Source organism: Camellia sinensis, unplaced genomic scaffold (assembly GCF_055761805.1).
Source record: "Camellia sinensis isolate YWXY unplaced genomic scaffold, ASM5576180v1 Unanchor3, whole genome shotgun sequence".
Taxonomy (NCBI): Eukaryota; Viridiplantae; Streptophyta; class Magnoliopsida; order Ericales; family Theaceae; genus Camellia; species Camellia sinensis.
In genome coordinates this window covers 14,436,399-14,497,346 of record NW_028129178.1, presented here as the reverse complement: position 1 = coordinate 14,497,346, position 60,948 = coordinate 14,436,399, and the positions used below count along the sequence as shown (strand labels likewise).

The 60,948-nt window shown below is 35.3% G+C and overlaps 1 pseudogene across 1 annotated transcript; it reads right to left on the bottom strand.

Moving 5' to 3' along the window:
- Positions 1–3,135: 3,135 nt before the first annotated feature.
- LOC114316906 (putative elongation factor TypA-like SVR3, chloroplastic) lies at positions 3,136–10,187 on the bottom strand (annotated as a pseudogene). The gene is made up of 9 exons (XR_014358551.1): positions 10,181–10,187; positions 9,291–9,607; positions 8,111–8,200; positions 6,868–7,002; positions 6,629–6,745; positions 4,661–4,811; positions 4,491–4,575; positions 3,776–3,870; positions 3,136–3,412 (listed from the first exon to the last, which is right to left on the bottom strand). The product of XR_014358551.1 is annotated as a putative elongation factor TypA-like SVR3, chloroplastic (transcript).
- Between the last annotated feature and the right edge of the window lie 50,761 nt (positions 10,188–60,948).

Below are 60,948 nucleotides of genomic sequence, written 5' to 3'. Positions count from 1 at the left end.
GAGGTGTTTGAGGTGTTCTCCATGACTTCTCGTGATTGTTATACGATTTTGGCTCGCAATGGCCTATTTTTAAGCTTAAGTGTTAGAAAAGTGCATTTATTTACATAGTTTTCAACCCAAGAGTATCGTGCTAGTTTCATAAGTTTTCACAACTTATATTGGTCCGTCCTGAGGTGTTTGAGGTGTTTCCCGGGCCTTCTCGTGACTGTTACACGATTTTGGCTCTCGATGGCCTATTTGCATTCTTAAGTGTTCGAAAAGTGCATTTTTTGAGTTAGTTTTCAAACCAGGAGTCCCGTGATATTTCCTTAAGTTTCCACAGCTTACATTGGTCCCTCCCGAGGTGGTGGAGGTGTTCCCTGGGCCTTCTCGCGACTATTACACGAGTTTGGTCCCCGATGGCTTATTTTCATGGTTAAGTGTTTGAAAAGTGCATTTCTATGCATAGTTTTCAAACTGGGAGTCTCGTGCTAGTTTCGTAAGTTTCCACAACCTATATTGGTCCCTCCTAAGATATTTGAGGTGTTCGCCGGGCCTTCTCGTGACTGTTACACGATTTTGGCCCCAGATGGCCTATTTTTAAGCTTAAGTGTGAGAAAAGTGCTTCTTTCGACTTAGTTTCCAAACCAAGAGTCCCAAGCCAGCTCTGTAAGTTCCCACAACTTACATTGGTCTCTCTCGAGGTGTTTAAGGTGTTCCTCGGGACTTCTCGTGACTGTTACACGATTTTGGCTCCCGATGGCCTATTTTCAAGCTTAAGTGTTAGAAAAGTGCATTTCTTTACATAGTTTTCAAGCCGGGAGTACCAAGCCAGCTCTGTCAGTTTCTACAACTTACATTGGTTTCTCTCGAGGTATTTGAGGCATTCCCCGGGCCTTCTCGTAACTGTTACATAATTTTGGCCCACGACGGCCTATTTTCCGGATTGAGTGTGAAAAAAGTTCTTTTTTCGACTTAGTTTTCAAACCGGGAGTCCCGTACTAGTTTTGTAAGTTTTCACAACTTGCATCCCTCTCGAGGTATCTAAGGTGTTGCTCGGGCATTCTCGTGACTGTTACACAATTTTGGCCGCAAATGGCCTATTTTCAAGCTTAAATGTGAAAAAAGTGCATTTTTTGACTTAGTTTTCAAACCGAGAGTCCCGGGCTAGTTCTGTAAGTTTTCACAACTTACATTATTCCCCCTCAGAGGTGTTTGAGGTGTTCCCTGAGCCTTCTTGTGATTGTTACAAGATTTTGGCCCCTAATGGACTATTTTCAAACTTAAGTATGAAAAAAGTACGTTTATTGACATAGTTTTCAAACTGGGAGTCCCGTGCAAGTTTGTAAGTTTCCACAATTTACATTAGACCCTCCTGAGTTTGAGGTGTTCCTTGGGTCTTCTCGTGATTGTTACAGGATTTTGGACCCCGATGGCCTATTTTCAAGTTTAAGTGTGAAAAAGTGCCTTTTTCGACGTAGTCTTCAAACCAGAAGTCTCGTGCTAGTTTCGTAAGGTTTCCACAACTTACATTGGTCCCTCCCGAGGTGTTCGAGGTATTTCAGGTGTTCCCTAGCCCTTCTCGTGACTGTTACACGTTTTTCGCCCCCGATGGCCAATTTTCAAGCGCAAGTGTGAAAAAATTGTCTTTTTCAACTTAGTTTTCAAATCGGCAGTCCCGTGCTAGTTCCATAAGTTTCCACAACTTACATTGGTCCCTCCCGAAGTGTTTGAGGTGTTTCCCGGTCCTTCTCGTGACTGTTACACGATTTTGGCCCTCAATGGCCTATTTTCAAACTTAAGTGTGAAAAAAGTGACTTTTTCGACTTAATTTTCAAACTGGAAGACCCGTGCTAGTTCTGTAAGTTTTCAAAACTTACGTTGGTCCCTCCGGAGTTATTGGTCGTGTTCTTTAGGCCTTCTCATGATTATTACACAATTTTGACCTCCGATGGCCTATTTTTAAGCATAAATGTGAAAAAGTGAATTTTTTAACTTAGTTTTCAAATCAGGAGTCCCGTGCTAGTTCCGTAATTTTTCACAACTTACGTTAGTCCCTCTTGAGGTGTTGGAGGTGTTCCCCAGTCATTCTCGTGACTGTTACACGATTTTGGCCTCCAATGGCATATTTTCAAGCTGAAGTGTTTGAAAAATGCATTTTTTGACTTAGTTTTCAAACCGGGGGTCCCGAGCTAGTTCCGTAAGTTTCCAAAACTTACATTGGTCCCTTTCGAGGGATTTAAGGTGTTCCCCGGGACTTCTCGTGACTGTTACACGATTTTGGCCCCCGATGGCTTATTTTAAAGCTTAAGTGTGAGAAAAATGTCTTTTTGGACTTAGTTTTCAAACCGGAAGTCCCGTGCTAGTTCCGTATGTTTCCACAACTTGCATTGGTCCCTCCTGAGATATTTGAGGTGTTCTTCGGGCCTTCTCGTGACTGTTGCACGATTTTGGCTCCCGATGTCTAATGTTAAATCTTAACTATTAGAAACGTGCATGTTTTGACTTAGTTTTGAAATCGGGAGTCCCGCGCCAGTTCCGTAAGTTTTCACAACTTACAATGGTCCCTCCCGAGGCCTATTTTCAAGCTTAAGTGTTAGTAAACTGCCTTTTTTGACTTAGTTTTCAAACCGGGAGTCCCGTGCAAGTTCCGTAAATTTCCACAACTTACATTGGTTCCTCCCCGAGGTGTTGGAGGTGTTCCTTTGGGTCTTCTCGTGACTGTTACATGAGTTTGGCTCCCGATGGCCAATTTTTAAGCTTAAGTGTTGGAAAAGTGTATTTCTTTACATAGTTTTCAAACCGGGAGTCACGTGCTAGTTCTGTAAGTTTCCACAACTTATATTGGTCCCTCATGAGGTGTTTGAGGCGTTGCCTGGGCCTTCTCGTGACTGTTACACGATTTTGGCCCCCGATTGCCTATTTTCAAGCTTAAGTGTTCAAAAAGTGCATTTTTTGACTTAATTTTCAAAACGGAAGTCCCGTGCTAATTCTGCAAGTTTCCACAACCTACATAGGTCCCTCCCGAGGTGTTTGAGGTGTTCCTCGGGACTTCTCGTGACTGTTACACGATTTTGGCTCCCGATGGCCTATTTTCAAGCTTAAGTGTTAGAAAAGTGCATTTCTTTACATAGTTTTCAAACCAGGAGTCCCCTGCTAGTTCCGTAAGTTTCCACTTTCATGATTATGACAACACTGGCCAGGGCTTTCATCATCATAACCAGTGAAAGCTTGAAAAATTAAATTCAATTGAAGCAAGAAATTTACCAGTGATCCCTGATCACGGGTGGTAATGTCACCAGCCCAAGGTCCATAGCTACCAAATATTGTATTTAGAATTGTTGTTCCCCGAGAAGCAGTTAAAATTGCATTCTGCAAACCAAGGAGCCCACGAGTGGGTATCTTATATTTAAGGAAAGTTGTTGCTTCCGACCTAGTGGACAAGTGAAATTAAGATTGTCAGAAAGATGCGAAAAAGAATAAAAATAATAAAAAAATAAATTAAATTAAAGAGTAATAAAGAAAGCAGCATACCCGAAAAAGAACTTCAAACAACTCAATTAGATTTAACATTGTAAGAATGATAAAGACAATTATTGATGCAATTTCTATAAAAGGGGTCACAGAACCTTAAATTTAACTCAAGAAAAGTTAATATTGAATGCATTTGGAAGTCAAGGAAACATCACTGATTCTTTACATTTATGTTGTATTATGCCATCGCAAAATTCATTTGAAAGTTGGAACAAAAAAGAACCACATAAATGCACATTGGCAACAAGAGCATTTCACATACCCTAGCCCTTGCATATCAAACATCTGCCCACTCCTTTTACCAAGAAGTTCAACAACAGGTCCCATGTGTTGTTCTGGCACCTCCACAGTGGCAATCTGTTCAAAACACACGCTAAGTTAGTCCTTTCATCACTAGAGCCTTGAGAGCAAAGTTGATGACATCACAAAGGCCAGCATACAAGATTTTGCTAGGATTGGAAGATCATGTCCTCTTCAGCTAGTGTAATCAAAATTGTTGCTTCAATCGGTTGATTATACAAGAATAATCATATATGTGCAGAGCAATTGATACGTTCAGCCATTAATAGGCCATTAGATGATACCCGATTACTAAAAAAAAAAGGCAATTAGATGGGCCTTCAGAGGTATATAAACAATACTGATGAATGTTCTGACTTGAAGGTGCCAACCAAGTACTCTCTTACTAGTTATACTGGACACTTAAGATCAATCCTGCCTGCCTCCATCTAAGTTTTGAAAGAACAGGGAGAAAAGAGATAAGAGAGAACTCTCCGGCCTGTTCCCTAACATTGACCATAACCATTTGAAGTATTCTATAAACTCTTTAAAGAGGAAAGGAGGGAAACGAAAAGCAACATGAACACACAAGCATGCCGTTAGAATAACATTAAAGCATATCAGTATAAAGTTTGGGAGCATACACATCTCTGTCCTTTTCTATATTATTACAAAAGAGAAAATAGAAGAAAAATCACCTCATAAGGTTCCAGCAACTTGTCATCCACCCTTTTATTGATCACTTTTGGTGGGCCCACCATGAATTCATAACCTTCCCTTCGCCTGATAAGCAACGTTATTATACAAAATATGCGAGTTCAGAACAATACAAATAAGAGTCACAGCATAGCTTATACTTAAAACTTACATGTTCTCTATCAATATGGTAATATGCAAAGTACCCCTTCCACTAATAATGAATGTATCCGCAGTTTCACCATCTTCAACTTTCATGGCCAAATTTTCTCAAGCTCATGATAGAGACGATCTCTTAAGTTTCTACTAGTAACATACTTTCCCTGAGAGCAAACATTGAAAATAGCAAACTGTCAATGCCAGACCACAATGAGGAAATGCTTATTAACTGCAAATGTTGATAATACAACCTAAGTAAGGCACATGAAGCAGCTAGGTTCTTATTGCCACAGAGAGAAATAGAAGAGTTAAAAATTGAGAAAAATGAAGTAAAACATGATAAAAACACACATAAGGAATGGGAACCACCAAACCAGGAAGAAATAAGAAATTATATTAAAAGTTTAAAATAACCTACTGAAAAGGTTTGATAAATAAAATGGAACACACAAGAACTATAATGATTAGTCCAACTAAGGGAACAATTAAAGAATCTTGTAAAAAATGTCATGTATCATCTTCTCAAAAAAGGCTTCAAGACCATAGAGAAAAAGAAAAACCCACTAACTACATTTCCCATAGTTTTTTCCTCATCTTTTCTTAGCAGGTTTTTTTTTTTTTTTCTTCTCAAAAGTTCCCAATGAATTTTCCTGTAGGTTCTAGACATTTCTAAAATGTTTCCAGTGGTTTCCCCTAAAATTTTTAGGATGCTCCATTACATACAAAGGTGAAATAGTAAGAGAGTTTTGTACAGTCCTATGTAAAATTACATCAATGCCGTGTTTGGATCAAGCATTTGAGGGAGAACTGGTGAAGGGAAAGGAAAAAATAAGGGAAAGTGAATAATATAAACTAAATTTCTGGATTTGCTGTTTCTAGATGAGTCCCATAACTCTGTTTTGCTGGTTTTGCAGCATATGCATTTCTGGATTGCATCAATATTTATTATGTAATTGTCAACTAACATGATAGTAGATGAGTGGCCCTCATGTTCTTTTTACAGTCATATTTTTTTTATTGTATATTTGATTTATTTTATGGATCCATTGTATTTTGCTTGATAATTCTAAATTTGTTAAGATTCTTTCTACTTTTCTTGAACCTCGATTGCAGTGTATTACCCTACATGGAGTCAACACATCATGACCAATCATACCAATTTGCTCCTAGACAAAGACCAAGAGAGAGACTTTGAACCATGATGGCTGTAGCATGTTTCAGCTCTAGCCTTGGCATGAATTGGAAAAATTGTTTTCTTGTGTCTATGCTGTCTAATTTTCCAAAATCTCAATCAAAGTACTACTTTGAACTGCTGTAGCATTTGTTTAACGTATACGTATTAACAAGAAGTGCCCTTCTATCCAGAAAAAACTTTGTTCTCTATTAGTCACTAATAGATTTAGTTGCTTTAAAAATTAAGAAAACATGAGGCTTGAGAGATTCCAATAGCACGATTCAAGCATTCATGCTTTGTTAGTCTTAGGACACTGATGCACACTGATGCACATAAATTTTATGAATTTGTAAAGTTGAAAAAGAAATGTGATAGCAGGTTTTGAGGATGAAACAGTATATAATGTATCAAGAATATCTTATATTGTTCATAACACGCAACAATACGTGTAAGGTACTGTTGCAAATTCTCTGGGCTTGTCGCATCATTATCAAGTAACATTACAAAAGATCCATCCAGAAACAGATGAACACGAGAATTTCAGATTTCCCAACTTGTTTTTGACATGACCCATGAATTAGGAAGATATCACATGAACACGAGAATCATGCAGTAAAGACTTACTATATCAATGGCTACAAACTTCGAGAATAAAATTGTTTTGATGATTCAATCAGTACTAAATTGTGAAACTAGGAAACAAATTTTCAAAGTCACAGTTTAATAGCATACCTCTCCTCTTATCCCAAAAAAAAAAAAAAAAAAAAAAAAAAACAAACAAACAAACAAACAAACAAACCAACATACCTCACGGCCAACAAAAGGTGAAGTATTGATAGAAAAAGCCATTTTCACTGTAGGTTCTTCCACCTTAATGGCAGGTAGTGGCTTCTCAGAAATTTTGTCAGCAATTGTCTCACCAATCTAAGAAAAATAAATCAGTTACCACAATTTCAACAAAGAAAATGATTGATACAAATATTCATCTTACAAGTACTGTTAGAGAGAAAAAAAAATTGATCAAAGGAAAACAAGTTTTTTTCTACCTGAATATCATCAATACCACAAACAACACAGATATCACCAGCCTCCACAGCCTGTGCAGCAACCCTACTAAATTTCTCATACACAAAAAGTTCACTAACTCTTACATATCTGCATGTCTCATCCGTTGTGCATACCTTCAAAGATTCAAATTATTAAAATTATTAGATTTTTTTCTATGTCCACAGGAAAAAACCATAAATTATGGCAGAGGCATTTGCTTACTTAAACATGGATTAAATATCCAAAAAAAAAAAAGAACACAAAAAGAACTTCACTCTATACCATAAGAAAACATAGAAATTCTAGAGAAAATCTTCAGATTATAGAATGAAACTCATCTGAGAATGATATTTCTTATCACAATCTCCAAAGAGTAGCTTACCTTGCCATGGATCCTTCATCATTTCACAAGTCACAAATTCAAGAATAGCACATACAACTTAAACATCATAAGAGTCTTGGAAGAGACACACACTACGTATGCATGTGTGTGTATGTGTGTACTATGTATATTTGTAATGCAAAATCATACGTTGATATAACATGCATGAGAATCCGTGCAAAATAGTTTCATAGAGTATATCAGGTCAGGCAAGAGAAACATATGATATCATCCATTTTGGTTTCATAATATGAAACTATGACCTAATATCGAATAGGGAGATGGGTAAGACAAGAACTGGACCTCCTGCTGCAACAAAGATAATTACTCATCATCAACTTACACTTACTGCACCAAAAATTGGAAGTGCTCACTCATCACACCACTATGAAATACACCCCATTTATGTAACATTAGTCCTGAATAGGACGAATTCCTAATTAGTATTTAACACATATGTTTGCCATTTCTTTTTTTATTTAAATAAACATAAATTTTATATAGGATCTTTTCAATTGTTTGAGCCTTTGTATATCATTAATAAGGTCTCTCACTTATAGACCATTAACTCCACCTAGCACAGCCACCTTGCACAACCCAGCCACATAACATGGCAAAAGTCCAGATAGGAACTTCAAGTGAAAGCCAAACAAGATAACAAGAGTGCGATTTCTTTAAGAGACATCATTTCAAGAAATTCAAATTAATTGATAACAGTAATCTCATATAACAGTGATGATGATCAATGATTGTCATATTAAAGTAATCAGAATACACAACACAGTCAGCCCTTAATATGATAATTCTAAAAATTGAACAAATGCCATAAGGAACAGATGCTAGCTCCAAAGCATACTCACCTGCACATCCAATCCTCTTCGCAAAACACCAGCATGCAAGCGCCCAATGGCTATCCGTCCTTTATGTTCCTCGTACTCAATATTTGTCACCTAGAAGTATGTCTAGCAGCAATCAACTATAGCATAATAATATGATATTGAAATTTGACAAGATAATACAAAAGAAAAGTTCCTTCACAAGTAAATATCTAACATGGCTCTTTTTGCAAATTACATGACCAGATACCATGGAGCTATAATATATCATGTCAAATAAGAACTCAAATTCACATATGTAATTTCTCCTATTGCAGGATTATCTCTATCTTTCAAAATAGGGAAATGTGGCCATAAACGCCTCCTAACTTCCTTTTCTTGTTAAAATGACAAAAAAAAATGATTGATGTTGGCCCTCCAGTACTACTAAATCAATGACAGCCTAAGTTTTCTAATCCAAGATTAAATAGTCTGAGAATTCAACAAGACCAGCCTTAAGACAACCAACTTTATTTTGTTCATGTTGTATCTCAAGGGGGAATAATGAAGGAGAATTTTCCTCTTCCTGGTAGATAAAATCCAGAACGAGACACAAGGAGAAATCCCGGGCAAAAATTACATATGAGGGAAAAAGGCCAAACTATACATCAACCCATAAGCTAAATTCTTCCGACAAATCAATCAAGAAACAAAAGAAAGAGATTCCTAATAGTATTTATCAAAAAAGAGAGAGAGAGATACCTAATAGCAATCCAAAAAAGGGCTCAATATCAAATGTTTCGACTCCAAAATAAAAACTACACCTCCATTAAAGATTCTCTTGTCGTGCTCCTAGATGCATCACCAAAAACAAATCACTGAAGAAGCTCTTAAATACTTAACACTGATAATTAAACAGCCAAGACAGATAAAAGATACTTGCAAACTGCCTTCAGACACAAAGAAAGAAAGAAAGAAAAAAAAAAAAATCAATGAAAAGGAAACCACAGTGCAATCAATTTCAGAGTTGGGAATTTACGAGATTACCAGAATGTTCTACAAGAATTTCACACAAATTCTACAGATACAAGTTGAGAATTCAAACAACTAAATTTGGCACAATTAATATGTATATATGTAAATATATAGCACATATTATGTATGTAAAATTTTAACTACCTTGTCAATCGTGGCAAAAATGGACATGTTCTTGAAATCCCTGGACCTGAGCCGTGACCTCCCAATCCCCAGCCGCCGAATCAGCGCAGACGACATCATCAGGAAGAAGCAATTTCCTCTCAACCAAACTGGCCCGGCGGCTTAAGGAGGAGGAGGAGGAGGAGGAGGGGTTCTCACGGTACTGCTCATCATCATCAAAGTCATTTTCTCTGGTGATTTTTTTTCGGTGGTGGCGGCGTCGTTTTGCCAACTGCGAAAGCTCTTTCTTCGCGGTGGATCCCGAACCCACTTCCGCAAATTTCCTTAGCAGTTCATCTGATGAAGCCTCGTTAAATTGTTGCTGGTGCACTCCCACTGTCCATTCTATATATATAGAGAGAGAGAAACCCTAACCAAAACTTTTCAGAGAGCGATCGTGGGTTCGGGATGGGAGCTTAATCGCAATGAGGAGAGAGGAGGATAAAAAGATGTAAGAGGAACATTTGTCTCCGTTGCAATTTTGTGAGAGAAATGTACCGTTGGGCGGGGGCGGTGGTGAATATAGCCGTTGTTGGGTAGTAACCAACACGGGCTTTTTCCCAAAATAAGCCTATTTTGCATTTTATTTCCCAAACTAGGCCAACTTCTGAGGAAATTCCCAAAATAAGCTGAAGCGCCATTCCCATTCGCGCTTTTACTGTGAGGAGGTCGAAATTTGATGAACAGTGTAATCGCTATTCCAATTCACGAGTTTGATTAAGAAAACGCTGTTGCAAATAGCGCTTCATTTGGTTTGTAAAGAAAACGCTATTCCGAATAGCGCCTTCACTGTTGCAAATAGCGCTTCATTTGGTTTGTGAAGAAAACGCTATTCCGAATAGCGCCTTCACTGTTGCAAATTTTGGTTTGTGAAGAAAACGCTATTCCGAATAGCGCCTTCACTGTGCACTTACAAACTCGCCATTTCTAATAACGCTTTCAGACACAATAAAACACACCCAAGCCACGTTTTTTACACTCCTCACACTCAGCTCTCGATCTCCCTCTGCTCTCTCACCCTCAGCTCTCGATCTCCCTCTGCTCTCTCATCCTCAGCTCTCGATCTCCCTCTGCTCTCGATCTCTCTCACTCTCTCGCTCTCTCGATCTCCCTCTACTCAACTCTCACTGTCGCTCTCGCTCTCCCGCTGCTCTCACTCTCTGTCTCTGTCTCTGTCTCCGTGGTATGGCTCTATCTTTTTTTCTGAATTTTATGTGTTTATTTATTGTGTTTATGAATGTGTGTTTGTGAAAATGTGAATGTTAGGGTTTTAAATGTCAATTATTAAATGTGTTGGTTGTAATGTGTTAGGGTTTTTTATCAGTGTTGTGAAAATGTTAGGGTTTGGAATTTTGCTTCTGAATCAGAAATCAGAAATTATGTTTGTGAATAATTTGAAATGTCTATATTTCGAAATCATTTTCTGAAGAAAATATAGACATCTTCTTCACCAATATTTGTTCACCTATATTTGAGCTAGATGCCATACTTGTTGAATTGGAATATAGACATTTTGAGCTAAATGTCTATATTTGATCTATACACAAAATCATCTTCTTCACCTATATTTGTTGAATTGGAATTATGAAATGTCTATATTTTGATATTTGAAAGCAGAAATTGGAATTTTGAAATTATGCTTATGAATCAAAATGTCTATATTTTTTTTGGAATTTTGAATTGTGTATATTTGTTGAAATGGAAATTTTAACCCCATATTTTTTATTTGTTGTTAGAATTTTAAAAAAATTAGGTTAAAAGGAATGAAATTTTAAAAAATATGGGGTTAAGAGGAAATTAGGTTAAGAGGAAATTTTAACCCCACATAAACTAAAAAATTTATCAACCTATATTTGTTAAAATGGAAATTTTATTTGTTGCTTGTTAAGAGGAATTAAAAGGAAATTAGGTTTTGAAATTAGGGTTTTAAAAGTAATTTTTTTTAACTAAGAATAAAATTAAAAAAATTGAAATTCATATAATTGATAATTGTTAATGTCATATTATGAAATTCATATAATTGAGAATTGAAAATTGAAAATTATTTTATGAAATTCATGAATTCAGATATTTATGAGTAACATAACTAAAAGTTTGTTTGAATTGGAATTTGGAATTTTTCATGAACCAAATAACATATGGCCCCATGAGTGTGGACTGTTCACCAAGTGTGGACTGTTCACCAATTATCCCTATTTTAAATTGATAATGTTATATAAATTAATAAATTTGTATTATAAAAAAAAATTAACTACTAGTATAACACCTATTACATCATTGACATAATTCATGCTTTAATTTTAAAAATTTTATTAGTACATGATATATCAATTATTAAGAATAATTTATAAAATTTATGAATTTGTATAATGTTTTTCATTTTGTATATGTTATATATGAAGTTGATGTGTTAAAGTCAATTTGCTTTAATCATATATACAGTTAGAGTATTCTTTATTTGTTACACATAATTACTAATATACATAGCATGAATTGTTCACTTTATGGATGTATATTGAATTTTTTATTCAGTTTGTACATCAATATGAATTGTTCACAAAAACAAGTTAGATCAAAGTAAAACCAAAAATGAAGTATAGTTTAAACTATAATATGCAAATATTAGATTAAACTAATGAAGGAGCCATGTGGGTTCTATTTGAGGTAGTATAATGTGGAGATTGTCATTATGCTTGCCCAAGCACATGGTGTGGTGGGTGGTGGGGTTAAAAATCTTTAACTTTTTCATGCATGCTTTGATCCACAATCTCTGTTTCGTCTATTTTTTTATTTTTTTAAAAGGATGAAAATAATATTACTTTTTGATTTCTATTTTGTGAATGTTCAAATCTATGCAAATTCTTGATCTACAGTATCTATTTGTTTCTTCTATTTTTTAAAGGATGAAAAGAAGAGAACTTTTTCATTTTTGTTTTTTTTCACAATGTTCAACTCTTTGCCTACTCTTGTGATCTTGTTTTTTTCACAATGTTCAACTCCACTCTTTGGCCTCTTTTGGGAACATAGTTTTTAGTCATTTTTTTTGGTTTGTAGAAAATTAAGATAGCGTTTGATAACGTTTACGTTTTTTGTTTATGTTTACAAAAATTTTATAAACTGATTTTTGTTTATTTTAAAAAAAACATAAATTATAAACGGTTTGAACAAAATGTTTTAAAAAATTTAAAAACATAAACTAAAAAATATGGGGTTAAGAGGAAATTAGGTTTTGATTTGTTGAAATGGAAATTTTAACATTTCAAAATTTTAAAAAATATGGGGTTAAGAGGAAATTAGGTTAAGAGGAAATATGGGGAAATTTTAAAAAATATGGGGTTAAGAGGAAATTAGGTTAAGAGGAAATTTTAACCCCACATAAACTAAAAAATTTATCAACCTATATTTGTTGAAATGGAAATTTTATTTGTTGCTTGTTAAGAGGAATTAAAAGGAAATTAGGTTTTGAAATTAGGGTTTTAAAAGTAATTTTTTTTAACTAAGAATAAAATTAAAAAAAATGAAATTCATATAATTGATAATTGTTAATGTCATATTATGAAATTCATATAATTGAGACTTGAAAATTGAAAATCATTTTATGAAATTCATGAATTCAGATATTTATGAGTAACATAACTAAGAGTTTGTTTGAATTGGAATTTGGAATTTTTCATGAACCAAATAACATATGGCCCCATGAGTGTGGACTGTTCACCAAGTGTGGACTGTTCACCAATTATCCCTATTTTAAATTGATAATGTTATATATATTAATAAATTTGTATTATAAAAAAAAATTAACTACTAGTATAACACCTATTACATCATTGACATAATTCATGCTTTAATTTTAAAAATTTTATTAATACATGATATATCAATTATTAAGAATAATTTATAAAATTTATGAATTTGTATAATGTTTTTCATTTTGTATATGTTATATATGAAGTTGATGTGTTAAAGTCAATTTGCTTTAATCATATATACAGTTAGAGTATTCTTTATTTGTTACACATAATTACTAATATACATAGCATGAATTGTTCACTTTATGGTTGTATATTGAATTTTTTATTCAGTTTGTACATTAATTGGTTGGCATAATCTAGAACTAAGTAGGTAAATTTCATTTTCGATTTGCCACTCACCCAAATAATACTGACTTACGAAAATCTGTAAGTCCAATCACTTGTATAGATATTATGGTACATTGTAAGGAATATTACCTTATTTTGTATTCACCCAACAAAACATTATTTTGTGAAAATTGATTTTTAAAAAATTAAAATTGATAAAAAAAATTATGTTTATCACCCGTTAAAAATAAAAAATAAAAAGCAACCCAATTTCATATTAACTTTTTTAACTTATAAAAAAGTCAAAGAAATCATTAAAAAAATAATATCAAACAAGTTTTTAGTCATATTATTTATAAATTAAGAGGTCAATAAATCAATTTTTACTTAAAGACAATGGATGATTACTGAAAAACATAAACGCATGACTTTCCAAGAGTACCTAATAATTTTTCCTCATTAAAAAAATATCAAACAAACTATTAGTTATGTTACTCATAAACCGATAATTCATATTATGTTACTCATGAATTGGAATTTTTCCTCATTCAAATTCATATTATGTTCTCTCAAATATTTAATTTTGACTCTATTTTATTAAATAAAACATTTTTTTATTGACTTCAAAATAATAAATGAAAATATCATGTTCTCTCAAAACATTTAGTTTTGACTCTAGTTTATTAAAAAATAAATATTTTTATTGACTTCAAAATAATAAATGAAAATATCATGTTCTCTCAAAATATTTAATTTTGACTCTATTTTATTCAAATAATAATATTTTGGTATAGTTTCGTTTGGTTTATTTCACTATATTTGGGTTCAGACAACCAGAATATGATTACAAATTTTTAGAATTTATTTTCATTTGGGTTTAGCTAAAGGTTTCCACTTAGTTGTTAACTATCGAAATCCATACTTTAGGACATAGCTTATTGCAGGTGTCTGCATATAAGCACATACTCACTTGTAAATTGTATGTAAGATCATTTTGCACTCTGCCCCTCCAAGCTAACCAACCAAAAAAGTGTAATTTTGGGAGGTGCCACATTCTTTCACAACCATTTGCAAATCAAACCAAAAATTTATTTTTGTCAAATTTATTTATATTTTTTCAAAAAAATCAAAAAATAATTAAAAAAATAAAACCAAACCGCTATATCATGTATTATCTTTAATATACATTCAATAAAATTAGTAATTTTTATAAAAAATATTAACTTTGATATTAGAATAATTTGAAGAAATTTCATCATAAAATACTAATATTTAATTTTATAATCTTGTCATAGAAATTTTAAAAAATTTAATGAGCTGAATTTGTAATACATATAATAGCATTATAGTAGAAATTAAAATTTCCTCACAAAACTTAAGAAAATTAGAAAAAGTTTTTGAAATGGGTATTAAACGAAGTGGTTTATCGCCACTTCTGCTTTGTGACTGTCCGCCACCATTGAAAAGGAAAATCTGAACATTATGTTTTTATAATTTTTATTTTGATTTATATAATTATAAGTCATTATTACATTTTTGTTGATTCCTTCCTTAGTTTCATTAAGTAGAACAATATCATCAATGAATAACCCACACCATGAGATATTCTCCCAAGTATGAACTCATCCATGACGAAGGCAAATAAGGGTATGAACTCAACTCTCCATTATTTTTATAAATAAAGTACTAAAATACTTTTTCTCCACTCATCAAACATTTTTGTACTCATTAGAATCTTATTAAAGAATTTTTTCAATCAAGACAAACTCCTCCTTATCTAAACATTTCCAAACCCTCAATAGGGAAACAATCTTATCCTAATAAATTACCTGATTTCATCTTCTTCAGTGCAAATTCCACCTCAAACTCCCTTAGTCAACGATAAACCTATATTCTTTGGTTTCATCTACACTATCATATTCATCTCTTAAGTTTTTAAATGTTTTTCATTTACCATTAAAGAAACATGAACCTTTTTTAAGGTAAACATTTTACAAGCCCTATACATAGACTCACATCTTTTATGAATACAAAGCACTAATTCGAGATCCCGATGAATACAAAGTACGATTAAATCGTTGCGTAAATTAACGGTTCTGTAGAGTTATTATTATTTATTTATTTTCAGTGAATGCCTTTTAAAAATTGATCATATTGTAATAGGGAGACCCTTGCCGCAATGGTAAGGTTGTTTTATTATGCTGATAATAATGCTTGTGGTTATATGGACATTGTTTCGATATATGTATATTGCTCATATTTTAATGTTTACTGTTTCATTGAAACAAGTATATGGCAACTGTTCCAATTATCTTCTACTGGGGGGGAAACATAATTCGGGATCCCGATGAAGGTGCATCATATGATGCTGAGCCGAAAGGGATATATGGGGTGCAACTTGGCACCACACTTAGCAATTTGGAGGAGATGTTTATGTCCAAGGTGGCAAGTTACGGGGAAACAGTCCGATTGATCTTCAAATGCAGATATCCTTATCGCCAGTGGCAAGCAACCAGCAAATACAAAATATTACCGATCAATGACGATGAGGCGTTGAACACCGTATTAAGTATCGGTGGAAGTTTCCAACCACCAAATTGTTTGGAAGTGTACATTGAGAAACAGGTTGTACAAAATCTTCCGAATATAACACCGATGGATTCTCATCCGTTCACTACATTGCTGACACATGGGATTGACACGACAGCATTTCAGTCTCGTATGTATGAATCGAATGAATGTTATGCAGCTGGCTACACACAACAGACATTTCATGGCCATGGTGGAGAATCAAGTTCACGTGGTGGATACGAGACTGAATTTCATAATAACACTGAAGATGTGCCCACCTACAGTCATCATACCACTCCAGTTGAAGTTGCTGGTAATATGGCTGAAACGGTTAATTCTGTGCAGTTTGCTGACAGTGACATGTACGGTCCTGATGTCACCCTAGACAATGATGAGAATGAAATGTGTGATGAAGAAAATTTATTGGGTGGATCAGATGATGATGATGATGAAGAAGATGATGCCGACGCTCCCGTTGATATTCAGAATGCCCCCATTCCACCTAGACCTGAAATCCCTTTCTATGAAAACATTCACATAGGTTGTGATTTTGACATTAGTAACCGCGATGTCGTTCCCCGTAACCAAATCTGGAATGCTGAAAATCCACAGTTGGACAAAGGGATGGTTTTTGTTGATAAGAAGCAGCTGATACATGCTGTGAAATTGTACCATGCAACAAATAATCGAGAGTATAAAGTCGTAACCTCCAAGCGAGACGTTTGGGTGTGTGCTTGCAAACACGATTGTAGATGGTGGTTGCGTGCATCTCTTAGTAGGAAACATGGTCTTTTTGAAATAAAGCAGTATAGGGGTCCTCACCATTGTTTATACCCACGAATGAACAGGGACCACACAAATATTAGCTCCAGTTACATTGCTTCTCATCTTTTGGGACAAGTTGCGGTGAGTATACAAAATAAATGTTTACATTTATATACATATTTGTTTGTTTAAAGTGTTCACACCAAAATAATTTGTTTGTCGTATGCAGAATGAACCTGATATGCCCATTAAGAATGTCATCGAAGATATAAAAAAGACCATGAACTATAGTATATCATACAAGAAGGCGTGGCATGCAAGGGCAAAGGCAATTAGAATGGTATTCGGGGATTGGGATGAATCATATAGGATGTTGCCTAAATTCATGTATGTTACAAACATCTAATCCTGGCACCATCGTGCAATGGAAGCACAAATATACTGGAAGTACAACCATTATGCCGGTCTTCCACTTTGTTTTCTGGTCTTTCAAACCCGTCATCGATGGATTCAGACATTGTAGGCCTGTTATAACCATAGATGGTACATTCTTATACGGGAAATACACTGGTGTGTTGCTTGTAGCAACGATTGTCACTGCCAATGGCAAAATATTACCGCTTGCATTCGCTGTTGTCGACAGGGAGAGTTTGGAGTCTTGGTCGTTCTTCATTGCAAATATCAAGGAACATATTGTCATGGATCGACAGGGAGTGACTTTGATATCTGATCGAGCTGAGAGTATTTTAGCTGCTGTGAGGTGGCATTGGCTGAATCCCTCACTCCAATTTGTTGGATATCATCAGCACTGCCTTCGACATGTTTGTAGTAACTTCAACACTAAGTTCAAAAATAAGGAGCTCAAACAACTTCTATGGAAAGCAGGGAGTGCTCATCAACGACGGAAGTGTAATGGTTATTTACAACAAATACAGGCTATTGACCAAGAAGCCATCAATTGGGTTTACAAGATGAATCCTGAGGAGTGGGCCCTTTCGTATGACGGTGGACATCGGTGGGGGGTATTGACCAGCAATGATGCAGAGTGCTTCAATAGCGTCTTGAAAGGTGCAAGGAACTTACCTATCTCAGCTATGGTTGAATTTACATTTCAGCGGCTCGTAAAATATTTTGACGAGATGGGAGCCCAAGCTGAAATAGATGTACGAAATGAGTTTCAATACCCTAGAGATATGCAAAAAACTATTGAGGATGGCATCGCAAGGGCAAATACTTTTAGGTTGATATCATATGACAGGTTAGTTTGTAATATAAACTAAATTGTTGTTATTATGTTGTCAAGTTAAGTACACCTAAAACATGAACTTGATTAATTTCTATTACAATTTTCTGATAGGCCACGCCGCGTGTTTGAGGTGCAAACATCTTTTCGCCATGGACAAGGTCGCAATACACAAATTGTGCGGATGAATCAACCAACGTGCAGTTGTGGGAAATATGAGATACGACACTATCCATGTTCTCATATGCTCGCTGTAATGTCTGAATGCGGTGACAATCTATTCGAGTACGTTGATCTAGTATATAGGCTTCCTGCATACATGAGGGTTTGGGAAACTAAATTCAATCCAATACCGCATCAAGATTATTAGGCTGATCCGCAGTGGACCTTAATGCCTAATGTACTGCGTCTGCGAGAAGTTAAACGGGGTCGTGCATCTATGTCTCGTATTCCGAATGAAATGGACATATCAGATAGGCGTTTCACCGCTCGTTGCAGTCAGTGCCATCAGACAGGTCATGACAGGCGAACATGTCCGGCACGAGTTGGTCGATGAAGACTATGTATGACTTACATATTGTAATAGATCATTTCTTAATTCTTTATTTGTAATAGATAATTTTCTTTTCTTTTGTAATTCATTATTTGTAAACAGGGGTCGTACATTTAAATAGATAATTTTTTATTTGTAATAGATCATTTCTATTTTGTAATTCTTTATATATTGTAATTGTTTGATAGGCCCTCCAAAATTTACAACTAACATACTAAACAAATAAATTAAACTAAATGACAATGCAAAAACATTTAACTATACCACATAGGCCTATGTTTTTTATTCTCTACTTGATTGAAAATGTCTATTACAAAAATTTAGTTAAAATCACATAGTTCTTCTACCATTTGAAGATTTTAATAGTTTGACTGATGCGAGCATTTTGTACATTTACAATTTCTGAACTAGATGTCCGTAATTTACAAATTGTATACTTTATTGGAAAAAAAAACCTTACAAAATCAATAATGAAGTTTTGTCAAATATGCTATAAATGTAATGAAGTTTTGTCAAATATGCCATAAATGTAATGAAGTTTTGTCAAATATGCCATAAATGTAATGAAGTTTTGTCAAATATGCCATAAATATAATTAAGTTTTGTCAAATATGCCAAAATCAATAATGAAGGTTTGGAAAAAAAATTCTCATTCTTGTTGTTCGCAATTATTTATGTACGAAAACTATCGACATGTTACTGGTCGTTATTAAGCTTATGTAACTGAGACCGTAAAATGATTTTGTAAAAGATTTCTATATTAGTTATAGCGTACATAACGATAGGTTCTGTTGAATTGGTTATCATATTTAATGGCACATAATATGCAAACTTTAGATTTTAGTGAATTGCTTCCATGTTAATGACACACAAATTGATACTTTTAAAATAATCGACCACACAAATTTGATACTTTTTCAAGTCGTCATGTACTGAATAATTAATTGTTTAATTGTTATAGTTAAATTACATGCTCACGAATACAGTTTTTAAAAATGTATTTGTTTTTCAACTGTATAGGCTTTATGGAACATCTACCTGATGAGGTCCCACTTTTTAGTCATCCACATCGGGCTGACAGTATATGGGAGGACCCGGTATGCAATAACGTTTGTTGGACTTTACGCTTACAATAAAAATATCCTGCATTTTGTTTTATATTACGTGATAATGCTATAATTTAAACTACTTATTCTGTTATGTAGGACCAGGCACGCGCCATGGTAGCATGCCGGCGGGGAGATTCCGGCCTGTGGGACCATCCATTGGACCATAGAGTCTTGCAGTGTCTACTACGCGCGGGATTCTATGGTGTTTATCGTATAGGCCATATCAGACTGGACCACCCACTCATTACTGCTCTCATCGAGAGGTGGCGCACAGAGACTCATACATTTCATTTCCCGACCGGTGAGGCCATCGTCACATTGCAGGACGTATCTATCCTATACGGTCTACGGATTGATGGCCGAGCAGTTACTGGACCTGACCCATCATTGACGAGGGAGCAGTGGATAGCCCTATGTGCTGAGTTATTGGGAGTAGCACCTACACCTGCAGACTTATAGGCAGGTAGAGTGAGGGTGAGGTGGCTGTCCGAGCAGTTTCAGGGCCATCTTCCAGATTATGCTCCAGATGAGTTAGTACATCAGCATGCCCGAGCATATATTCTGTGGCTTATTGGGGGGGTACTTCTCCCTGATAAGTCACAGAACCTGCTCAAGCTGATGTACTTGCCACTATTGAGAGACATTGACGTGATCGGCCAGTACAGCTGGGGCGCCGCGGCTTTGGCATGCTTGTATAGGATGCTATGTCGAGCAGCTCAGGTGGGTGCGAATCAGATTGGAGGACCCCTTGTCTTGCTACAGGTTAGTAAGAATTTTATTACATGTCAATTCATATTGTATGGCATATATTAGTATTGTAATTGCGTTCGAACTATTGCAGATTTGGGCGTGGGAGAGATTGATTCGCATTGCGCCGTCTAGGCGGCAACTGGTTGCTCCTGGTGAGGTTCCCATCGGCGAGGGAGACATGCAGTTGCCAGCCGGACCTCGAGGTAGCCGGTGGAGGGTTGACATGGGCCACGAGGTTGTGTCGACCCACGTAGTCGTCGTGTATAGAGACCAGCTTGACCGGATGATAGACGGCGAGGTATCAAATTTAAATACCTAAATTTTAATTGTCATATGGAGTGTATATGTTCATGAGCGATTTTTAATAGACTTGTCGTTATTGTAGTTTATCTGGCAGCCTTATGCTGAGGTCCTCGATACGCTCCCAGACTATTGCCGACTGGGTGAGGAGATATGGATGGCGAGAGTGCCACTAATTTGTTTTGACGTGGTTGAGTGGCATCTCCCTGATTGTGTCCTCCGACAGTTTGGTCGGGTCCAGTCCGTACCAGATCGGTGTGACACCAGTGGCGGTTGCATGCGACTGACAGACGTGGCCGAGCCAGCACTGACTGGAGTGTACATCATATGGGATACATACAGTTGTGGGATGCCCGTCGCGACACTATTGTACAGGCTGAGTGGAGCGATGGGGTCCTCCCCTCTCCCGACCCTTACATGTTGTGGTATCGGCGACATACACACCTACTTGTCGGTAATCCGAGCCACCTGTCTGAGGCCGGATATCAGGGAGTTGGGCCTTCTCTCGAGGCATTGGTGAGTATCATAGTATGTGTCAGATAATTGTTAATATCATAATTGATTGTTTTCAGTCAACTATAGCCTAATATATCTGATTTTTTGTTCAGGTGGGTCGAGTTGGGAGGTCATATCACTTGGCTGAGGACGCCCTTTTCAGACGTGATGGACAGCTTGGTCTGCAGGCCTTTGCGGAGATCCGAGAGTTATTGTACGAGGGGATCCAGCATGCCCATCGGGTAGATCGTCTGCATTTTGGGGAGTACAGTGTACACAGTGCAGCAGCTTCTCCAGATACATCAGTCCCGTCCACGTCAGTGCCTCCCACTTCAGCGCCAGCCACAGCAGGTCATTGGACTTCAGTGACCCCACCGCATTATACCCCATACATTTCTCCAGATTCCCCACACGTACATCTTACCCAACATGCTGTCCCTGACCCTGACCCTGATTGGACACCGCCCCGGTTCATGCATGATGTTGTTACCCCACCCACCCAGTTACGACCTGCTTTTTTGAAGAGTACTTCAACCGCGCCCCGGTTCATGCATGATGTTATTACCCCACCCATCCAGTTACCACCTGCTTTTCTAGGGACTATTTCGACTGCGCCCATGAGTACACATGATGCAGTTCTCACTGACATCTCCCACGTTGATGATGAGGCCGATATTGAGCCCTCCCCCAGAGCGTGAGGGAGAGGCCGAGGTTATGGTCGTGGGGGACGTCGCGGCCGAGGTCGGGGTGCGGGCAGAGGCAGAGGTCGAGGTCGAGCTGCAGATCGTGACACAGTTGCACCAGATGAGGGAGTTTCACAGCTCACAGCAGTGTCTGATCTGCAGACACAGACAAGATCAGGGGCAGCAGATGCAGGAGAGGGGGGGTCACACGCACAGGCGCCACAGGCAGTCACTGGAGGGCCACATGCAGGGGAGGGAGTGCCAGATATTCAGAGAGTCTACAGCAGGAGACCGAGGAGGGAGGTCCACGGTCGGGGTTGTGGGACTGGGGGCAGGTTAGGGCATTAGCGGTTGTGATATGGACTGTATAGTTTTTCTTTTTTTTTTGGTAATTGTTATAGTTTTTGTAAATCAAACTTGTACAGCTGATGTAAATGTGTCTTCCTTATTTACTCACAATTATAATTTCACAATTTTTTTTTCTTACTTATATTGATGAATCACACAAATCTCTTTCACATCTCTACCTCTCTATCATTATCCGTAGTCTGTGCATTATTTATAGTAATTTACGATTTTTCCTCAATTTTACAAATTGAGACAACCATTTATGAAATTGATGTTTAAATAAATTTGAAGAATTAAATTATAAATCCTAAACCCTAAAATAAAAATAAATAAGGTAGCGTTTGGTAACGTTTACGTTTTTGGTTTATGTTTACAAAAAAATTAAAAACTGATTTTTGTTTATTTTTAGAAAATCATAAATTACAATTGTTCAAGACTAAAAACAATTGAAAAATCTCCCTTCATTGATAAGTCGTGGATAAGCATTACAAATTCATTACAACATAAATGGTTTGGTCATTCATCCAAACAATTTCATTCATTATCATCATCATCTGACATCTCAATATCAGATTCATACATAACATCCATGCTCCACGCGTAGTATTGGTGTGCATCATCCATTAACCCATCTTCAGCATGCTCATTTGCGGTCTTCATTAGTGAGGACCTTTGCAAACGTTGGGTCATGCGATTAACTTCGTCGCGGATACGATGCAATGCCCTTTACAACAACTGTGGAGTGTCAGTTGGTATACGCATGGCTAACCGGCGAGGAAATTTAATATTAACTTCACGACATAACTCAACGAGAATGTTTGCTCGAGTTATGCGAAATTCCCACTCAGCTCTCATGGTATTGACGGTGCCACGTGAGTAACGCAAATTTGGATTTAATGGGTATTGAAATTCATCTCCATCTGCAACCCAATAGCGACCCATTGCTGAGTATAGATCAACCACCGTATATGTCATGATAATATCGCTGGAAATAGCTGTAAAACTTTTGTTGTGGTATGATGCGATATTTATATCATATATACACATGGTAGCTGTATGTATGAAATTATTGTAAACAACTATGACAACTATGTATCAGAGTTGTCACGTTAACTTTGATGACCTGAACAACTATGCATCAACTTGATAGGAGTTGTCACTTCGACTTTTATGAATTGCATGCATGCCACTGACCTTATACAATGCATTCGGCTGGCAAGACTCCACTTTTGTCAAGTTATGAACTTTGAGGTGGGCCTGTAACATTGGCTATTGTGCCGCAGATGGTGTCAGCCTGGCTACTGTAAAAATGTAACTTTACCTTCAAATGGAAGTTGAAAATTAAGAGATTGTTTGGGATGATCAAAATAAGTGTATTTTTTCCTCACATTACAATCTTTTTCTACACTATATTTTTCTACCCATTGTGCAAACCACTTTTTCTACAATATTTTTTACTTTTATGTATTTATTAATTTTTTATTTTTTAACAATTTTTTTTACTTTTTAGGTGTATTGTAATGGTTATTAATTTATTGTTATTTTGTTCTAACACCCCCTCAAAATTTGTATGAATTGCATAATTCCAATGGGCACAGTAGGTAGGTATGTGGCTTTGTGCAGTGATGCATCTGACTTTGTGCAGTGACACGGTGATGCATGTGACTTTGTGCAGTGATGCAGTGATGCATGTCACTTTATGTAGTGATGCAGTAATGCATGTGACTTTCTGACTTTGCGATGCTTTCTCAGATTACGTGATGCATGTGACTTTCTGCAGCGCAACTTACGTGCGTTGTTTTTTCGTCACATTTCAGAAGTCATCTAAGTCACATTAAAACGACTGTGAAAAGAAGCAGAAAATGCTATTATGTTGGTAAAAAAAACATGATGGATGGTTGTATAACAACAATGAAAATGGGATGACTGTGAAGTTCATTAACTGTAAATAAGATAAAATATAGGCTGCAAAGTTCCAATCGTATTTACATATGAGGTGACCATTTTATTAGTTTGGTGCAAAAAATAACGATAGTTTTATAGGTCTAACTGAGTTGGACGGTTGTGTATTTACTTGCACTCTGTTTCATAGTTGTTTATGAACAATATTACTTTAAGGCCGTTGTTTTTATTTTTGATTTAATTTATAATTTTTTTAAAACACCTATATGTACTGAAAACGTCAATTCCAAGTGACTACTTACTGTATTACAAAAGTAAGCATGACAAAATAGTTTCATGTGGCGATGTGACAACTCACTGCATTTAGTTTTATTTGACAACTCACTGCTCGAATATGAAGGGATTGCATTGTGATTCTCTAGCCTACAATCCGAGCAGTTTTATCTGACAACCACGTCCGTGACTACATCATAGGTACAATATATTTTTCTACCCATTGTGCAAACCACTTTTTCTACAATATTTTTTACTTTTATGTATTTATTAATTTGTTATTTTTTTATTAATTTGTGCAGTGACACGGTGATGCATGTGACTTTGTGTAGTGATGCAGTGATGCAGTGATGCATGTCACTTTATGCAGTGATGCAGTGATACATGTGACTTTCTGACTTTGCCATGCTTGTATACGTTGTGACGTTTTTCCTCACATTATATCAGAGCATGTGACTTTATACAGTGATGCAGTAATGCATTTAAGAATTCATGTAAGTCACATTAATACGACTGTGAAAAAAAGTAGAAAATGCTATTATATTGGTAAAAAAATATCATGAACGATTGTGTAATAACAATGAAAATGGGATGACTGTGAAATTCATTAAGTGAAAATAAGATAAAATATAGGCTGCAAAGTTCCAATCGTGAAAATGAGATAAAATATAGCATGAGATAATAGTTTCATGTGGCGATGTGACAAGTCACTGCATTTTGTTTATTTGACAACTCACTGCATTTTGTTTTATCTGACAACCACGTCCGTGACTACATCACAGGTACACAAAGTCACGGGTACTCAAAATTGCATGAAATGAATAACATAAAATAATATCACGTGTATCACATATTCCATAGTGCCCCAGGACGCATTATCGTCACCAGATCACCTCTAGTTAACCCCCACTATGATGTCTATAAATACCCCAGTATGATGTTTGTTGAAGTCATAACAATAGTAACATATCTACAATTACTATTATTATTAACTTTTTTATTTTTTGAACAATGTCTTCAAGAGGTGCAGGAAGTTCACGCCGGCAAAGAAATCCGAAAGTGTGGCTGCTACCTCCATTTACGTATGACTACAAGAGCGAAAAGTACTCAAGTCCGAAGGATTATTATGCTGGTATCCGAGCAGAATGGGCGTTCAGGGTAACGGAGCAAGAAGGATTGTATAATGATCTACGTAACTTTGGGGCACCGATACCTCATCGTCGTTCATTGACCATGGCTAGACGAAATGTGAGTGACTATGAAATAGCAGTTACCAGAATTAAGAAGGAGAACAACAGAATGTTGATGCAGAGATGTCGACATTTCATGCTTCAGCTAGCCACCGAAATGGCAGAAGCAAGCAATCGAGATTTGACAATGACTGAGCGAAATAATGTCTTAAATAATGAAAAATATTTCTCTGACTACTACATGTCAGATGAGGAATAAGAAATCAAACACCGTTATCTTCCATATATGTTTGTATGTATGTTATGTCATATGTTCGTTACTAGAGTGTAAGACAATGTTGTTGTTAATCTAACGTACGGATGTATTTCAAGTATTTGTTTTATGAACCTGAACTTCATGACTTTCTTTATTGAATTGCAATGAGTTAATGAATGTTCTGGATTAATAAATGGATTAATGTATGTTCAATTATGTGAATACTTAAAACACATAAAACATAACAGGTAGCTCGGTCAAAAGCTTCCCTTAACTGGGGCTGGTGAAATAGGGATTAATTAACAAAGAATTTCAATCTCCATTAGGAAAGAAGAAAGAGTCACCTTCCAATTCCTAAAAGTCCAGTACAAATGATGACTCCGGTAATGAATGACGGGGTTGACAAAAAACTAAACTCGGTGAAATGAACTACCGCCTTCAATAACACATAAAACATAACAGGTAGGTCAGTGAAAAGCTTCCCGTAACTGGGCCTCGTCAAATAGGGATCCTCAACGTAACGAATTTCAATCTCCATCAGGAAAGAAGAAAGAGTCGCATTCCAATTCTTGGAAGTCCAGTAAAAATGACGACTCTGGTAAGGAATGGGGGGTTGACAGAAAACTAAACTTCGGGAGCTGGACAAACAAGCTCAAACCCAAGTGGTTGGTCCAGTTGGGGGACTAAGTTTGTGAAGTCATGTGACCTGGTGCACAGGCTTTGGTTTTCTCGATATTTTGATCGATTTTTTTATTACAGTGACAACTCATCTCTACTTGATATATGTGGGATTCTCAATTCAGAGAGTCACATGACAACAGTGAATTCACTGATTTACCTTACAGTGAGCATGCCCTTATTTTGTCTGTATATGCAGATGGATTATCAAGTCATGTGACTTGGTGCACAGGCTTTCGTTTTCTCGATTTTTTGCTCGATTTTTTTATTACAGTCACAACTCATCTCTACTTGATATATTTACGATTCTCAATTCAGAAAGTCACATGGCAACAATGAATTCACTGCTTTACCTTATAGTGAGCATGCCCTTATTTTGTCCGTATATGCAGATGGATTGTCAAGCCATGTATTTTTTTATTACAGTGACAACTCATCTTTACTTGATATATGTGGGACTCTCAATTCAGAAAGTCACATGGCAACAGTGAATTCACTGATTTACCTTACAGTGACCGTGTCCTTATTTTGTCTGTATATACAGATGGATTGTCAAGTCATGTGACTTGGTGCACAGGCTTTCGTTTTCTCGATTTTTTGCTCGATTTTTTTTATTACAGTGACAACTCATCTCTACTTGATATATTTGGGATTCTCAATTCAGAAAGTCACATGGCAACAGTGAATTCACTGTTTTACCTTATAGTGAGCATGCCCTTTTTTTGTCCGTATATGCAGATGGATTGTCAAGTCATGTATTTTTTTATTACAGTGACAACTCATCTCTTATTGATATATGTGGGATTCTCAATTTAGTAAGTCACATGGCAACAGTGAATTCACTGATTTACCTTACAGTCAGTATGCCTTTATTGTGTCCGTATATGCAGATGGATTGTCAAGTCACGTGACTTCGTACACAGTATTTTCTTTTCTCTGTTTTTTCAGTCTAGTGACACTCATACCTTGTTCATATATGTGGGATTGTGATGCAGAGGCATCTTTGTAAAGCCATTCATAACCAACTATATAAACGGCTAAAGGTGAAGACACAACTTTACAACTCATTTCGCTCTACAAAATTGTCATTTATTTGTTTTAAAAAATTAGCATGGCTACATGGTTCGTGGGAGGGAGTGGGAATCGCAGAGGTGGTAGGAACTTGCAAAGGGGTGACAGTTCACGACGAGGAGGGGGAAGGGGAAGTGGCAATGCTGAAGATGAAACACCATTTCCTTTGTTAGATCCCTCTTGTGCTTATCATGATAGGTTTGGGAAGCGACATTTTGTCATGCCCAAATACTATCGAGATCCATGTGGTTTGGTGGAGGATCCATCAGATAATCAAACAGGATATGGTTTAGCAAACGCTAGACTTCTGAAGTGGCCTACACTATTTATAGAGCGAGTGCAAATGGAAAGATTATGTCGGGAAAATCGACTGAAGGTGCCAAAAGCACGTTCTGTTGAGATCCAAAAGAAAGATCCTGATAATGTTGATCGACTATGTGAAAGACTACAACGTGAGATTTCTCAAATGAACCGTAGGTTAGCCCGCGATATGCAGCTATACATAGTTAAGAAGGATGCCCAGAAGAACAAAACAGAACCAAATGATGCGGCTATCAAGGGTATCATGGAGGATTCTCAGCTTGTCTTTGATGCTGAGTTTTCGGATTGTTCAGACTCTGAGCCACCTGCCGATTTAAGCGCGAATTAGGTGTTAATGTCTACACTTCGGCAATATAACAACTTGCATTAATACGTAATGTCTGTGTTAGAGTAAGTATAACTGTTATGTTATGTTATGTTTATGTTTAAGTTTATGTTTATGTATTTTGTCTGTCAAATGTTACGGCTATTAATATGCAATATTAGGTCATGAATTAGGTGTTTGTCTGTCTAACTGTTATGTTTATGTATTGTGTGTTCAGTTTAGGGTGTCCAGGATATATGTAATGTGTGTTCAGTTCATCGTGTCCAGAATGTCTTTTTGTGGGAGAATTATGTCTGTACTACCTATGTAACTGGAAACTATTACATTTGCAACTTCAGTTATGTTGTTTTCATGCTTGTATGAGTATTTAGTAAATTAGTGACTTCGTATATTATGTATTAAGTATTATTACAAAATTGTTGGCAAAATTTATTTTAGGAGCTCTCGCTGTGGCCTTCGTCTTCTTGGCCTACTCCGCGGTGGTCTTCGCGTCTCACTCTTCGTCGTTGCTCGTCGAGCTGCACAGTGTGTGGGTGTGCTTCGGACTGTAGAGCATGCATATCACATTCTAACCCATAACAAAGACGAAACAAAAAAATAAATTTTCTAAATGAAAACGGGTACAAAACGACTTTACTAAACTAGTTTACTAAACTGGTTTTCTAAATTACATTCTCACCTTCTAACCCAAAACAAAGACAAAAGAATAAATATATGTATATGTTTAAATGAAAATGGCTTTCGTAAAGCCAAAATAATTTTCTAAATAACACCTTCTAACCCAAAACAAAGACAAAAGAAAATTTTTTTTTACATGAAAACGACTTTAGTAAAGCCAAAAAAAAATTATTAATTACATTATCACCTTTTAACCCAAAACAAATACAAAACAATAAACAAAAAAAAAAATTTACATGAAAACAACTTCAGTAAGACGAAAAAAATTATTAATTACATTTTCTAAATCAAAACAAAGACAAAAGAAAAAATAAAAAATTTAACATGAGAATGGCTTCAGTAAAGCCAAATAAATGAACATGATTGGCTTAATAATATCTAAATGAATATGATTGGCTTAATAATATCTAAATGAATATGATTTTAAAATTATATATATGAAAAATAGTATGTAAAATTAATATATGAAAACAGATTTTTCTCATATTATGTAAAATTCATTGTAAACCTGCATTCAAAAACAAAAGAAAAAAAAAACATATTTTAACATGACAATAGCTTTAGTAAAGCCAATTTCAATTTTATGAATCATATTATCACCAAAACAATGACAACAGACAAAAAAAATAAAAAATAAAAAAATAATCTGCTAATGAGGAAAGAAATGAGAGTTGGGTGTACAGTGTAAACTCTATTGGAAATGGCGTTTTCTTCAGAACTAAAGGCGCTATTCCGAATAGCGTTTTTGTCAACAGTAAAGGCGCTATTTGTAATAGCGTTTTCGTCACATATACAGTGAAGGTGCTATTTGTAATAGCATTTTCTTCACAAACCTGCATTCCGAAATGAAGCTATATTCAGAATAGTGAAGGCGCTATTTGTAATAACGTTTTCTTCACAAACCTGCATTTCGAAATGAAGCTATATTCAGAATAGTGTTTTGTTTAGAAGCGCTATTTGCAACAGCGTTTTCTTAATCAAACTCGCTAATTGGAATAGCGATTACACTGTTCATCCAATTTCAACCTCCTCACAGTAAAAGCGCGAATGGGAATGGTGCTTCAGCTTATTTTGGGAATTTCCTCAGAAGTTGGCCTAGTTTGGGAAATAAAATGCAAAATAGGCTTATTTTGGGAAAAAGCCCAACCAGCACACCTCAAAATTCCAATAAAAATTCTAATAACCAAACTCTTTTGAAATTGTAATTCTAATAAAAAAAATTCAAAATTCTTTTCCAAATATGTAATTAAATACGCAATTCAAAATTTAATTTAAATTTTTTTTCAAAACTTATAACCAAACTCTTTTTAAAATTTTATTTAAAGAAAAATTTTAAAAAATATTTTTTTATTTTATGTTTTAAAATCATGATTTTATTTTTTAAAATATTTAATTTTTTTTAATTTCAAAAAAAATTGGATGCCATATATATCTAAACCATAACAAATTATTTGGCCAATACTTAAAAAAATAACAAAAAATATTTTTCAATAAAATAAAAAAATAAAAAAATATTTTGATTAAAAAGTTTTTGAATTGAGTTTTGAGTTTGAGTTATGTGTTTGGTTATGAATTTTAAAAATAGTTATTGAATTGAGTTTGGAGTTATGTGTTTGCTTATAATTTGAGTGTGGAGTTGTGTTTTGAATTTAAAAAATTTATAAAAATTTAATAAAATATTTAAAATGAAAAATAAATTTTTCTTAAACGTTTTTAAATATTTAAAAGAAATAAATTCGAAAAATTTCAAAATACAACTCAAAATTCAAAAACTTAAAACTCAAAATACAACTTAAAACTCTTTTCAAAACTCAAAATTCTTTTCAAAATTCAAAAACTCAAAAATATTTTCAAAACTCATAACCAAATAAATTTTTATTTTTTTTAAAATTGAACTCACAACTCCACACTTAAAATCACAATTTCACACTTAAATTATAATTATAAAATTAAACTAAACGGATTTTACCCTTAACTCTTACACTCACTAATATGCCTTGCACATACTCTCTCTCTCTCTCTCTCTCTCTCTCTCATACAGAGATGAAATTAGGATTTTATTACTATAGGAGCTAATAGATAAATAATATTTTTTTACCGTATAGACAAATACACATATATGTACAATATGATATATAAATTATATATATACACATAAAAAAATTTAAACATCATATAAACAATCTCTAATAGAATGAATAAATTTTTTTCTGGAAAAATAACAGAGAACAAAAGATGAGAAAAGAATGAAGTATATATCTTTTATACTAAGATGCTATTTTATTTATAAAATAATACATACACATATATATATATATATTTAGAAGTACTATGGAAAATAAAATTTTCACAGAGACAAAGGGGTCATGATACCCTCATAATCTTCTCCTAGTTCTATCCCAGCACACATACACTCACCTCATTCTTTTAATAATAATAAAAAATTATCTTTATATTTTTAAATTTATTTTATTTTATTAAAATATATTTAATATTTAATATACAAATTCTATTTTTATAAAATTGATATTGTTTTAAAAATATATTTAAAATTTTAAAATGCAACTAATATTTCACATATTTAATAAAAATTTAAATTAATAATCTAAAATATATAAAAATTTATATAAAATAATTTGTATGACTTAAGTTAATATAAATAATAAATTACTTTTCTAATTAATATATATATATATATATTGGTAGGAGAAAACGTTTAGAATAATATAAATATAAATAAAAATGTATTAATTCAAACCACGCAAATAATAACTCAAACCAAAATAATAATATAATAAAAAAAATAGTGGTCATGTTTGATCCTACATACAAAGTAAGACTTGCACCCACACAAACTAAACTTACACTTCGCATAGACTAGTCTTGTATTCCTACACATGTTAGACTTACACCCCACACCCTACATAGATTAAACTCGTGCCCTACATAGATTAGACTTGCATCCCTACACAGATTCAACTTGCACCCCTCACAAATTAAACTTGCACTTCACACTAACTAAACTTTCACCTCCACACAGATTCAACAAACACGCCAACACAGACTAGACTTGCACTACTACACAAATTTGACTTGCACACCCTACGCATACTGAATATGCATCCCTACATAGACTAAGGTCTCGTTTGGCAAATGGTGATTTTAGTCAAAAAGTCAAAAAGTCACTAAAAAAATCAAAAAGCCAACAACTTATACAAAAAAGTCAAAAATTCCCTTTTTCTCTCTACTTATTGCACATCTTTTCGTAAAAAAATTAAAAACTTATCCCAAACATACTAGTTTTTTTTATATCATATTTTAGACAAAAAGTCAAAAAATTACTAAAAAAGCATGTTCCCAAACGAGGCTTAAACATGTGCCCTATACAGATTAGATTTGCACCCTTACACAAATTCAACTTGCACCATTCATAGATTTAATTGCACTCTACACAGACTAACACTCCCATATAGATTTGACTTGCATGCCAACACAAACTAGACTTGCACAACTACAAAGATTTGACTTGCACACCACATAGACTAAACTTGCACCCTCACATAGATTCGATTTGCAAGCTAACATAGACTAGACTTGCACCACTACACAGGTTTAACTTGGACACCACACATACTAAACTTGCACCTACACGTAATGAACATGTACCCCCACACATAATGGACTTGCACCCTACAAAGTATTTTAAAATATATATATATATACATCTGAGTTATTTATAAATGAAAAAGATATTACAAAAATATTTCTAATATTTTATATTATTTTTTTTAAATAAAAAATATTATTTTATCTGCTAAGAAAAACGTAGAGACTAATAAAAATATTAACTCAAATTATACAATTAATATAAAAATATTATTCAAACATACAAATATTAGTTTCGTTAAAAACAAAAATAGAATCATATAAAAATGAAAACGATATTTTTTTATCAAGCTACTTTTAATTTTTTTCTAAAAAAATAAAAGACAAAATTTAAAAATTCAACCAAACAGTTTACGTTTCAAACTTAAAACTAGTTACAAAAATTAGTTTTAAAAAAATTAATCGCACAGCATATTTTAATTTTATAAATAGTTATAAAAATAGTAAAAATTAGTCACAGGAAAAAAAAATTCACATAATATTGTAGACACCCCATTTTGATCGGCTCTAAGACTTGGGCGCTTTTTTTTTATTACTCGATGATGACAATCAGAATGTGTTTCTCACAAAATTATTAGTAAGAGAGCTTGGAATTTGAGCTTTATTCCTAACCCTAAGCCTATATCGGCCAAGTGTTTAAGCCCTATGGGACACCCAGAGTGAAATGGGACCAAACCGGAGCGAAACAAGACCAAACCGGAGCAAAAAGGGACAAAATCCACCCTAGCTGGTCAACCGGTAGCACCATCGCGGGCACAACCAATGTGATCGCGGGTGCAACTTGCCTTACTGTGGTCGCGACGTATTCACATTGGGCGAGTTTTTTTTACTGTGTGGGGCACTTTGTGATGTTATTTCTTACCTATTTTTGCACCAAATGCATGCTTACTCATCCTCCATTGACTAGTGCTTGAGCCAACGAGGATAATGCTCCATTTTAGTGCCCCATTAGCTCCATTATCTTCTGTAAATGATCCATTTTGTCTTCCACCATTGCTCCACTAGCATTGCCTATATAATGAGAGCTATAGTCTTGAGTTTGAGGAGATGAATTAGAAGAGAAGTGTAAAGAGAATACTAAATTTGAGTTAGAATTTGAGAGAAAAAAAAAAGAAAAAAAAAAGCCTTGAAATCAAGAGAGTTGTCTTTCCAAATTAGTGAAATTATAAAGCCTCTATACATCTCATATTTCCTTGCAAACACCACTCAAGAACCAAGTCCTAAAGCTTTGACCAAAGTGAGAGTAGTCTTTCTAAGTTGAAGAAGATTAAACAGTGATCATGCACTTGTCCAAAACATTATTCTAAGCTCAAATTCCAAGCTCTTGAATTGAGGATTAAGATCAAAATTCACAACATTGAGGGTGATCAAGATGAAGTTTGGAAATCGAGCAGTTCAATCTTTCTCTGGAAGGTGAATTTCAAGTCTTTCATTTTCTTATATTTTCTATTTCATAATTATTTTCTTACTTTAGATTTCTTAGTATTTTGTTATAATCTAATTGGAAGTGGTTAGTTTAGTTCATATTTATTTTCTTACTTTATATTTTAAAGCGTTTTGTTGTAATCTAAGTGGTTAGTTTAGCTCATATTTATTTTCTTACTTTTTATTTCATAGTGTTTTGTTGTAATCCAAGTAGTTAGTTTAGCTCATATTTATTTTCTTGCTCTTGTTTCATATTGTTTTGTTGTAATCTAACTGGAAGCGGTTAGTTTTCAATTTTTTCATTTTCTTGCACTTTCAATCTTATAGTCGTTTTCTTGTTTTAAGTTGTATACTCCCTCCGTCCCAAAATATTAGTCCCTTATTCCATTTTTCATTGTCCCAAAATATTAGTCCCTCTTCAAAAATCAAGTACAAAAATAATGTAAATTTCCTATTTTGCCCTTCTTTTAAATTAATAAACAATATAAAAAGTACAATTATGACATTGATATTCCCAAAAAATGTACTATCAAAAGGGTAATTTTGGAAAATCAATTTTTTTCAAATGCAATAATTGTACTACCAAAAAAAGTTGGATTCCCCAAAAGAGACCATTATTTTGGGACGGAGGGAGTATTAGTTTTGTTGTAAGCTAACCGGAAGTGGTTAGTTGAGTCGCCTACATATTTCTTGTTTGTTCTTTTCTTGGTGTTGCAACAAGACAGGTTTTGCTAGGCTTAGGCCAGACGGTTAACTTCTTTTTGATAAAACGGCGTAATCTTCCGATGTTGACTAATTTTCGATGGTTTCCAAGGCGCATGAAACTTCTATTTTATTTTATTTTTTCTATTTGAGTGTTTTGTGAGGTTTTTATTTTGTTGTAATATTTTCCTCCCCCCTCTCTAATTTGGTTTGTAATTATTCTTTCAAGTGTTGTAATAATTCTCCGCCCCGCTTCTTTCTATCCTATTCTTTTACTTGCTTTCCTTATTTGTGCATAAGCATCATATTTTGTTTTTAATCATATCCATGCTTTGCATCCATGTTTCATGCACCTTAATTCAGCTAAGTTTGCATTTGTGGTTTTAATCAATTCTTATGTGATTATGTGTGTTACCTCATATTCTTGAGATGATTCACATGTCATATCTTAGAAGTCAAATCTTTAGTTGCATTTCATGAGTGAATTGCATTAGAATTGTGTATATAAGATCATGCATAGTTTTCTAACGTTATATGTAAGTTTTTCATGCTTTAGCATCCCGCTTGTGTGTGTTTTGCTTACTATGTTTAAGTATCTTACCATATGGCTACTTGCTTACTTGATATAATTGTATGAATGCCGGTGGATGAGGTTATGTCACTTAATTTGGAATGATGTTGATTTTGATGGTTGTAAACTCAATTTCTTTTAGTTGTACATCTTCAAATCTCTTTCAAAACATATGAAATCACGTCATTCCAAAATGAATGGTATAGTCTATACTTGTATGCTTTACATAGTAACTTTTAAGATTTATTTAATAATCATAATATAAACATATAAAGTTAATAAAACTCATATTATCGTTTAGTAGAGGCCGATCTTTAATCGGGTAAGCGGGGGTGCTCAATTAATAACCTTCCTCTCTTATACCTAAGGTTCTGAGCGAAGCATCTTTGGTTACAAGGAACAATAACCTTGGCACGAGTCACTGGTTTTCTAATTTTTCCAAAATGACTCTAAGATCTAGTGATGCAGTTCATTTCTGGCAATGGTTTTGCAATAAAATGGATTTTCTGTAAAAGTTGCCAAATCTGGACTCTCATCTATGTTTCACATTGCACTCGTGAGACTAGATCAAATAAATAGAGGGCCTGAACTGTTTAACGCCCATGGGTACCCCTCGGGCATGTGACAATTTTTGGTGACTCTGTTGGGGATATTAAGAAACATTGACTTGACCTCTATGATATGAATTTTATTTTCAATTATATATTCATTGCATAGCATGCAATGGTGAACTTAAAGTTCCTGTGTTGCCCAGATTTTCGTGGGAGTGCAGGCAAACTTTTCGTGACACTATACTTATCTCTACGTTACTTTAGAGCCCTTGTGTTATAACTTTTTGAGATCTGTCAAAAAGGTAGTTCTGCTATCTAAGGTTCTCAGACTTCGATATGAGGCTATATTGACTCTTCTGATTTCCTGGGATCTTCATTGGTTATTACCCAAAGGACTCTTTCGTAGCGTCATCTTGACATTAACCCCTAGAGTAGAGCCAGCCTTATGCATATAGTGAGCTATAGTACCTTCCAAATTAGGACAGGATGCTCTCCCATTTCTAGGATTCATGATATCGCTTGTTTGAATAGTGAAGCCTTAAATCAATTTAAGGCTAGGAGAAGGTAACCCTAGCCCCCATAGGGGTGTTTGTTCTCTTTCCTGCTATATGTTATGTGCAATGTATGGGGATTCTCAGATTCAGATGAATGGTTCAGGTATTTTAGTTTGTGGGGTTTGAGTTCAATTTTTCAGTGTGATTTAGCAGTAATCAATTGACCGGCATGCTGCTAAAATTTGATTGGGGGTTCTGTTTTATTTTTGCAAGGTAGTTGGGCACCATAGTTTCAGAACAGTCAAATATACCCAAGTTCTGTGGACTCGTGTTGGTAGACTTTGTAAGATTACAAATTTGGTTTAAAGACAGCCAGTGTTAGTTTCTTTGCCACTGATCACACGAAGCAGAAGAACAAAAGCCGCATCAACTGTTTTGAGTACCCCTTCTTCACCAGCTAGATCATCCCCACTTAGTTTATCGGCATCATTGATGGCTCAAGTTCTGGAAAATATAGTGGACACATGTTGTTGGCCCTTCAACGAAGTTTGGATGTTATGGCCATTACAGTGGCTACCCACGGTGATGCTTTGTCTGAATTGTGATTGCCATCTAGGGCATCTTCTACTCAACCACCTCCGGTTGCTCATCCAATCCCACCTCCACTAGTTGAGCAATTTCCTAAACCTAACTTACCAATAGACTTGAGGGTTCCTACGCAATCATCAAGACGACTTTTTCCCCTTCCACAACCAACGGGAGGGCTTTTTCCCCTGGAAAAAAATGAGTTTGATTCAATTATATTGAAACTGGCCAAGTTGGAGAAAATGTTTAAAAGGTCGCAGGGAATTAACTCTATCCTAGACATTGAAAATAGGTATACAACAGTCAAATTGCCGAAACGGTTTAAAATGCCACACATTGACAGGTTTGATGGAGCTGGTGACCCTATGGTCCACATTCGCCTCTTCTCGGATGTCCTTAAACCCATGGGCCTAACTCAACCACAAAAAATTTCCTTGTTTGGAAGAACTTTATCTGGTGTAGTTGCCATCTGGTATGCTAAATTAGATGACTCAGTGAAATAATGTTGGGAAGAATTGGCTGAGGCTTTTGTTACCCAATATGCTTACTGTGACACCCCAATTTATACTCTAAGGGTTAGGATAACGTCACTAAAGAGTCCTTTGGTTAATAGCCAAGTAAGATCATAGGAAGGTCGGAGAAGTCAATATGGTCTCCCTTCTAAGTCTAATCACCTTAGATAGCAAGCTATCTTTTTGACAAATCTTAAGAGGTATTAACAGAAGGTCTCATAAGTAATACGGAGATAGGCATAGGATTACAAAAATAAATACTAATTATAGTGTTTCGAATCTTAAATTATAAAACGAGTTCCATTACTATTACAATTCAAAAAAATAAAAATAAATGCACGAATAGACTCATAAGCAAAATAGTTTCTAACTTTCTCTAAAACAAATACAAATCTTTAGATGTCTTTGGCTCTTTGTCGGCCACGTATGTTTCTTCGATACCTGGCATGAAACGTCATGAGCTTTGAATGCACAGTAAACACACACACACCCTATCTTTTTTCCAATCTAATACACAATTGCAATTACAACAATAGGGGAAAGAAACATGATATTTAAGTAAATAACAAAGGTTACAAGTTTAGTTGTTAGTAGTCTAGAAATCCCCCAAAGAGATTTCATTATCCAAACCACAAGAATTGGACAAGGATTATTCGGTATGCCCCCTCTTTTGCAGACCTTATCCCGAATGCCTACCAACAGTTACATACTACGTAGCGCCAACCAAGGACCTCAAAAGAGATGGTAAAATAAGGGCCTTGCCCATTCCCTCTTCACACCAAAACCACCTAGGGTCTGAATACAACCGTTTCGTTCAAGGGTTCTGAAACAATCACTTACGCAAGACTTTAGCTTTCAAAAGGGAACACATTGCGTCAACCAATTAATAACTTAGTAACTTGTACAAAAGTTCGTGAACCCATTACCACCCATTAAGTTTCCTGTTTGATAATTTAAGTCATAGTTAGAACATGCTTTTGAAACAACATCTATTGCATAAGTATGAACAACTTCATAGCACAAATGGAAGGTAATAAAGTTAAAACACATGAGATTAACATATCAAAATATGCACAAGTATTTCTAGGCATATTCATGAAGTTAAGGGAATAATATCACACAAGAATGTAAATTTCCAAGTTTGCGTTGTCATACAGATTGTAAACAAAAAGGCATTTTCAGATTTTTCCTAAACTTGGATTTCCTATGGTTTGTAGAGACTTTTTTCTACTTTTCAGAACATCTTTTAGAAGTTTCATGGCTTTCTTAGATTTTTAGTTATTCAGGAAACATTCCAGCACTGTCCAGATTCATCGATCGTTAAGAAAATTGGATTTTCTTTCAAACCGCTCACTCTTTTTCAATGAAACCAATTTTTATTGAAAGCTAACTCTTTAAGGAAGTTTTTGACGTAAACATGGGCTCAAGGTAATTTTTATACATTTTTCTAGAATATTTGGAATTTAGCTGTAAAAACTGATTTTTCATGCATAATACTCAAAATAAGAAGATTAGTGAGAAAATAGGGCAACTAAGGGAAATTTTTCACTTCTCTTGTGATGAAAACATATTAAATAATGTACCAATAACTCAGATTTTTAGAATGATGATGTGCCTTTGGAAATAATGTGAGATATGGAAAGAAGAAGATGGTTTTGCATCTATTAAGAGAAAATTCAAGTAGAAGAAGGATCAAAGCTCAACTCATCAATTGTGAACACATGAACACCATTACAACACATCTGAAAATATTATTTTAAACTTCTAATAACATGTATTTGAAAAAGGAAATAGAAGAAGAGATGGTGATGTGGCTTACTTGAAGCTAGGTTTCACTTTCTCTCCTTTCCTCCACCAAGCTCTCTCTCTCTCTCTCTCTCTCTCTCTCTCTCCTCTTAGCCGTGTGGTGTGCTTTGAGTATGTGTGTGTGTGCGTGTCTCTCTTTTTTTTTTTGCAAAACTACTGAGTGAGATGTGGTTTTATAATAAAATTGATGTAAAAGGTCCAAATTGCTCATTGGTTGGAAATGGATTGGATATTTTGGACTTAGTTTGAATTCAATGAAATAGTGGATTCATCCCAATAAGTTGGAATGTTTTGGTATTTTTTGGGCTATTACAGGTATTACTCCTATCCATTCACGAATATACTCATTCCTAATTCTATCTTTTATGATTTTGCCACACATCCACCTTAACATCCTTATCTCAGCGACACTCATCTTATCTACATGTATTTTCTTAATTATCCAATATTCCGTCACATACATCACTAGTCCAAATGACCTAACATTTAATCGATTCAAAGTAGGATTCATTTTCATAAGGGATCCGAGCAGCTTTTTTACGTATTGGTTGTCGGTTACCTAACATACAACCCTTTTCCTTTACTCGGGCTTGGGACCAACGAAATTGTTAACACTTTACAACTAACTAAATAAAATTACTTACAATTAAGTATTAAATTAAATGATTGTAAAAATAAAAATAGTGCCATAAACATAAATTATTTTTGAACTATTGATTTTATTTATTTTTTTAAGGACATTTTTTAGACAACATATTACATTAACAAAATAAAAAATCTTTATAATTAAATATTAAATAAAATGATTATAAAAATAAATACAACCACTACTTGTATATTTTTTATTTTACATACTAATGTAATGAAATAAAAATTTAAAAATAAATTATAAAGAAAAAAAATCAATTTAGGATTTTTTCTTTAGTCTTGGATTACTTGAGTGTTTTTTTTTTTTTTTTTTGGAAAGGAAGCTATTTAGAATATTATAAAAGTGTGTAACGGACCGTTATGACATCGCTACGGCCGTTATGTAATACTGAAACGACAGTTACACGTGTGAATTTCTGTCATACTGGTATAACAACCATAATAGGTGGCGGTAACTACCACAATCGTTACGTAACGACGTTACGCAACGGTTTTGCAATGACTTTTTAAAACCTTAGCCCACGTATATTTTGACTTGGTTGTCGGCTCAATTCTTCGTCGTGTAAAGCATCACCCTTTCTTGAAGGAAAATAATGTGTAAATCAAAAAGTTAAATCCATTTTATAGGTCAGTGATATATTTACACTATAGTAATTGTGCTTTGATAATATGAGACCCCCTTAAAGTCGGAATGTTGATGCCAAGTGTGTATTTGATTCGTTAACTTTGAGAAAATGATTAATTATTAAAATATATGAATTTTAGAAAGAAAAAAAAAATGTATTTAGCTTAATTATGAGATGATATAACTTAAACCTATTTGGGAAAGTGATTTTTTTTTTTTTCTTTTTTTTTTGACGTTTTTGACAAAATATATAAAAAAGTAAAAAGATAATGTATTCCAAATAAGTTAATAAGTCAACTTTTTTCATAGTTATCAAAATAGATCTTAGTTAAAAAGATGGCATGATTGATTGTCAGCTCAATTCTTCATTGTTCAAAGTATAATCCTTTCTCAAAGGAAAACGATTTATAAACGGTCTAGTGATGTGTGTGCATTATAATAATGGTGTTTTAATAATATGAGCTAATATTTTTAATGATATGAGTCACTCAATACTGAAAGGTGACACCACGTGTGTTTCGACTTGATTGTTGACTCAATCCATCGGCATTGTATAGCACATTTTCAAATCTTCCTAACAAAAATTGTTATCAAAAGGCATATTTTCAAGTTGGCAATATAGTTTAGGGTGATGCTTAGCCACACTAACGGTCTTGTAATGTATAGTGTCAGTGCTAGCAACAAAAGTGTAAGCTAGCTAATGATGCTTGATAAAATTAGAAATTGAAAATTATGTATTGAATGTCGAATTTTTTAAATTAAAAATTTATTTGATAAAAATTGAAGTACTTAATTAAAATAAATTATTCCATATACTATTACAAAACTCTATTCTGGACCATCATCACCTAGTCTGTCCTTCCGCCTAACCAACCAATACCTCGAGTCCACGTAACCATCTTTACCTGTATACAAAACCATCATTATAACCACAAAAAAAAAATACACAATCCACACAAATTCATACAAATCAAATCACTTACAATAATCAAACCCACACTACACAAAGAGAAAAGGTAAGGAAAAGTGTGAGAAAATGATAGTAGTCGACTGTGGTGGTTTGTGCTTGATTTATGATAATAGTAGTCAATGATGAGATGTTCAACGATTGAGGATGGTGATAGTGGTTTGGAGGAGATTCGATGATTAACCAATGATTTGGTTGATTTGGTTTAGTAATGGTTGTTGGTAATGAGCTAATAGCGGTCGCAAACATAAGTTGATCTCCAATGAGAGGAAAAAAAAGACAAGCAAGAAGAGAGAGGAGAGGGAGAAATGGTGGTGAACTATGGTATAGAGATAAAATCATATGGTAATTTAACTCTAGATTGTGAGGGCACAAAATCTTTTTTTTTTTTTCTTTTCTTTTTTTTTGGGGGGGTTCTGTATGTTCAAGTTGGCAATATAGTTTAGGGTGATCTTAAGAGACAAACTAACAATAAAGGTTAGTTTAATTGTGAAGGGTATTTGTGTTAAACACAAATATTAAGGAGGTCAATGTAAATTATACATATTTTTAAGTAAAACTTGACATAACTGGGTGAATACACAAAACATATTTTAAAAAATAAAATTTTGTGAAATGGAAAAAGCAAGATGGAGGGTGTTAAAAAAGAAAAAAAAGGATAAATTGCGAACTAGTCTCTCCAACTTTATTTTAATTTTCAATGTAACCCTTGAATTTTTAAGTAGGCTGGGCTTGCCTCTAGTCCACTATCTGGACTGGAGGGTCTAGTTTGGCCCATTGGGCTCACTTTTAGATTTTTTTTCAATAATCTAAACTATTCACATTTTATGATTTGTTAAGTACATTATCTCTGTAAAACATCACGTCAATTGGATAATAGATAATATATATTCAGATCACTTTTTTATAAATCGTTAATTTTTTTACCTTTTTTTTTTTCTTCAGAAAAAGTGATCCGAATACATAATATCCGTTTTCTGATCAACGTGATTTTTATAGGAATAATGTACTCAACAAACCCTAAAATGTGAACGGTTCTGATTATCGAAAAAGGACCAAAAAATAAGCCCAATGAGTCGAGCTGGACCGAACTATATCAGATCTGGACTGGAGATTGTCCGGACCCTTTTAATTATTCTACTTAAGCTTTCTAACTTTCTCTAGGTTTAATGTAACAGTTGAATTTTTAATGTTTTTATTTAAACATTTCTAATAATAAAAGTACCCTTCATTGACTTAATTATAGGGTAAAAATAATGACTCAAATGACAAAAGTACTTAAGAAGTCCCAAAAGTACTTAAGAAGTACTTAAGAAGTCCCAAATGTCTCTAATAATAAAAGTACCCTACGTTGACTTAAGAAATAATCTACTAACAAAAGTAAAAATAGTTGTTCAAATGAGATTTCCTAATAAATGTCTCAAACTAATTATAGGGTAATTCTTAATCTGTCTAATTTTAAGATTTAAAACTAATCGAATAATAGTTTAAAAAGGGAATTACACAGTTCCTCTAATTTGGGACTTCTGTCACTTTGGTATCTAACTTTTTAATAATGATACATTTAATTTTGAATTTTGTTCCAGATAAGGACAATAAAAAATCAGTCAATTTCAATGGCAAAATCGTTATATAACTTATTTTGTGTTAACTAACACAATATTGTTTAAAATGTAATGATTTTTTGTTAATGAATAATGCTGAAATTTTCTTGGTTATAAAGTTCTGTTTGGTTTGGTTTTGTTTTGTTTTCAGAATCTTTTTTTTTTTTTAAAGTTTCTAAGAAACTAAAAATTAAATTGGTGAAAAAAATTTAAAAACACATAATTTTTATATAATTTTATCTTTTGGGAGGGTAGAAATAATTTTCTAAAATCATTTTTTTTGTATTTATTTTCGTCAAATTAGTTTTTATTTTTGTAAAAGTCAAACATATCAACTTTGATGTCATTGTTAAACTAACCTGTTAAATCAAAAAATTTAAAACTAAAAACATTTCATATTTTAAACATATCAATTACACATTAAAAACCTAATAATCACTCATTACATGATAACCATTCAAAAATATTTGTTAACAACAAATATAATCAACTATTACATGAGAACTATTCAAAAACATCAACAAAAAACAATCACCCATTACAAGATCATCATCTAAACACATACTAAAAATTAATTTGGTAAAAAAATTAAAAAAATAAAATGTAAAAGATTTTTATTTTTATACAATCTTATCTTTGGTGGGTAGAAAATAGAAATAATTTTTAAAAATTCAAAAATAATTTTTTGACATTTATTTTTATCAAACTAGTTTATATTTTATCAAATTAACGACTTTGCTCTTGAAATGAAGCAATGATATCTTCAATTATTTTTATTTGAAACAAAATTTAAAATTCAAAATCAAATATATTACAATTGAAATATTAAGAACCAAATGATACAAACTATATGAACTGTTAGTATAATTTGTCCTAATTTAAATGTGAAGAAAAAAATGATGGAAAGCGAAATTTCCCCTTAAATTGTATGTGATTTTGTTTCTTTATATATTTTTTCTTATTTACTAGTTAAAGCATACGTGCAAGGCATGTGACTATTTTGATCTATTTTGGTCTAACACATTTTTTTACCAATGTATTGTTCTTGAATTTAAGCAAAATTTTGAAAAAAATTGAGATCAACTTGTGCGAGGTACTATACATGTACATCATTTGAAAATGAAATTAAAGTTAGGCGAAGTAAAAATATATATACAAATTAAGGTGTGAATTAACTTATGTGCAGTTGTCTACATTGCATAATCAAAATATAGGCATAAACTGCATGGAATTTGGACATAAATATTTAAAAATGTATGTTTAAACATAATATAAGGTTGTATGCTATAGCGATCCCGGTTCTTCCTTCTTTGATTGTTGTATCCGGACTTGGTTCCGTAGATGTCGGTAGTTATTTTTATCTTGTTTCCGACCTTCAATACTACGTATTTGAGTTATAGAATGTTTGGGCAGGTTTGTTACAGGTTGGTAGTGAGTTTGAACCAAGTGTTGCTACCCAGAATTTTGTATCCTCGCTCGAGCGAGACTTTTGTCGCTTGAGCGAGCTCTGTGTTCTAGTTCCTTCGCTCGAGCCAGGGTTCCTTTGCTCGAGCGAGAGTTGAGTTTTGTGTCTGGTAGCTCGAGCGAGAAGTCCTTCGCTCGAGCGAGCATCTGCGTCCAGTGCTGGACCTGAAGGGTGCAGTTCTTCGCTCGAGCGAGCATTCTTGCGCTCGAGCGTGCTTCTGGGTTACAGACCTGAAGCATCGCATTGTTGGCTCGAGCGAGAATTCTTTGTGTCTGGTCGCTCGAGCGACCACTCATTCGCTCGAGCGAGCCTGTGTTATATCAGATCGCAACAGCGGTTTTAAACATCACTTTTTCACCCTCTTTTGATTTCAAAACCCTAGGTCCGTTATCTCTCTCTCTCTATACACCTTCTCTCCAGGTTTTCATCTCCCTCTAGTGTAAATCTATCTTAAGTCCTTTGTAAGAAAGGTAGAGTGGGTTGAGGGCTTCATTTTAATTTGAAAGTTTGGCGATTTGGAGCACTTTGGTTTTTGGCCTTCATCTCCGTTTGGGCTCTAATTTCGAGGTAGGGATACCCTACTCCATCTTATAGGTTTTGTCATGAGTTTTGGTCATTTTGATATGTTGGTGTTGTTTGGTAATTTTGGGAAAAGGGGGTTTTTCATATATTAAATTCCATATGTTTGTAAATCATGAAAAACGACATTGTTAGTGTCAAATTGAGAAAATTAAACCTTAGGGTTAATTTTTGAGGAAATGGGGAAAAACCCTAATTGTTGAAATAAATTAATTTGTATAATTAATTTTGGGAAAAGTGTGGAATTAAGTTTAATTCATGAAATTGGGAAATTAAGAGGTTAAATGGTGTAGTTGAATAATTTAATCACTCACCTATGAAAATGTTGAGGTTATATCTGTTGATACATTTATTTCCTGTTTAGAAATAACTGTTTTGGGCTATCGGTGGAGGATAGTCTTGATTGTTGTAGACATTGCATGCTGATTAGGGAAAACTGAAACTAATCACGTTGAATAAGTCATTGAATATGACGGTTGAATTAATACAGCAAATACGTGTATTAATTGAATAGTGTATATGACAAGTGTTAAATACATTGTATATGCATATTGTTTGGGAGGAGATAGGGGATGTACTCCATGGTTTGAGGGAAGATAGGGGATGGACTCTCAAACTTGTTTTGGAGGAGAAAGGGGATGGACTCCATTAGTACAGCAAATATGTGTACTTATTGATTTATGGAAGTGTTGTAGTATGAGCCTTAGCTTCATTTGAATAATTGATATTGGAAGTAATATTAATTTGAGATGTAGGGCTGGGCATAGGGTCATCCGACCCGCCCAAACCACCCTACCCGATCCGAACTGCACGCATGTGGGCGGTTTTGCAAACACATTAGGGTAGGGTGCGATTTGGATTTTATATAAATTTCGGGTTGCGGGCGGGTTGCAGGTTTAAATTGCACCCGCCCAACCCGCCCGTATTAAATTAATTATTATTTTTCCCTCTTTCAAATCTAACCGTCCATCTCTTCTCTCACTCACCATCTCACTCACCTATACTATAACAAACAAAACAAAAGAAAAAAAAAAACCCTAATAATCTAATCGACTCCTCCCTCACTTTCTCTCAGTCTCATCTCACTGTCTCTCTTTCTCACTCTCTTCTCGTTTCTGCACACACCGATCACTCTCTTTCTCATCTCATCTCATCATACTGATCATCCTCGCACAACTGATCTACTTCATTCACAAGTGAACTCTCTCTCTCAATCTCTGTCCCTCTCTCTCTCTCCCGATCGTTGATTTTTTGTGGATGAACAACAGAACTGATTTTTTTCATCTCCGATCTACTTCATAGGCGATCTCTGATTTTTTTCATCATCGCACAGCCAATTTTTTTCATCGCACAGCTGATCACTCTCTTTATCATCTCATCGCACCGATCATCATCGCACAGCCGATCTGCTTCACAGGTGAACTCTCTCTCTCAATCTCTCTTTCTCTCTCTCTCCCGATCGTTGATTTTTTGTGGATAAACAACAGAACCCATTTTTTTCCATCTCCGATCTACTTCACAGGCTACTTCGCAGGTGATCTCTAATTTTTTTCATCATCGCACAACCGATTTTTTTCATCGAACAGCCGATCTACTTCACAGGTGATCTCTCATCTCTGATTTTTTGTGGATGAACAGATCTGATTTTTTGTGGACCAAAACAGATCTGATTCTTTTTGTGTGTTGTGGGTTTGTTTTCTGCAAGGCTTCGTTTTTTGTCTGAACACCTTTGAATTCCTATTTCAGCAACAAAGTGGTTGCCTATGTTTTGTTTGTATGTTTTTTAGCTTTATTTCCAGTTATTCCACCTTATAAGTTTCCAGATAGGGTTTATTTGATTTTTCTCTTTTTTCTTAATAATTTGTTTTTTTAAGTGAGAAAGGCAATAATAAACATGATGTTTTGATGTTCAATTGCATTTCTAAAATGATTTTTTAATTTTTTATACTTGAACATTATATTTGATAGTTTCTGTTTCCACTTCAATTTAATTTTGGTGTTATATTTCCCCATGGTGATATGCATTTCTACTTCATTGAGATGCAATATATAGGCATTTGTTTATTTTTTCATTTCTTACTAACTATAATTGAAGATTAAAGTTTATATTTTTTTAATTTGTTTGTGTAGGGTTCATCAACCAAATGCATGGAATTAGAATTGGAATTTGTGAAAGTTGAATTGGATGTGATTCATGAAGATGAAGTTTGATATATTAGAAGTGTTTTAATTTTATTTCATGAGTTTGCATTGAATGAAGTTTAAGTTTGACAACAATTTTTTATTTTTAATTGCGTTTTGGTTTTGGATGAATGTAATTTAATGAATTTTTATTTTTTTTTTGCATTTGGGATGAATGTAAGTTAATGAAGAATTACTTTTCTTTTTTTTGGGGGGGGGGGTTAGGAATGATGAATGTTGAATTTTTAATGTATGATTTTCTTATTTGGATTATGAATGATGAATGTAGGATATGATGAATGCAAATTAATGATAGAATGTAGATTTTGAATGATTTGTTTAGGTTACGAATTGAATTTGTTGTGTTTTTTATTATATAAGTTTTTTTATAAGTTTTAGTTCATTAATTATTAATGTTGGAGCATTTTAGAAAATATGAGAAAAAAGGTCTAAAATAAAGATTAACAAAATGGGAGAAAAAAAAGGTTTAAAAATAATTTTTTGGAAAAAAAGTTCAATTCGCAAATCGCCCGCAACCGCCCGCACACCCGCGAACCCTATCCGCACAAACCGCAAACCGCATTGCGGGCGGTTGTGGGTTGATTTTTCCCCAAACCGCATAGATGCGGGCGGGTCCAAACCGAACCGCAAACCGTCTTAAAACGAACCGTGGACACCCCTATTGAGATGTAATCTCATTTTATTGTTTGGCCAGGTTCTGAGCCATGTTTGTATAATGGAAAGTTGGTTAAATAATGAAAAGTGAAACGTATCATGGACATAATGGTCATGAAACTGTATTCTGATGCAATTGAATTTTAAGTGTTAACCATCTATCGAATGCTATTACTTTAGTCAATTCTTATATTTGGTTTAGTGTACTTCTGCTGGGTTGTGGTTCACCTTATATGAGAACTTCATTTTCAGGTCCAGGTGATATGTAACCTCCAAGGATTTAGCTAGGGAGGATTTGGAGTTGAAGACTCTTCTTTTTAGTTATTTTGTTATTTTGATGTTACATGTAAATTCAAGCCTCGGGCTTAATATGTAGATGAGTTAGAACTCAGTTTTTGTGTCCAAGCGTTGGCTTGGAAAGCTGTAAGCCCGTAGGACATTTACTTTCGTTTACATGTAATGTCTCTCAATAAGAATACTCTGATGAATGGAAGAATGTCTTATTTTCTTAAGTCAATGCTTGTCAATATTGTGTGTATTGTGGGTTTATTTTTGAGGGCGTGACATATGCTATAGCCATTAAATCAACCAATCAAATATAAATGGAGATTTTTTTTTTACTACTTGATAAATATATAAATATATATATATATATGTAGAAAAAAGAAAATTGAAGAAGTTATTAAAATTTAAAGTCGTTACACAATAAAAATTTAGGAATTTTAAAAAAAATGTGACAAAGTTCACATTAGACCGAGTTGTATTTTTTATATATAAAGTTCCACATTATGTAGGTCCCACTCCTTGTAAGATATTTTTATCTCATTCTGTATTTTACTTTGTGCGTTTAGACTTGTCAGGATACTTCTATTTGTACCCAAAAAATTATTAAGTACACCCAATTTTTCAATACACTTCCATTAAATCTATATCTATACTATATATTAAGCAAAAGGGGGTTTTTAACCCCAAGCCTTGTGGGAGCTCCAATCTCCCAATCTAAATTTCTTGATTTTTTTATATAAAAAAAAATCTTAGCATTTATTAACTTCTCCCAACTCCCAAGTCTTACCCTCATAATAACACTTTAATGCATTAAGAACAAGCATAAAACAAATTCTTTGAAGTCCAACACATATGAATTCCTTGAAAAGTCCCAACACATATGATTATTATCCCTCATAATAACACTTTAATGTATTAAAATCAAGCATAAAAAAAATTTCTTGAAACGTCCAACACATATGATTATTATCAAAATATTAAACTTTAATATAATATAATAAAAAAAAGACATTTAATTCCTTGAAAAGTCCAACACATATGATTATTATCAAAATATTAAACTTTAATATAATATAAAAAAGGAAAAAAAGAAGACATTTAAAAAAAAAAAAAAAATTAAAATCACAATTCACATATATAGATAATTGTAAACACAATCCGTGCATAGCACGGGTGATATGCTAGTCTATACTATATATTAAGCAAAATGGGGTTTTTAACCCCAAGGCCTATGGGAGCTTCAATATCCCAATCTGAATTTTCTAAATTTTTTATTTTTTATTTAAAAAAAAACTCAGCATTTATTGATTTAGTCAAAATCTCTTGATAAGCATTTATTAACTTTTTTCAATCCACATGTCTTTTCACATGCCTGCATTTATTGATTTGGTCAAAATTTTCTGAACAACATTTAAAATCCCCTTATACAAATAATTATAGATACAATCTGTGTATAGTTACTGCAGTATCCTTTTTAACTTCTTCCATACACTATGGCTAGTGATAAGATTGTTAAATTATTTTTATAAAAAATCTTACAAAACATAATTTATATATTAAAAAATTATAAAATAAATATAAATATCTATAATGATCCCGTGCATAGTACGGGTGATAGGCTAGTTAGATATTAAGTAAAAGGGGGCTTTTAACCCCAAGCCTTGTGGGAGCTCCAATCTCCCAATCTAAATTTAATGATTTTTTGATTTAAAAAAAAAAAACTTAGCATTTGTTAATTTTTCCCAACCCCCAAGTCTTGCCCTCATAATAACACTTTAATGCATTAAGAACAAGTATAAAAAAAAATTTTTGAAATCCAACACATATGAATTTCTTGAAAAGTTCTAACACATATGATTATTATCCCTCATAATAACACTTTAATGCATTAAGAACAAGCATAAAAAAAAATTCTTGAATAGTCCAACACATATGATTATTATCAAAATATTGAACTTTAATATAATATAATAAAAAAAAATAAGACATTTAATTCCTTGAAAAGTCCAACATATATAATTATTATCAAAATATTAAACTTTAATATAATATAAAAAAGAAAAAAAAGAAGACATTAAAAAAAAAAAGTTAAAAATCGCAATCTATCTATACTTACTATATATTAAGCAAAAAAGGGTTTTTAACCCCAAGTCTTGTGGGAGCTCCAATCTCCCAATCTAAATTTCTTGATTTTTTGATTAAAAAAAAAATCTTAGCATTTATTAATTTCTCCCAACTCCCAAGTCTTACCATCATAATAACACTTTAATGCATTAAAAACAAGCATAAAAAAAATTATTTGAAATCCAACCCATATGAATTCCTTGAAAAGTCTAAACACATATGATTATTATCCCTCATAACAACACTTTAATGCATTAAGAACAAAGGGTTTTTTTTTTTTAAGATCCCTCGTATTAAGATTTTATAGCATAAAGGACATCTAATATTTTCATAATGTCTAAGGTCCCTCAAGTTGATCTAGAGAAAATTGGTCCAGAGAAAATTAGTCCAGAGAAATTTTGAATTTCTCTGACTTCGGAATTTCTCTGACTTCGGAATGTGTTTTAACCAAATTTCTCTGACTTCAGAATTTATCAAATGTGTTTTCATAATGTGTTGTAACCAAATTTCTCTGACTTTGGAATTTATCTCCAGATAAATTCTGAATTTTGTGTTTTGTACATGTGTGTGATGGATCTGTGATAGCCGTGTGTGTGTTGTGTGTTTTGTGGTGTGTAACGTGTATCCATCTTCCTCTCCCTCATCCGAGTGTGCTGCTGGGTGTCTATATCAGTGTGTGATGCATGTGATATACGAGTCACTTTAGATGCCTTCCAGCAAAGCAAGCTTCTTGATTTAGGTTTTGGTTTCCTGTAGAAACCAAGAAATATTAGAGCCATTTCAAAGTTCATGAATATCTCTGAGTTTAAGACTTTGAACATTCAAATTTCTCTGGACTCCCCAAACCCAGAAAAATTCTCAGACAAAACATTTCCAAATATTCTCTGACCCAGAGAATTTCTCTAGACTCCACAATCCAGAGAAAATTCCCAGACAAATATTTCCAAAGAAATTCTGTCAACCCAAAGAATTTCTCTAGACTCCACAACCCAGAGAAATTCCCAGACAACCTGTAATACCCCTGTTCCGTAATATGCCAATTGGTCCTTAAACTGAGTATGATTATGTGTTTACCATGATTTTATGTGCCATTATGTGAATATATGTGATTTTGAAGTTTAATCTGTTCACCGTAGGAATATCTGTTTGAATAACCTGCTTTGGAAATTAAATTGAGGGCCTCATCGGCCACAGAACCCGAAATTGATTACGCCATTGTGGTTGGCATAATTTTTAGAGCCTACGATGAAGTTTAATTGAAAATTGATTTGGGCCAAATTAAATTGATTAAGTTGGTAAAATGAGTGCCCAATTACTCTATATTATTATTATTATTATATTGTGACTTAGTGAGGCTCTATACACTCAAATCCCTCTTTGTTATTCCTCTTGGCTGACTTAAACGTAAGAGAGAGAGAGGGGAGTCGGCTAGAGAGAGGGAAAAGAGGAGAGTTTGGTGTTTGGCTCAAATTTGTGAAGAATTGGAGGATTAAACTCAAGAAATTACTATAGTTTGGAAGATTGAGCCTCTAGGTAAGCATTTGGTCTTGAATTCATAAGTTTGAATTTGTGATCTTGTAAGTTCAAGGGTTGTTGTGATCAAGAGCATGTAATAAGTTGATTTTGTTGAGTTTGGAGTCTTAGAACTCATGCATGTAAGAAATTACTTTGAATTTGCATGTTTGAGCTTGAAACACATGATTCATGTAGAGTTTTGGTTGAAACTCATGTTTTGATCACCATCTGTACCATCTAAGTTGAGAATGATGAGCATCTCCCACATGCATGTACAAATCATGGGAGTATAAGTCTTGAATGTTTGAAATTGAGCATGTTGATGATGGGTTTGAGATATTTTGGGACATGCATGTAGATAAATCAAGAAATCGAACTTCATAATGTTATGATCTTGCAAGGGAACCATGTTAGTATGATTATATTTGAGATTTGAGCCCTTGCATGCAAGAATGGTAGCTGGGAAATCGAGTTGAAGCTCAAGAACACAATCTGGAATTTCCAGAATTTCTGCTTCCGCTCGAGCGGGGAAGTCCACGCTCGAGCGGAGAAAACGAGCTCCCAGCATCTTTTTGCAGACATGGTTCCCGCTCGAGCGGGGTATTTGACGCTCGAGCGGGTAGCTATGTAGACAGGCATCACGCTCGGGCGGCCGAGTTCACGCTCGAGCTGGGATTGAAGGCAACCAGTACTTTTGCAGACCTAAGGGTCCGCTCGAGCGGGGAAGTCTACGCTCGAGCGGAGACCCTATTTTCTGAAATCCTGTTTTTGCGTTTTGTGTTCTGTTTTCCGTTCTGTTTCACTTGCAAGCACTCTTAGGCATATGTTAAGCATTGTAAATGAGTTAATGAGATAATAATAAAGCCTAAAGAGGAATATGTGAATTAAAGAACGGATTAAACTGTTAATGACCCCTTTTGTGTTCATGAAACGTGTAGGGTCAAGCTCCAGGGCAAATCAACAAGCCGATCACTGTGAGTAATATCAATGTTTGAAAGCTTGTCCAATGTCCAATTGTTATTTCCCTATAAACTCCATAAGTCGTTGATTGTGATTGTGGACAAAAGTCTGACAGGAGTAAATGAATGGACCGAAGGTCGTTTTGATATGAATGGACCGAAGGTCGTTTTGATATAAATGGACCGAAGGTCGTTTTGATAAGAACGAATGGACCAAAGGTCGTTTTGATGTAAATGAATGGACCAAGGGTCATTTCAATAAGAATGAATGGACCAAAGGTCGTTTTGATGGAAATGAATGGACCAAAGGTCGTTTTGACATGAATGAGTGGGCCGAAGGCTGTTTTGGTATGAAAGAGTGGGCCAAAGGCCGTTTTGACATAAAAGAGTGGGCCAAAGGCCGTTTTGACATAAGTGAATGGGCCGAAGGCCGTTTCGCCATGAATGGAAATCCGAATGGGCCGAAGGCCAGAATGTTTAGAACTACAGTTACTTGCTTTGAATTTCGTATAGTTATATATATTCGTTAAATAGAAGTGAGACTTGGGCCCAAGGCCGTTTAGAGCATGTTGTTCTACATATTGTTGTGTAACTGCTATATTTGATATTATTTACTGGGCTATCGCTCACGCTCATTCATGTGTTTGTAGGTGAGCCAAGGGAAGTCCAAACCCAGCCCCAGTGAAGTCTGCTAGGATAAATCCGAGTTTTGAGGAAGTCAGCCTTGCGTCTCACTCTTGAGACCTACCCTTGCCTTTAACTATGTATTTATGTTTTGTCTTGCCGGCAGGGACTTGATGTAATTATGTAAATAGTCCGTCATAGGTTGACTTGTTTTGGATGATCCTGTTTGTAATGAATTCTGTGAAGCTGTACTTTTGAACTGTGGGTTATTAACGTAACTAAATGTGGTCTGTTAATGTGCATATAAGCACGGCTCTATGGACAAAGTTTTATTTATTGCTTCCGTTTGGCCCCTTTTCTCTGACAAGATATGTCTGTTTTGGTCTGAGGCCGTAGGTAATCCCAGGATTACTGGCCGGTTATGTCCTTAACCCATAGGGGCGGGTTCGGGTCATGACAGAGTGGTATCAGAGCACGAGTTAATAACTCACACACTTGTCCAAAAAGAGCAATAAGCGTCTAGATAAGATCTAGGATGCATTCATGTGATAAGTTCGAGCTAGGAAGCATTGATTATATGCTTAAATGTTTTGTTATGAATATTTATATGCGTAAGCTGTGAACTACTTGTACTGCAAATTATCTGGAAATATGTGTTCCTTAGTGTATGCGTACTTGTGTACCTTCTGTATGAACTATAATGCAAGTTTAATCAGATGGTGAGAACCAGAGGTGATGAGTTAGAGGAATCCTCTACTGCCCGACTGGACAGAATGGAAAGACTGATCCAAGAAATGGCAGAAGCCTTGAGACAGCAACAGGAGTGGCAACAACAGTGGCAGCAACCACATCCGCCACCCCCACCTCCGGCGCCACCTGTGCCAGATAATCAAAATGATGATCGGATAATCGCTCTCACCAAGGAATTCAAGAAAATGAAACCACCACAGTTCCATGGTGGACTAGATCCCTTAAAAGCCGAAGCTTGGGTACTTGGGATTGAAAAACTGTTTGAGGTGTTTCCGTGCTCGGATACACAGAAAGTGCTTCTAGCCACCTTTATGCTAGAAGATGAAGCGAGAAGATGGTGGATGTTGATGAGGGAAAACCACAGAGATATTGATTGGGCGAAATTTTTGGAAATCTTCTATGACAAGTACTTCCCGCAGTGTGTCCGGGATAGGAAAGTGGCAGAGTTCATGGAACTCAAACAAGACAGTATGACTGTAGCTGAGTATGAGGCCAAATTTACTGAGTTGGCCAGGTTTGCACCACACGTAATTGACACTGATTATAAGAAGGCAAGGCATTTTGAAGGTGGGCTCCGAAGTGACATCCTAGAGCGAGTGAATGTCCTGAAGTTGGAAACCTATATCGGGGTGCTTGACCGGGCCATCATATCGGAGGCTAATATAGCTAGACAAGCTAAGCCAACAACCGAATGGAGAGGCAACAAAAGACAAGGCTTCTTTTCGAAGAAGAAATTTCTGAAAAAGCAAAACACGGGCTCCTCAACTACCTCAAGTTCTTCCCGAGACACGGCTCCCATGTGCAACACTTGTAGCAAAAGGCACCGGGGAGTCTGTTACCGTGCATCGGGAGCCTGTTTTAAGTGTGGGAAACAAGGGCATATAGCTCGAGATTGTAATCAGGTAGCTGCTAGCTCCACTGCATCGATCCCAAAGCCGGGAAACACTTTGAGATCTGCTACTACTGGGGATACAGTGAGACAAGGGAGAGTTTTTGCACTCGTTCCGGGCGATACGCGGAATGCCAATACCGTTGTCTCAGGTACTATTTCAATATGTAATTAGGATGCCTTTGTATTAATTGATTCTGGATCGACGCACTCATTTGTGACATATGCATTTGCATCTAGACTGAAAAGACCCCTAGAATTGTTGCCATATTTGTTATGTGTGTCTGCTCCATCGGGGGAATCTGTGTTATGTGACTATATATATCGGTTTTGTGACATGCATATTGAGGATGCTACCCTATATGTAGATTTGTTGCCCTTAAACTTTAGACACTTCGATGTAATTTTGGGCATGGATTGGTTGACCAAATATTGTGCCACTATAGATTGTGTGACAAAGAGGGTTGTGCTTAGACCCCCAGAACAGAAAGAGATAGTGTTTGTGGGAAATGGGGTAGTGCCTCCATCATATTTGATATCTGCAATGAAAGCATGCAAATTGATCAGGAAGGGGTGCCAGGGTTATTTGTGTTATGTATTGACTGAACAATCCGTAAATGTTGAATTGAATAAAATTCCTATTGTTAGAGAATTTCCAGACGTGTTTCCGAATGAACTACCAGGGGAAGTGGTAGACAGAGAAATAGAATTTACTATTGAGACTGTACCAGGCACCCAGCCTATTTCTAAAACTCCCTACAGAATGGCTACTGTCGAAATGAAAGAATTAAAGGAACAGTTGCAAGACCTTCTTGATAAAGGGTTTATCCGGCCTAGCGCTTCGCCTTGGGGTGCACCAGTGTTATTTGTAAAGAAGAAGGATGGTACTCTGCGCCTGTGTATTGATTACCGGGAATTAAACAAGGTAACGGTAAAGAACAAATATCCCTTACCCCGTATTGATGACTTATTTGACCAGTTGCAGGGATCACAGGTGTTTTCTAAGATTGATTTGAGATCTGGGTATCATCAGCTGAAGGTTAAAGCAGAGGATGTTGAGAAAACCGCATTCAGAACGAGGTACGGTCATTTTGAGTTTCTTGTTATGCCATTTGGAGTGACTAATGCTCCGGCAGCATTTATGGACCTAATGAATAGAACTTTTAAAACCTACCTTGATGAGTTTGTTGTAGTCTTCATCGATGATATTTTGATATACTCTAAAGATAGGCTTGAACATGAACATCATTTGAGGACGGTTTTACAAATACTTCGGGAAAGGAAATTATTTGCTAAACTAAAGAAATGTGAGTTTTGGTTGGATGAGGTTGTTTTCTTAGGGCATGTGATCAACAAGGAAGGAATTTCAGTGGACCCGCAGAAAATAGAAGCAATTGTGAATTGGCCTACACCAACTAATGTGACAGAAGTTCGCAGTTTCATGGGTTTGGCAGGGTACTACAGGAGGTTTGTAAAGGACTTTTCGAAATTAGCCGTGCCTCTTACCCAATTGACACGTAAAGGACAACCATTTGAGTGGGATAGTGAAAGAGAATCAGCCTTTCATGAATTGAAGACAAGATTGACTACTGCACCAATTTTGACACTACCTTCAGGTACGGAAAATTTTGTGATTTTCAGTGACGCATCTTATAAGGGTTTGGGTTGTGTGTTAATGCAGAACGGAAAGGTTATTGCTTACGCCTCCCGACAGTTGAAGCCACATGAGAAGAATTATCCAACACATGACCTAGAATTGGCCGCGGTTGTTTTTGCTTTGAAAATCTGGCGGCATTACTTGTATGGGGCAAAGTGTGAAGTCTACACGGATCATAAGAGCTTGAAATACTTCTTCACGCAGAAAGAGTTGAATATGCGTCAGAGAAGATGGCTAGAGCTGATAAAAGACTATGATCTGGAGATTCAGTATCATCCCGGAAAAGCTAATACAGTGGCGGATGCCTTGAGCAGAAAATCAACAGGGAGTATGGCTTGTTTGCTTACTGAACAAAGGGAGATATTGCAAGACTTTGAAAAGTCTGAAATTGAAGTGGTGGTACGTGAGCAGGGCGGATTGATAGCCGCTATTACAGCCGAACCGGCAATTGTTGATGAGATCAAGCAGAAACAGAAAGAAGATGAGTTCCTCAGAAAGGTAATTGATGAATTTGAAGTAAGCCCAAAGGCAGAGTTCAGAGTCGAGAATGGAATGTTGAAATTCCGAAACCGAATATGTGTCCCAGATATTCCGGAGCTAAGGAAGAGGGTTTTAGATGAAGCCCACAGATCTGTATTTGCTATGCATCCGGGTAATAATAAAATGTATCGGGATTTGAAACAAACCTACTGGTGGCCTAAAATGAAGAAAGAGATTGCAGAATATGTGTCCAAGTGCCTTCAGTGTCAGCAAGTTAAGGCTGAACATCAGAAACCAGGCGGCCTACTTCAACCTCTCCCTATTCCTGAATGGAAGTGGGAACATGTGACTATGGATTTCGTAGTTGGCCTACCTCGGACTTCCCGAGGTATGGATTCTGTTTGGGTTGTAGTTGATAGACTAACCAAATCCGCACATTTTCTGCCTGTCAAAACTACATTTACTGCTTATAGATTGGCTACCATTTACGTTGATGAAGTTGTCCGGTTACACGGAGTTCCGGTGTCCATTGTGTCAGATAGGGACCCGAAATTTGTATCTAGATTGTGGAAGAGTTTGCAGGAAGCCATGGGAACAGAACTAAGGTTCAGTACTGCATTCCACCCGCAGACAGATGGGCAGTCAGAACGAACGATACGGACTTTGGAAGATATGCTTCGCATGTGTGCTTTGGATTTTCAGGGGAGTTGGGAAGATTATTTGCCGCTTGCAGAGTTTGCTTATAATAACAGCTTCCACTCCAGCATCGGTATGGCACCATACGAGGCTTTGTATGGTAGGAGGTGTAGATCACCTATTTGTTGGACAGAGGTCGGGGACAGAGCTTTGCTCGGGCCTGAAATTGTACAAGATACCTCTGAAAAGATCAAAACTATTCGGCAAAGGCTCAAAACAGCTCAAGACCGACAAAAGAGTTACGCAGACGTTCGGAGAAGACCTCTTGAGTATGAGGTCGGCGACCATGTGTTCATTCGTGTTTCTCCAATGAAAGGTCAAGTCAGGTTTGGGAAAAAGGGGAAGTTGTCGCCCCGATACATTGGGCCGTTCCAGATTTTGGAAAGGCTTGGTCCAGTTGCCTACAGGGTTGCTTTGCCACCGGGATTTGAGCAAATCCACAATGTGTTTCATGTGTCAATGTTGAGGGGTTACCTCCGAGACCCGTTGCATGTGATTGACTATCACCGGGTCGCTATTGATGAAAATATGGAATATGCTGAATGGCCGGAAAGAGTTGTTGACCGACAAGTGAAAGAATTGAGAAACAAATCCATTCCAATGGTGAAAGTGGAATGGAAGGAACACTATGGGACAGATGCTACATGGGAAAAAGAGGAGGAAATGCGTCTGCGCTATCCACACTTGTTTCCCGACGAAGGTAAATTAAGTTTGGAGGACCAAACTTCCTAAAGGGGGGAAGACTGTAATACCCCTGTTCCGTAATATGCCAATTGGTCCTTAAACTGAGTATGATTATGTGTTTACCATGATTTTATGTGCCATTATGTGAATATATGTGATTTTGAAGTTTAATCTGTTCACCGTAGGAATATCTGTTTGAATAACCTGCTTTGGAAATTAAATTGAGGGCCTCATCGGCCACAGAACCCGAAATTGATTACGCCATTGTGGTTGGCATAATTTTTAGAGCCTACGATGAAGTTTAATTGAAAATTGATTTGGGCCAAATTAAATTGATTAAGTTGGTAAAATGAGTGCCCAATTACTCTATATTATTATTATTATTATATTGTGACTTAGTGAGGCTCTATACACTCAAATCCCTCTTTGTTATTCATCTTGGCTGACTTAAACGTAAGAGAGAGAGAGGGGAGTCGGCTAGAGAGAGGGAAAAGAGGAGAGTTTGGTGTTTGGCTCAAATTTGTGAAGAATTGGAGGATTAAACTCAAGAAATTACTATAGTTTGGAAGATTGAGCCTTTAGGTAAGCATTTGGTCTTGAATTCATAAGTTTGAATTTGTGATCTTGTAAGTTCAAGGGTTGTTGTGATCAAGAGCATGTAATAAGTTGATTTTGTTGAGTTTGGAGTCTTAGAACTCATGCATGTAAGAAATTACTTTGAATTTGCATGTTTGAGCTTGAAACACATGATTCATGTAGAGTTTTGGTTGAAACTCATGTTTTGATCACCATCTGTACCATCTAATTTGAGAATGATGAGCATCTCCCACATGCATGTACAAATCATGGGAGTATAAGTCTTGAATGTTTGAAATTGAGCATGTTGATGATGGGTTTGAGATATTTTGGGACATGCATGTAGATAAATCAAGAAATCGAACTTCATAATGTTATGATCTTGCAAGGGAACCATGTTAGTATGATTATATTTGAGATTTGAGCCCTTGCATGCAAGAATGGTAGTTGGGAAATCGAGTTGAAGCTCAAGAACACAATCTGGAATTTCCAGAATTTCTGCTTCCGCTCGAGCGGGGAAGTCCACGCTCGAGCGGAGAAAACGAGCTCCCAGCATCTTTTTGCAGACATGGTTCCCGCTCGAGCGGGGTATTTAACGCTCGAGCGGGTAGCTATGTAGACAGGCATCACGCTCGGGCGGCCGAGTTCACGCTCGAGCTGGGATTGAAGGCAACCAGTACTTTTGCAGACCTAAGGGTCCGCTCGAGCGGGGAAGTCTACGCTCGAGCGGAGACCCTATTTTCTGAAATCCTGTTTTTGCGTTTTGTGTTCTGTTTTCCGTTCTGTTTCACTTGCAAGCACTCTTAGGCATATGTTAAGCATTGTAAATGAGTTAATGAGATAATAATAAAGCCTAAAGAGGAATATGTGAATTAAAGAACGGATTAAACTGTTAATGACCCCTTTTGTGTTCATGAAACGTGTAGGGTCAAGCTCCAGGGCAAATCAACAAGCCGATCACTGTGAGTAATATCAATGTTTGAAAGCTTGTCCAATGTCCAATTGTTATTTCCCTATAAACTCTATAAGTCGTTGATTGTGATTGTGGACAAAAGTCTGACAGGAGTAAATGAATGGACCGAAGGTCGTTTTGATATGAATGGACCGAAGGTCGTTTTGATATAAATGGACTGAAGGTCGTTTTGATAAGAACGAATGGACCAAAGGTCGTTTTGATGTAAATGAATGGACCAAGGGTCATTTCAATAAGAATGAATGGACCAAAGGTCGTTTTGATGGAAATGAATGGACCAAAGGTCGTTTTGACATGAATGAGTGGGCCGAAGGCTGTTTTGGTATGAAAGAGTGGGCCAAAGGCCGTTTTGACATAAAAGAGTGGGCCAAAGGCCGTTTTGACATAAGTGAATGGGCCGAAGGCCGTTTCGCCATGAATGGAAATCCGAATGGGCCGAAGGCCAGAATGTTTAGAACTACAGTTACTTGCTTTGAATTTCGTATAGTTATATATATTCGTTAAATAGAAGTGAGACTTGGGCCCAAGGCCGTTTAGAGCATGTTGTTCTACATATTGTTGTGTAACTGCTATATTTGATATTATTCACTGGGCTATCGCTCACGCTCATTCATGTGTTTGTAGGTGAGCCAAGGGAAGTCCAAACCCAGCCCCAGTGAAGTCTGCTAGGATAAATCCGAGTTTTGAGGAAGTCAGCCTTGCGTCTCACTCTTGAGACCTACCCTTGCCTTTAACTATGTATTTATGTTTTGTCTTGCCGGCAGGGACTTGATGTAATTATGTAAATAGTCCGTCATAGGTTGACTTGTTTTGGATGATCCTGTTTGT